We start from the raw sequence: 71,148 nt of genomic DNA, 5'->3' as shown, positions 1-71,148 counted from the left end.
AGCGAGTTTTTAAATAATGCAGGCGCTTCCTGCTCGGATTTCCTGCTCCTTAAAAACCCGGGATGAGAAGGAATCTCCACCTCTGGAATCTCTGAGTGAAGCTGTTGGGAATTAAAAATTGGAAAGGTGAAAGTTCATTAAAGTCATTATCCAGAGCCTGAGGATGAGGTGATCCATGGGAGGGGGGAAAAACCCCGTGTAGGAATTCCTGACTCCTGGAAAGTTGTTGTTTTTCCCAATTCCCATCAGTTATTCCAGTGGGGAAAGGCAGAGATTCCTTGGGCACGAGAAATTCCCAAGAATCCCTTGGATGTTCTGGGAATGCTTCACTCCCAATTTCCCACCCTCTTCCTCAGAACTTCCCAGAATTTCCGGAATCCCCTCCACAGCTGGGGGAGGCAGATTCTTGTCTCATTCCCACATTTTTCAGACCTGGATATTCCCCTGATCCACGTCTGCCTCAGTTTCTCCTTTCCATAATCAGGGAATTTCCAGTGATCCTTGGATCCCTGTGCCACCGTTCCTACATGGAAAAGAGCTCCAGGCTGCTCCACATCCCAGGAGGATGCACAATTCCCAGGGAATTTGCTCCAAGCTCCCCAAAATCAATGGATTCAATCCCAAATTTCCCTGCTGGGACAATCCGAGCTTCAGCACATCCCGAGAGATGAGCTCTGCTCGTTCCGCCTCCCTTCCCAAATCCAGTGAAATCCCTTTATTGCTTCCCTCTGGACACAGCTCCTGGCACAATTAGGGAATCATTTCCGAGCACAAAATAATTGCCTCGTTCCATCCTCCCTCTCCAAGGATTTCGGCTTTCATTCCACTTTCCCTTTGTTTTTATTGGGATTAAGAGGGAGGAGGAGCTCAACCAAATCCCTAAAAATAAAGGGAAAAACCCAACTGGGAGCTCTGGAATGGGGCTGGAGCCTGTGGGAGGGAAGAGCTCCAGCAGGATGTGGGAATGGGGCTGCGATCCCGGATATCCAGGAGATTTCAGAGCTCCTCTCCTCATCCTGAGGGTCAAATCCTTAATTTCCTCAGCTCCCAAGGACCTGCCTTGGCTTTGATTCCCTGATTTTGAGCAAATCCCAACTTTTGGCTCCTTGTCCCTCCCTGATTTTGGCTCTTTTTGGATCCTCTGGATCCACCCAGGCTGCCCCAATGGATCAGGGACAGCCCAAGCAGCACCCGTTGGATCCCTGATCCTCATTCCCAGTGTGCCCACCCAGGCACATTCCAGCTGCTTTTCCAGCAGGATTTTTCCTCATTACCACCCCACATCCGCCGGGATTCCGGGTTGGACACAGGAGTCGATGCCGCCCGTTCCCTCTGACGGATTCCCGAAGCTCCAGGGATCCAATCAAGGGAAGGCACATAAATCACGTTAATTAAAGAATTCCCACCCCCCTTCCTTCCGCAGCCCTCGGAATGGGAATGTGCCCTCGGCATTCCAAGCTCTGCTGCCTCCCAAAGCTCCTTGGAATAATCGATTTCCTGGGCCCGTTTTTTATGGATGTCGCAGCCCTGGGAGCATCGGAGCGAGGCCGGATGGGTTCAATCAACAGCTCCTTCCTGGAACGAGTTTGGGAATTGTGGAATCATGGAATGGGAAGGGATCTTAGATCCAATCCCTGGAATGGGATGCCAGGATCTCCAACCCGGCCCCGGGCACTTCCAGGGATGGCAGCAGGAATCAGGATCTGCTGTTTTCCCAGGATCCACAGCTGTTCCCTTGGTTATCCAGGATCCTGCCTCTTGCTCCTTAAATCCCACAAATCCTGGTGTTCCGGAGCGTTTTTAGGGATTAGAATCACTAATTAATGGCTGGGTGGGAATTCTGCTTCCCAAGGTGTTCAGACGCGCTTTGGAATTTGGAATGTGGGAAGCAGGGTTTGGAATGAGTGACAATGTGGGATTTGGAATGGGGAATGTGGGATTTGGAATGGGGAATGTGGGATTTGGAATATGGGATGTGGGGTTTGGAATGAGTGACAATGTGGGATTGGGAATGTGGGATGTAGGGTTTGGAATGAGTGACAATGTGGGATTTGGAATGGGGAATGTGGGATTTAGAATAGGGAATGCAGGATTTGGAATGGGGAATGCAGGATTTGGAATGAGTGAAATTGTGGGACTTGGAATGTGTGATAATGTGGGATTTGGAATAGGGAATGCAGGAATTTGGAATATGGGATTTAGAATGTGGGATGTGGTATTGGAATGTGGGTTGTGGGGTTTGAAATGTGGGATGCAGGATTTGGAATGTGGGATGCGGGATTTGGAATGGGGAATGTGGGATTTGGAATGTGGGATGCGGGATTTGGAATGTGGGATGCGGGATTTGGAATGTGGGATGTGGGATTTGGAATGTGAGATGCAGGATTTGGAATGGGGAATGCGGGATTTGGAATGTGGGATGTGGGATTTGGAATGTGGGATGCAGGATTTGGAATGTGGGATGCGGGATTTGGAATGGGGAATGCGGGATTTGGAATGGGGAATGCAGGATTTGGAATGGGGAATGCAGGATTTGGAATGTGGGATGCGGGATTTGGAATGGGGAATGCAGGATTTGGAATGGGGAATGCGGGATTTGGAATGTGGGATTTGGAATGGGGAATGCAGGATTTGGAATGGGGAATGTGGGATTTGGAATGGGGAATGCGGGATTTGGAATGTGGGATGCGGGATTTGGAATGGGGAATGCAGGATTTGGAATGTGGGATGTGGGATTTGGAATGGGGAATGCGGGATTTGGAATGGGGAATGCAGGATTTGGAATGGGGAATGCAGGATTTGGAATGTGGGATGTGGGATTTGGAATGGGGAATGCGGGATTTGGAATGGGGAATGCAGGATTTGGAATGGGGAATGCGGGATTTGGAATGGGGAATGCGGGATTTGGAATGGGGAATGTGGGATTTGGAATGTGGGATGCGGGATTTGGAATGTGAGATGCGGGGTTTGGAATGGGGAATGCAGGATTTGGAATAGGGGAATGCAGGATTTGGAATGTGAGATGCGGAATTTGGAATGGGGAATGCAGGATTTGGAATGGGGAATGCAGGATTTGGAATGGGGAATGCAGGATTGGAATGGGGAATGCGGGGTTTGGAATGGGGAATGCAGGATTTGGAATGGGGAATGCGGGATTTGGAATAGGGAATGCAGGATTTGGAATGTGGGATGCGGGATTTGGAATGTGGGATGCGGGGTTTGGAATGTGGGATGTGGGATTTGGAATGGGGAATGCAGGATTTGGAATGTGAGATGCAGGATTTGGAATGGGGAATGCGGGATTTGGAATGTGGGATGCGGGATTTGGAATGGGGAATGCGGGATTTGGAATGGGGAATGCGGGATTTGGAATGGGGAATGCGGGATTTGGAATGGGGAATGCAGGATTTGGAATGTGGGATGCAGGATTTGGAATGGGGAATGCAGGATTTGGAATGGGGAACGCAGGATTTGGAATGTGAGATGCAGGATTTGGAATGTGGGTAAATGTGGGATTTGGAATGGGGAATGCGGGATTTGGAATATGGGATTTGGAATGGGGAATGCGGGGTTTGGAATAGGGAATGCAGGATTTGGAATGTGGGATGCGGGATTTGGAATGGGGAATGTGGGATTTGGAATGTGGGATGCGGGATTTGGAATGGGGAATGCAGGATTTGGAATGGGGAATGCAGGATTTGGAATGTGAGATGCGGGATTTGGAATGGGGAATGCGGGATTTGGAATGGGGAATGCGGGATTTGGAATATGGGATTTGGAATGGGGAATGCGGGGTTTGGAATGGGGAATGCGGGGTTTGGAATGGGGAATGCGGGGTTTGGAATTGGGGAATGCGGGATTTGGAATGTGGGATGCGGGATTTGGAATGTGGGAATGCAGGATTTGGAATGGGGAATGCAGGATTTGCAATGTGGGATGCGGGATTTGGAATGGGGAATGCAGGATTTGGAATGGGGAATGCAGGATTTGGAATGTGAGATGCGGGATTTGGAATGTGGGATGCGGGATTTGGAATGTGGGATGCAGGATTTGGAATGTGGGATATTTGAGTGCCCCCCTGCCTGGAGCTGCCCCGGGCACAGCTCTGGGTTTTGGGGATGGTGTTGGGATTATCCCGCTCTGCTCCTCCCTGGAACGCGTCAGGCCTGGCCACGTAACGAGCCTGAAAATCCATGGAAAAAAATCCAGGGCTGCTCCAGGGACGAATCCAAGCTCAGAACAACCTGAGGGGACCTCCTGGAGCCTCGGGCACTTCTCTAAAATTTGGGATCCTCATCCCCAAGTTTTTCCCCTTTTTTTTTAAATGGTTTTTCCCAAAATTTCTGCCCGCTCACACGCGGGAAGCTCCTCAGGGCTGGGAAATCAACGTCGCCTCTGGGATCCCGTGCTTCCAACTGGCAGCAATCCCATCCAGGGATTAGCGAGGGATTAGGATGTGGAACAGAACTGATAATTAATTAATGAGCAGCAGGGATAATGAGAACCAGCAAACCGGGATCATCGGATCCAGATTTTTAGAGGGGAAAAAAAAGGTTGGAAAAGCTCTGCTGGCTCCTCATTCCTTTTTTCTCACCTCCAGAGCCAGATCCTGCCACCATTCCCTGCTCGTTTAACAGGGAAAAATCCCACAAGGAACACGGTGATTCCAATGGGATCCACTGGGAGATGGGGAGCGGAGATTGGAGCCCCAAGGGGATTCCAGGGGTTTGTAGGAATCCTGAGGCCAAAATCCAGCATCCTCCAAATTTTGGGACTCACACAGGTGACAGAGACGTCCCAGCTCCTGCTCCAAGGGTGGGAAGTGAAGAATCCCAATCCCAGTGGGAATCCCAATCCCTGCTCCCCATGGAATCTGGGACAGTGAGGAAAAGCAGGAGGGGAGCAATACATGGGAATTCCTGGGAATGGCTCCACAGGATTTTGGAATTCTCCTGGAGACACTGGGCTGCCTAATTTGGATGGATCTGCCACCAAATCCCAGAGAATTTGGATGGATTCACCAACGATTTCCAGCTAATTTGGATGCATCTGCCATGAAAACCTGGTGAATTTGGATGGATCTGCCACCAAATCCTGATGAATTTGGATGGATCTGCCACCGAATCCTGGTGAATTTGGATGGATCTGCCACCAATCCTGGTGAATTTGGATGGATCCTCCACTGAATCCCAGAGAATTTGGATGGATCTGCCACCAAAACCTGGCGCTGCTGGAAGAGGCAGGAGCTGGAAAATTTCCCTCTGGAAAACTGCACCTTACCCAGGAATTCCTGGGGCTCGGAGCCTCCCTGCTCCAGAGTGGGAATTTCAGAGCCCAGCAGGAATTCATTATCCGTGGGGTGAGGAGGGTGAAGCGCTGATCCCGCCTGGAAAAGAGCAGAGCCGAGCATCCCCCTTCTCCTGGTGGGAAAAATAATCCCCAGCGCATGGAAATGATCAGGGACAAACACACAATTCCCACGTTCCAGCTGGATCTGCCTCCAGAAGGACAATTCCCATCCCCAACATCCAGCCCTGGCCATCTGGATCCGATTTTTTTCCTGGAATTTGCCCTCCAGCACATCCCAGGAGTAATTTTTCCCCCTGGCCCCACAAGCTGCTGTTGCTCCTGGTTTCCCTCTGCCCTATCCCTGTTTTTCCAGTTTATTTATGGAATCATCACACCATTGATTTGCTGCCCTGACCTTTTGGATTTTATAAAATCCAGCTTTTTTTTTTTTCCACAGCTTTTTTTTTTTTTTTTTTTTTGTTTCCCCTGGGCTTTGGCAGCCCGGCGAAGGTGACGCAGGGAATTATTGTGGATTTTTCCGGCTCCTGGGAAGCGACAGGATCCGTGTGGGAAGGGGCTGGCAGCGGGAACAGCATCCATCACCTTTTCCAAGCGAAGGGCGAGCGGCAGGAGGTGGATGGAGCCCTGCTGGGACGCCGGTGACGCAAGAAATTCCTTGGAAAAACAGCTTGTACATGGAATTAACGGGGACGGCGGCAGCACGGATCCAGGTGGTTTCATCCCAAAAAAAAAAAAAAAAAAAAAAAGCCTCATCCAGGCTCTGGGAATTTTCTGTGCTCCCACTTTTCCTCTCCAGGAGGAATCTCAGGGAGTTTTGCTGCTGGAAAAGGGAAAGCTGTGGAAGATTGAAGGGAAAGTAGAGCCAAGGGAAAAGGAATTAAATCAGCTCCGTATGGAAAGAGGGTGTTTTTTTTTGGTTTTTTTTTCTCAGAATTAGGATTCCAGTGAAAACACATGGAAACAGCCACAATTCCCAGCCGAGCGGAAAACCACAGCGTGGGAGGAGGGGGAAAAATCCCCCAATCCCACTTTTCCCGCTGGTGGCTCAGCAGGAAATCGGGAATGACGCCAATGCCGGGTGATGGACAGGGAAGGATGGGGGGTTTCCAGCCTCTGGAATCCCGGCTTTCCTGGGATTTTTGGGATCCCGGAGTGGCTCGAGCAGGTTGGAAATCCCTGGAATAAATCAGGATGGCACCTCTGAGCAGTGGGAATTGCACGGGGATAAATTGAAATTGATGCTCTGGGAGCTGCTCCTGAACCACTTCCAGGGGGAAAAATCCCGGGAAAGGTTTGGGGGAGGTTGGAACTGGTGCCAGACTTCAGCTGTCCCCGTGGGGAGCGGGATCAGTGCCCAGAGGTGTCCCCAGTGCCACCAATGTCCCCGAGAAGATGGGACCAGTGCCACCAACCCCTTCAGGGCAGGAGACCAGAGCCCAGAGGTGTCCCCAGCGCCACCAACCCCTCTGGGAAGAGGGGACCAGTGCCCAGCGATGTCCCCAGTGCCACCAACCCCTCTGGGAGGAGGGGACCAGAGCCCAGAGATGTCCCCAGTGTCACTAACCCCTTCAGGGGAGGGGACCAGACCCAAGGAAGTCCCCAATGCCACCAGCCCCTGTCTGGGGAGGGGACCCATGTCTGGAAATGTCCCCAGTGCCACCAGCCCCTCTGGGAAGAGGGGACCAGAGCCCAGAGGTGTCCCAAATGCCACCAGTCCCTGTCTGGGGAGGTGTCTGAAAATGTCCCCAGTGCCACCAGCCCCTCTGGGAGGAAGGACCAGTGCCCAGCGATGTCCCCAGTGCCACCAACCCCTCTGGGAGGAAGGACCAGTGCCCAGGGATGTCCCCAGTGCCACCAACCCCTCTGGGAGGAAGGACCAGTGCCCAGCGATGTCCCCAGTGCCACCAACCCCTCTGGGAGGAAGGACCAGTGCCCAGGGATGTCCCCAGTGCCACCAACCCCTCTGGGAGGAAGGACCAGTGCCCAGGGATGTCCCCAGTGCCACCAGCCCCTCTGGGAAAAGGGGACCAGTGCCCAGAGATGTCCCCAGTGCCGCCAGTCCCTGTCTGGGGAGGGGACCCATGTCTGGAGATGTCCCCAGTGCCACCAACCCCTCTGGGAGGAGCGGACCAGAGCCCAGAGGTGTCCCCAGTGCCACCAGCCCCTCTAGGAGGAGCGGACCAGTGCCCAGCGATGTCCCCAGCGCCACCAGCCCCTTACAAAGGTCGCTGGCCCGGCTGCGCTCGCCCTTTGAACCAACCCCAGAATTCCTCCTCTCGCTTCCCCCTCTCCCCCAGCTTTCCCCTCTGGATCTCTCCAGGATTCCGTGGGCGAGCCCCTCCTTCCCCCTGAGCAGCGCTAATGACAGCGCTAATTACAGAGCTCCATTAACCCCAGCGTGGGGCTGGGGCCGGCTCTGACCGCGCCGCTTTTCCCTCTCTCCAAAAAAAAAAAAAATCCCTTTTTTATTTTTTTTTTTTTTTTTTTTTCCCCTGCTCGGCAAAACATCCACGAGCGATCGGCAACGCCCCGCGGAGAGCGAGAACCTTCCGGTAATTGCCCGTCCTTCCCGGGGCTCTTAAAAGCTTTTCCGAGGAGAACAGAGGCTCCTTGTCATTACCCGGCCGACAGGAGCCGCCTCCCCGCCCGCTGGAAATGTTGGATTTTCCGCTCGCCTTTCCTGGCTGGAGAGGCAGCTCCAGCTCCAGCCCCTGCGTGGGGAGGGGATGAATGGCCTGAGGTGTCCCCAGGGCCACCAATCTCCCCACTGGGGAGGGAACCAATGTCCAGAGGGGTCCCCAGTGCCACCAACCCGAAATTGGGTCCCCAGAGGTGTCCCCAGTGCCACCAAAACAAAATTGGGTGCCCAGAGGGGTCCCCAGTGCCATCAAAATTAAATTGGGTGCCCAGAGGTGTCCCCAGTGCCACCAAAATTAAATTGGGTGCCCAGAGGTGTCTCCAGTGCCACCAACCCCAAACTGGGTGCCCAGAGGTGTCCCCAGTGCCACCAAAACTAAATTGGGTGCCCAGAGATGTCCCCAGTGCCACCAAAACTAAATTGGGTGCCCAGAGGTGTCTCCAGTGCCACCAAAACTAAATTGGGTGCCCAGAGATGTCCCCAGTGCCACCAATTCCTCAATTCCCCCACTGGGGACAGGACCGGTGCCACCAACCCCTACATGGGGAGGTGACCAATGCCCGGAAATGTCCCCAGGGCCACCAACCCCAAATTGGGTGCCCAAAGTTGTCCCCAGTGCCACCAATTCCTCCACTGGTGAAGTGACCAATGCCTGGAGGTGTCACCAGTGCCACCAATCCTTAATTGGGTACTCAGAAATGTCCCCAGGGCCACCAACCCCAAACTGGGTGCCCAGAAATGTCCCCAGTGCCACCAAAACTAAATTGGGTCCCCAGAGGTGTCCCCAGTGCCACCAACCCCAAACTGGGTCCCCAGAGGTGTCCCCAGTGCCACCAATCCCTCTGTGGGGTTCACATTCCCAAACCCGTGGGAGGAGCTGGGGTGGATTTTAACAAAACATTTTAGGATTAATTGGTGTAGGATTTTAAGGGATAATTTTAGGAATATTCGGTGTGGGGTTCACACCCAGAACCCCTCAAAGCCACAGCAGGTCAGGGCTGGATATTCCCAGTCTGGATCCCAAAGGAGCTGGGGCAGCTCCAGGTGGGAATGATGGGATGGGATGGGATGGATGGGATGGGATGATGATGGGATGGGATGGGATGGGATGGGATGGGATGGGATGATGGGATGGGATGATGGGATGGGATGGGATGGGATAATGGGATGGGATGGGATGGGATAATGGGATGGGATGATGGGATGGGATGGGATGGGATGGGATGGGATGGGATGGGATGGGATAATGGGATGGGAAGCGGTGGGATGGGATGGTTAGGATGGGATGGGATGGGATGGGATGGGATGGGATGGGATGGGTGGTTTGGATGGGATGGGATGGGATGGGATGGGATGGGATGGGATGGGATGGGATGGGATGGATGGGATGGGATGGGATGGGATGGGATGGGATGGGATGGGATGGGATGGGGTCGGTCCAGCGCCATCCCGAGCATCCCGCGGGGTTGGGAATTGCACCCAAAGGTTTGGGACGCTTTGTCTGGAAGCACTGCGGGGTTTTGGGATGCTCCAGGAGCCTCATCAGCAATCACAGCCCGTCCCCACCCGTGGGATGGCGGGGCTGGAACAGCTTCAATCCAAACCCTTTTCCAGCAGCTTCAATCCAAACCCTTTTTGCAGCAGCTCCTTCCTCGCGTGCCCGAGATCAAACCGCTGCTGACTCACAGCGCCTCATTAGCGATTCGCCGGTAATTAATTCATCTCCCGACGCTGCTGGGTCGCTCCTGGGCGTCTCTGGAACAGCCAGGAATGCGCTGATCGGCCAAAATTGCACATTTTCCTTCATTTTTTGCTCCAAGAGTTGGGCTTGGAAACCCCCAAGACTTCACCAGCTGGGTCCAAAAAATCGGAATTTCGGGAGCAGGGAAACAGAAAAACAAAGGGGAAGCAGGGGGAAACTGAGGCACGGATTAATTCTGTGTAGATTGCACAGATTAAAATACACATTTTATACATTAAAACGCACATTTTAAAAGCTCAAATCTGGTAAAAATTGCTCCAACCAGAGCAGTTCCAGCCTCTGTTCCGTGCTGGGATATTCGGCCTGTGGGGTCTGGAAAACTCTGAGAGAATCCGGATTTGGGGCCGGGAAGGAGAGGACAATGTCCCTTTGTCCCCAGAGGAGCTGGCGCTGAATCCAGGCCCTCTCTGATTCCAGCTGAGGAATTTTCTCCCGGCCTGGAATTGCCTCCAGTTCCCTGCCTGGTGCTTCCCAAAGGGGTTTGGAGGGAAGGGAATTCCAGGGATGGAAAATTGGGAAGGGAATTCCAGGGAAGGGGATTCCAGGGAAGGGAATTCCAGGGAAGGGAAGGGAAGGGAATTCCAGGGAAGGGAATTCCAGGGAAGGGAATTCCAGGGAAGGGAAGGGAAGGGAATTCCAGGAAACGGAAGGGAATTTCAGGGAAGGAAAGGGAATTTCAGGGAAGGGAATTCCAGGGAAGGGAATTCCAGGGAAGGGAATTCCGGGAAGGGAATTCCAGGGAAGGGAAGGGAAGGGAAGGGAATTCCAGGGAAGGGAATTCCAGGGAAGGGAAGGGAATTCCAGGGAAGGGAAGGGAAGGGAATTCCAGGGAAGGGAATTCCAGGGAAGGGAAGGGAAGGGAATTCCAGGGAAGGGAATTCCAGGGAAGGGAAGGGAAGGGAATTCCAGGGAAGGGAATTCCAGGGAAGGGAATTCCAGGGAAGGGAATTCCAGGGAAGGGAATTCCAGGGAAGGGAATTCCAGGGAAGGGAAGGGAAGGGAAGGGAAGGGAAGGGAAGGGAAGGGAAGGGAAGGGAAGGGAAGGGAAGGGAAGGGAAGGGAAGGGAAGGGAAGGGAAGGGAAGGGAAGGGAAGGGAAGGGAAGGGAAGGGAAGGGAAGGGAAGGGAAGGGAAGGGAAGGGAAGGGAAGGGAAGGGAAGGGAAGGGAAGGGAAGGGAAGGGAAGGGAAGGGAAGGGAAGGGAAGGGAAGGGAAGGGAAGGGAAGGGAAGGGAAGGGAAGGGAAGGGAAGGGAAGGGAAGGGAAGGGAAGGGAAGGGAAAAACACGGGAAAAGTGCTCTGAGGGATGCTCCAAACCCAACATTCCTGAATCCCAGGAATGCTCCAAGCCAATTCCCTGTTCCCATGGATGCTCCAATCCTCACATTCCTGGCTTCCACCCCCAAAATTCCCATTTCCAAGGGGTTCTCCCACCCCAGCCTCCCCCTCAGGATGCTCCAGCCCCATTCCCCACCCCTCAGTTCCCAGCAGGATCCTCTTTGCACCTTCCCTGCAGCCTTTTCTCTGTTTTTTTGGGGGAGTTTGGGATGGGAATTTCACTCTGCAAGAGCCTCAAGCTCTCCCCTCCTTCTTTCCGCGCCAGCCACCCCCAATTTTCCATATTTTCATGCCCTTCCTTTGTTCCGCCTCCTCCTTTCACACCTCCCCCGCTTTCCCCCCCAAATGTCACTCCAGGAGGAGAAAAAGTTGGGCCGAGAACCCAAAAGACTCAAAAGCAGCAGGAGAAAAACCCAGCCAGGATTATTTTTAACAGGAACGGGAACAATTTCCACCCTAATGATTAGAGTGGATTCGTTTTTCCTGCCAGGAGCAGCTCCCGGGATAACGGAGAGGAGCAAAAACAGCAAGGAAAGGGCAGATTTTCCCAAATTTTAATTGGATTTTCCTGCAGGGCTCAGCTGGATCCAGCAGCTCCTCGTGTTCCTCTGGAATTTTTCCTGGGAATTTTGCTTTGGGCTGGGAGAACCCCCAGCAAAGGGAGATTCGGGGCGCTGTGGAGGAGGATGAGGGAATTGGGATCATTCCCAGATTTTCCAGGTGGCCTCAATCAGCTCCCATCCGTCCTGGATCCCTCTGGATCATCCCTGGGATCTCCTGGGTGGGAAGGAGCTGGATAAGGACAGTGGGATCCTCTCTGTGAGCTGGGAAATGGGATGGGATGGGATGGGATGGGATGGGATGGGATGGGATGGGATGGGATGGGATAATGGGATGGGATGGGATAATGGGATGGGATGGGATGGGATAATGGGATGGGATAATGGGATGGGATGGGATGGGATGGGATGGGATGGGATGGGATGGGATGGGATGGGATGGGATGGGATGGGATGGGATGGGATAATGGGATGGGATGGGATGGGATGGGATGGGATGGGATGGGATGGGATGGGATGGGATAATGGGATGGGATGGGATGGGATGGGCACAGCAGGGCGGGAATTCAGGATGGGAGAGGCTGGAGGGGCCACAGCCCCCAAAACAACCACACTGTGCCTTCCCATGGAAATTCCAGGCTGGAAAAACATTCCCAGCGCCTGGAGATCATCAGGAATGTTCCACTAAACTGGGATAACACATTCCCAGTGCCTGGTGATCATGAAGGATGTTCCATTAAATTGGGATAACACATTCCCAGTGCCTGGAGATCATCAGGAATGTTTCACTAAACCAGGATAACACATTCCTGATGCTTGGAGATAATCAGGGATGTTCCACTAAATTGGGATAACTCATTCCCAGTGCCTGGAGATCATCAGGGATGTTCCATTAAACTGGGATAACTCGTTCCCAGTGCCTGGAGATCATCAGGGATGTTCCACTAAGTTGGGATAACACATTCCCAGTGCCTGGAGATCATCTGGGATATTCCATTAAACCAGGATAACTCATTCCCAGTGCCTGGAGATCATCAGGAATGTTCCACTAAATTGGGATAACACATTCCCAGTGCCTGGAAATTATCAGGGATGTTCCACTAAATTGGGATAACACATTCCCAGTGCCTGGAGATCATCAGGGATGTTCCATTAAATTGGGATAACTCGTTCCCAGTGCCTGGAGATCATCAGGGATGTTCCATTAAATTGGGATAACTCGTTCCCAGTGCCTGGAGATCATCAGGGATGTTCCACTAAACTGGGATAACTCGTTCCCAGTGCCTGGAGATCATCAGGGATGTTCCACTAAACTGGGATAACTCGTTCCCAGTGCCTGGAGATCATCAGGGATGTTCCACTAAACTGGGATAACACATTCCCAGTGCCTGGAGATCATCAGGGATGTTCCACTAAATTGGGATAACACATTCCCAGTGCCTGGAGATCATCAGGGATGTTCCATTAAACCGGGATAACACATTCCTGATGCTTGGAGATAATCAAGGATGTTCCACTAAATTGGGATAACACATTCCCAGTGCCTGGAGATCATCAGGGATATTCCACTAAACCAGGATAACACATTCCCAGTGCCTGGAGATCATCTGGAATGTTCCACTAAACAGGGATAACACATTCCCAATGTCTGGAACGTTAAACCCGAGCCCCTAAACCGGGATAACCGCGGGTTCCACATCCAAGGATCCCAAACCCAGGCTCATCCCTCCCCTCCCATCCCCGCTCCCCCGCCCTGACCTCCCTGCTCCCGCTTCTCCCGCGGCTCAGCACTTTTTCCATCTGAAATAAATGTTATTTTCTCCCCGGCCGGAGCCAAATTCATCTTCCTGTCAGGGGGAATCACGGCGAGAGGGCGAGTGCTTACACACGGAAAAATGGGATAGCACAGCTCCCAGAAATCCTCCCTCCCCTGCTTAATCAGCCTCAAACGCGGCTTGGCAGAGAATTTAACCGGAAAAAAATATAAAAAAAATGAAATGGGAGGTGGAAAAAGTGATCCCGGTCCCCTTTTGTTCCGGAAAACCCTGGGAGATTTTTATCTTCCCGTGAAGTTTTATTGGAGCTGATGGTGGGAGGGAGATCCAATTAAACTCCCCCTAATCCCAGGCTCAGCTCCACGGCCCCGGTGGGAGATGGGGAAGGGATCAGGGTGACAAATGAGGGGAGATAAATGGGAGCACTTAATGGAAAAAACGGGATTTAATTGGGAAAGCTTGAACCCCTGGAACTGGGGATTTTGGCTTTCTGTGCTGGGAGCTGGGAAAGCTGGAATCAAACATATCCAGGGATTTTCCTGCTGCCAGGTGGGGCCAGGGATGCCCCAGGTGAGATGAAATGGTTTAATTAATAGATTCTTAATTAATGGCTTTAATAGAATTGAAGTTTCTGAGAGACTTCACTGGGGATTCACCCCCCAGGGAATCTCTGCCAGAGCAAACAAATCCAGGGATGTGTTTATCCAACCTGAACAATGGATCCATGGCATTCCCAAATCCAGGGATGTGTTTATCCAGCCTGAACAATGGATCCATGGCATTCCCAAATCCAGGGATGTGTTTATCCAACCTCAGCAATGGATCCATGGCATTCCCAAATCCAGGGATGTGTTTATCCAACCTGAACAATGGATCCATGGCATTCCCAAATCCAGGGATGTTCTTATCCAACCTGAACAATGGATCCATGGCATTCCCAAATCCAGGGATGTTCTTATCCAACCTCAGCAATGGATCCATGGCATTCCCAAATCCAGGGATGTGTTTATCCAACCTGAACAATAGATCCATGGCATTCCCAAATCCAGGGATGTGTTTATCCAGCCTGAACAATGGATCCAAGGCATTCCCAAATCCAGGGATGTGTTTATCCAACCTCAGCAATGGATCCATGGCATTCCCAAATCCAGGGATGTGTTTATCCAACCTCAGCAATGGATCCATGGCATTCCCAAATCCAGGGATGTGTTTATCCAACCTCAGCAATGGATCCAAGGCATTCCCAAATCCAGGGATGTGTTTATCCAGCCTGAACAATGGATCCAAGGCATTCCCAAATCCAGCAGCCCAACCCCTCCTCATCCTCCATGAAGATGAAGATCAGGGAATCATGGAATGCTTTGGGTTGGGAGGGGCCTAAATCCCATCCAGGCCCAATCCCAACACTTCCCAACATCCCAGCTTGCTCCAGCCTGGCCTGGGACACTTCCAGGGATCCAGGGGCAGCCACAGCTCCTCTGGAATTCCATCCCAACCCCTCCCCACTCCCCAGCCAGGAATTCCTTCCCAATATCCCATCTATCCCTGACCTTGGGCAGTTTTAGGCCATTCCCTGCGTCCTCTCCCTCCATCCCTCATTCCCAGCAGATTCCCGGTGTACAGGGCTGTTCCTGCAGCACCCACAGAGGGATGGGAACACAAAACCCTGGAATGTTTTGGAAGGGCCTGAAATCCCACCCAGTGCCAACCACGACACCTCCCACTATCCCAGGTTGCTCCAACCTGGCCCTGGACACTTCCAGCCATGGATTCTCTGGGAATTCCACCTTTGCCTCACACCCCAACCCTTCTCTCCAACTTTTCCACCAAGCCCTGGGAAGAGGCAAAACGAGGTGAACCCCCCCAAAGCCGCTCGGGGCCGGTTTCCTGGGAACAGCATCCCTGCAATCCACGTGCTCCCCTCCCGTTCCTCGGAGCAGAGCTGAGCTTGGCCTTGAGCAGGAGCTGCTGCTTTTAATTCCCTTCCCACTGAGTCACTCTCCCTTCCCTTCCCTTCCCAATCCGAGCGCGGCACTCCAACGCACCACAGCTATTTTGACACACTGAGCAAATATCAATTAATTCGCCTCTCAGAGAGAAAAAAAAAAAAAAAAACCACACAACACACACACACAAAAAAAAAAAAAAAAAGGAAAAAAAAATCTGAAAAGAAAAGCTTAATTGAAAAAATCCCGGGCCAGATTCGCAGGCTGGCGTTTGCCAACACAGCCGCGGTTTTGAGCTCCGCTGCTCCTCAAGCGCCGCGGATTTTGCGGCTCCCCCGAGGAAAAGATTTCTCTGGAGGAGCTGTGTGAGTCACCCGAGTCAAAACGGGGGGGGGGGAAAGGGAAAAGAGGCACTTCCAGAAAGGTCTGAGCTGATCTGGGATGAGGGAGGTCATGGGGGGAGCTGGATCCGTCCCAAGGCAGCAGAAAAAGGACAAAAACGTGGATTTGGGGACCAGGGATGCTGCAAACAGCAGCAAAACCCCAAATCTGCCCCGAACCTTGGGGGTCCAAGCAGCTTTTGTGGGCCTCCCACCACCTCCCTGGCAGGAGCAGTGGGAATTTCTTGGGAATAAACAAGCCCCGACCCCTCAGCCCCCGCAGAAGGACGGGACTGAGTCAATCAGCGGCTTTGACTCAGGGAATTATTTTGCTGTTAAAACGCAATTAACTGACGAGTCCTGGCTTTGTTTGGGGGCTTTTCCTCCACCAGCACCGGGAGGGGACACAAAGACTCCTGGCCCTCCTGCCAGAGCATTGTTGGAGCAGGAAAAGGCACCAGGAATGAAATCCCAGAGTGGTCTTGGGTGGGAATGGACCTTAAATCCCATCCTGTCCCACCTCCCATTATCCCAGGTGACTCCAACCTGGCCTGGGACACTTCCAGGGACTGACCAGCCACAGTTTTCTCTGTGAATCTCCCAAAATCCCACTCATCCCTGCCCTGTGCCAGTGGGAATCCATTCTTATTCCAATTTGTTGCTAAACCTCCCACCCCCCCCAAAAAAAAAAAAAAAAAACAAAAAAAAAAAAAAAAAAAAAAACTGCGGTGAGAAAAGTCGAATAAAAAATCCCCACACCCAAAAAAAAAAATCTGTTCACACTCTGACACCCCTAATTAGGGCCACCCTTGGAGGGATTTAAAATCCCAAGGAAAAGGCAGAACGTGCCAGACTCGCCGTATTTTTAGCCAGCGCCACCCCACACTTCCCACCCTCTGCTCTTCGCAGCTGCCCCGAGCCGGGAGCGTCAGCGCTTCCCGAGGAGAACGGGAGCAGGGAGAGGTTATCCAAGCTGTCAGGAAAGGTTTTTTCTGCGGAATGCGCTCGGCGCGGGCGCTAACGAGGAGCCGGTCCTGCCGCCGAGCGCGGGTGACACCGGGGACGGCCCTTGGTGGCAGCAAATTCCCCAAGGATTATCCCGAGTGTCCGGCGCTGGGAAACCCCTCCTGGAGAATATTCTGGTGGTTCCGTGCCCCAGCGTGGTTTGGAGAGGGGATTTCCAAAGGGAAGGGGTGGATTTGGGGTGTTTCCTCACCGGAAAATTTGGGTCGGACTCCCATTAAATGTTTGCTCCTCGGTTTCAGGAATTTGTTTCCTGTTTTAACCCAAATCCCCCAGAGCTTGGTCTAGGAGCAGGTTCCGTGTCACAGGGGGATCTTGGAATGGTTTGGGTTGGAAAGGACCTGAAATCCCACCAGGGGCAGGGACACCTCCCACCGTCCCAGGTGGCCCCAGGGATGTGTCCAAGGAACAGCTTGGACAAGGAATTTGGGATTCTGGGGGATGAGAAGCTCAGTTTGACCCAGAAATCCAACAGAGTGCTGGGATGAGCAAAGACTTGGAGAAGAGAAGGATCCAGGGAGAGCTCAGAGCCCCTTGCAGGGGCTGAAGGGGCTCCAGGAGAGATGGAGACGATTTGGGATAAGGGATGGAGGGACAGGACACAGGGAATGGCTCCCACTGCCAGAGGGCAGGGCTGGGTGGGATACTGGGATGGAATTCCTGGCTGGGAGGGTGGGAAGGGGCTGGGATGGAATTCCCAGAGGAGCTGTGGCTGCCCCTGGATCCCTGGAAGTGTCCCAGGCCAGGCTGGGATAACCTGGGATAGGGGGAGGTGCCGTGGCAGGACGTGGATGGGATTTATGGTCCTTCCCCCCAAACCACTCTAAAATTCCACAAATCCACCATTTTCCCTGAGCTGTTGACATCCAGGTTGTCAATCCTCCATCCCTGACCCCGTATCCCAACTCCAAATCCCATTTTTCCAGTGCTGGAAGCATCTCCTGGACCCTGTTCCTGCTCCAGTTCCCAGATTTGGGGTTTTGGGGGCGGCTGTGATTTCCCACACGGCAGCAGGTGGTGCCAGGGAGGATAAAGGATAAACAGGGATAAACATGAACACAGGAGCCGCTGGAATCTGCTCGGATCCAGAGCTCCAGCCTCCAGCTCTGCTCTGGAATGTCAAACCCAGCACTTAAACCTGTCCTAACCCATCCAGAGTTAAACCCAGCACCAAACTCAGCACTTAAATCTTTCCTATCCCATCCAAAATAAACTCCAATAACCAAATCCAACATTTAAACCTGTCCTAACCCATCCAGAATTAAACCCAGCACCAAACTCAGCATTTAAACCTGTCCTAACCTTGTCTTATCCATCCAAAATTAAACCCAGCACCAAACTCATCATTTAAACCTGTCCTAACCCTGCCCCACCCCTCCAAAATGCAGCCCAGGAGCCGAACCCGATATTTAAATTTAGATTACCCCGACTCCCATCTCTGATTATTTTTAATTCCTTTTCCATTTGTGCTACCGGAGACTTTCTCCTTTTGTTGGGAATTAATTTGCTCTAATTTAGAGAAGCGTTTTTGATTGCTTTTGATTAAGTTTAACAAGCTGGGAGGAAAAAAAAAAGAAAAGCTGCAGCTTTAGACATCAAAGCAAACAAATCCTTGGGCCGGGCTTAATTAATAACGGCTGGCACTCCCCGAGCAGGGAATTTATCCATTATGGAACAAGAAATTCCGTGTTGGGATCATTAATCCACAGGAAAACACGGCAAAATCCACGGATTTCTGGGAGGTGAAGGCGTGTGTTTGTTTAAAATCTGGGATTTGGGGTGACACTCAGGAGGAAAAATGGGAATTTTCCATCGGAGAGGAGAAAAGCCACACGTGGCTCCCACTGGAAGGACAGAAATTCCCAGTTTTCCTCTTCCCTGCGAGATCCATGAATCATTTTTAACTCCCAAAGCAGCCAGGGCAGAATTCCAGAATTCCAGCCTGGATCCTGCTCCAGCCAGGAGTGGGAATCAAAAATCCCAGTGATCCAACGGCTTTTTTGGGAAAACCTCCCTCAACTCAGGCTGGGAATCCAATTTAGGATGGATCCTAAATTGGGGATTGGATCCTAAATTGGGAATTGGATCCTAAACTGGGAAATGGAACATAAATCAGGAATTGGATCCTAAACTGGGAGAGGGATCCTAAATTGGGGATTGGATCCTAAATTGGGAATTGGATCCTAAACTGGGAAATGGAACCTAAATTGGGAAAAGGATCCTAAATTGGGAATTGGATCCTAACCTGGGAAATGGAACCTAAATTGGGAAAAGGATCCTAAATTGGGAATTGGATCCTAACCTGGGAAATGGAACATAAACAGGAATTGGATCCTAAACTGGGGATTGGATCCTAAATTGGAAATTGGATCCCAAACTGGGAAATGGATCCTAATTTGGGAAAAGGATCCTAACCCTGGAATTGGATCTTAACCTGGGAAATGGATCCTAAACTGGGAAATGGATCCTAAATTGGGAAATTGATCCTAAATTGGAAATTGGATCCCAAACTGGGAAATGGAACCTAAATCAGGAATTGGATCCTAAACTGGGAGATGGATCCTAAATTGGGAATTGGATCCTAAATTGGGAATTGGATCCTAAATTGGGAAATGGATCCTAAACTGGGAAATGGATCCCAAACTGGGAAATGGATCCCAAACTGGGAATTGGATCCTAACCCTGGAATTGGATCCTAACCCTGGAATCGGATCCTAACCCTGGAATCGGATCCTAACCCTGGAATTGGATCCTAACCCTGGAATTGGATCCTAACCCAGCTTCTCCCAGGATAAGGCATGGAAGGCTCTGGAAGCTGCTCCTCTTAATTACCCCAATTAGAGAAGAAGCTGCTGCTCTTCCCTCATTCCCAAGGGAACTTGTGGATTGATTCCTTTGTCATTGGATTTTATGGATGGAGAGAGCAGGAAATGGATGTGGGGGATAAATGCCCAAGGAAAAGCAAATCCTGGAAAAAGGGAAAAGCCAATTCCAAGCCTATGGAATATTTATGGGCCTTGCTTGTGAGGAGCTCCGGAAATGGAGCAGAAATTTTTTTCCAGGGAATTCGAAATGGAGAGGGGTGGAGGGGAGGGTTTATGGGGAGCTGTAAAACAGCAGTTTCCAGGAATGTTATCCCACTGGATCCACCCCCTGCATCCTGGGATGCTCCATCCCACTTCCACCACATCCCATTTCCACTGGATCCAGGTTCCTCCCTCTCTTTGTCCCAAATTCCACAGCCCAGAGATCCCTTGGAATGATGGGGGGACCTTCCCAAGGAGAGACCAAACTCTTCCCTCAGAACTTTCCCTTAATTCCCCTCCCTCACCAGCACAGGGATGGAAAATCCCTTTGAAACATTCCAGGGAATCCCAAAAATCCCTTTGAAACATTCCAAGAAATCCCAAAAAGTCCTTTAGAAACATCCAAAGAAATCCTGAAAATCCCTTTGAAACATTCCAAGCAATCCCAGAGGAAAATCCCTTTCAAACATTCAGAGGAATCCCGAAATTCCCTTTCAAACGTCCCAAGAAATCCTGAAAATCCCTTTGAAACATTCCAAGCAATCCCAGAGGAAAATCCCTTTCAAACATTCAGAGGAATCCCGAAATTCCCTTTCAAACGTCCCAAGGAATCCAGAAAATCCCTTTCAAACATTCCAAGGAATCCCAAAATTCCCTTTCAAACATTCCAAGGAATCCTGGCACCACAGCCAAGCCTTCCAAGAGATTTATTCCCAATTTTCAACCCGGGACAGGATGTGGGGAAAGGAAATCATGGATCTCTCCATGTTTTTGGAAGCAGGAGCATGATTTGGGATAATTTGGGATAAACCCCGGGAAATCCGAGCCTGTGGGATGTGGATGCCCAGCCGGGGGTCGAGGAAGGAAATTTTTATTCCACACCAGGAATTTTTTATTTCAGGGAATCAGAAAGGGAGAGAGAACAAGGGGGGAAAGTTGGGAGAGAGGAAATGGGAAGAATGGAAGGGTGAGACTGGAAGGAAAACGAGGGGGAAGGAAAAGGAGATGAACAAACAAACAAAAAAAAAAAAACCAAAAAAAACCAAACCCAAATCCACCCGAGCGGAGGCTCCAAAACAAATTAACGTTGCCGTGGCAACCGGGGGTGTGTGGGCAGCTCCGAACGCACGGAATTAAAACCGGCGTCATGTTCAGCGCTTAATTAAACCCCGGCCCAGCGCTGCCTCCCCGGGACACCGGGAATTCGGGAATTAATTCGGGAATTCGGGAGTCGGGACACCTCCGCAGTGCCGGGAATGGGGCTGGGAGCGCATCCCGGGATGAGCGCAGGGTTTGATTCCCAAACCGGGTTGCGGTTGATGCTCGACCCTCGGAGCCCTCCAGGCGCAGGGAAGGGCTGGGAGCTGATCCAGAGGGGAAATTCCAAGGTTTTCCCCCCTTTCCCGCTTCCTCTGCGCTTGATTTTCTCCAGGAGTGGCCGAGCGAGGTCATCCAGAGGAGCGCGGGGCCGGCGGAGACAGCGCAGCCCTTGTTCTTCCCGGGGCTCCTCAGGGATCATCCCGGGGCCGCAGGATCCTCTGGAAAATGCTGCCTTTATGCCTCGAGGTCTGGGAATGGGGCTGGGAGAATTCCTGGGATCCAACCCCCATTTATCATCCCCGAGAAAAACAGGGAGCGGGACGCCGTGACCAGTTCAGCGCCAGCCTGGGGGGAATTCCCTCTGTGGGAGCGCTGGGAAGGAATTTTCCACGGTGCCCCGGGGAAATAAATTGGGATGTTTTTGGGGATTGATTCCAGCGGGATCAATCAGATTTTCCACCTGTGACTTCCCAGCTCCTCCTTGACATCCCGGCTGCTGCTGCTGCTTCCATAATGAGTATCCAGCCAGGGAATTAGGGCTGGGATTCATTTCACCCACCGAGTCCAATTAACGGGTGCAAAGATGCAGCGCCGGAGCGGGAGGCGGGGAAAATTCCCGAATAAATCCGGGAGAATTCAGGAGGACACGGAAAAGCTCCACGTGGGCCTTGCCCCGGTCGCGACAGCAAAACCTCCCCCGGGAGAGGTTTGGAAGAGTTTTTCCAGCCCTTTAAAAGGCTCCCAAATCCAAGGAATCCAAGGCAGCGCCCTGGGATCGTGGGAGGTGTCCCTGCCCCTGGCAGGGGTGGGATGAGAGGAGCTTCAAGGTCTCTCCCGAGCCGAATCATTCCATGATTCTGTGAATTCCTCTCCTGGAAAAGGCTGCCGCTCGTGGCCCCGCTCCCACGGCGGGGTAACGTCCCAGCTGGCGGGGAATGACTGTGCCGCGTTCCGGGATTTGCTTTATTTAACCCCCTGGAAATCCCGGGAGCTTTTCCTCATCCTCGTGGATTTCTTCCCGAGGCCGAAGGTTAAACGGGAGAGCTGCTGTGGTTCTCATTTTTCCTGGGTTTTGGTTTGTTTTTATTTTTTTTTCCAAGGAGCCTCCAGAATGGCATTTGACTGGAACTTACTGGGATTTAAACCTCCTCCACCGGAATGTCTGGTCTGTCCCACAAAGTTTTTTGGGAGAGAAGATCAGGGAATCCTGGAATGCTTTGGGTTGGAAGGGATTGGAGGGATCAGCCCAGTTCCAGCTCCAACATCTCCCACTATCCCAGATTATCCCAGATTATCCCAGCCTGGCCTCGGGTGCTTCCAGGGATCCAGGGGCAGCCACGGATTCTCTGGGAATTCCATCCCAGCCCCTCCTCACCCTCCCAGCCAGGAATTCCTTCCCAATATTAATTAATCCCAAATTTCCAGAAAATTCTTCCCCCTTCCGGTTCGAGGCTCTCTCCTGACGTCTTCCCAGATTTCTCCTCCGAAGATTTGCTATTTTTAAAACCCTCCCTAAAACCCTTTTCCATCTATTTTTTCCTCCCTGCTCCCACTGCTTGGCATTTCCTCCGAGGGACTTTTTAACTGCTCCAAAAACCAGGATGCAAAAAAAAAAAACTGGAATATTTCCTTTGGAAGGGCCCAGCTGGGATTCATGGCCCCGGGCACAGAGAGAAGGAATAAAAAAACACCTGGAGAGGCAAAAATTCCTTAAGGAGGCAAAATTCCCTGTCAAAATTCACCGAGTTTTCCTGTTGCTCCCGGGAATTTGGGCATGGCCAAGAGGGAAAAGTTTGGGAATTCATGCAGAATATTCCAGGAAATGTTTCGCTCTCCAAAGAGGTTAAATGGCTTTTTATTCCCCTTGGAATTGCTGCTCCAAGGAACTGGCTGGGAATGGGGAAATAGGGGGGAATTCCTCATGGAATTTTCCATTGGAATTTGAGGATTTTGGTGCATAGTTGGAAGAGGCATCACGACATGATCCCAGGGAAACAAAATATTCCTTTGAACGCCTCCAAAATTCCAAGTTATCCCACAAAAACCCCATTTCCAGCAATTCCTCCTCGGAGCAAACCCTGTGACATTCCCACCCCAGCTGATCCATCCTAAAATCCCCAGAACATTCCTTTTCCCCCCAGACCCAACATTCCAAGGACAGGAGGGCGATGCCAAGCTGGAATTCTGGAGCATTAACTGGGATTTATCCTCTCCTTTATCCCAGCTCTCCCAGGAAAAGCTTTTCCATTATTATTTTATGCCACATCCCCGAAAAAAAAAAAAAAAAAAAAAAAAAAAAATTGTGTTTTCAGCACTTTCTCCTATCGGGAAAATAATTGAGTCCAAATGAAGAGGGAATTATCTCTGGAGTTAATTATCCATCCTGGCAGCCGGGGTTTTACATCCCAGCATTTTCCACTTCCACACAAAGCGCTGGAATTCTCCTCTCCTGTAATTAACGTGCTGGGAATGTGGTGGAGGAAGCACCAGGGGCCGGGTTTGGGGTGGAGTTGGGGAGATTTTTGGGAATCTGAACGGAGAGAGGATGGGAATGACTCCAAACCCTGGCACAGAGCGGTGCTGGAATCGCCATTCCTGGAGGGAATATTGGAATTGACATTCCTGGAGGGAATATTGGAATTGCCATTCCTGGAGGGAATATTGGGATCACCATTCCTGGAGGGAATATTGGAATTGCCATTCCTGGAGGGAATATTGGGATCACCATTCCTGGAGGGAATATTGGGGCAAAAACCTTTTCCAGTGTTGGAATTGCCATTCCTGGAGGGAATATTGGAATTGCCATTCCTGGAGGGAATATTGGGACAAATCCCTTTTCCACTTCTGGAATTGCCATTCCTGGAGGGAATATTGGAATTGCCATTCCTGGAGGGAATATTGGAATTGACATTCCTGGAGGGAATATTGGGGCAAAAACCTTTTCCACTTCTGGAATTGCCATTCCTGGAGGGAATATTGGGACAAATCCCTTTTCCAGTGCTGGAATCGGCATTCCTGGAGGGAATATTGGGATCACCATTCCTGGAGGGAATATTGGAATTGCCATTCCTGGAGGGATTATTGGAATCGGCATTCCTGGAGGGAATATTGGGACAAATCCCTTTTCCAGTGTTGGAATTGCCATTCTTGGAAGGAATTCTGGATCAAGACCCCATTGGAGAAAATCCTGGAATCACCATTCCTGGAAGGAATCCTGGAGCAAATCCCCATTCCAGCGCTGGAATTGCCATTCCTAGAGGAATTATTGGAGAAGGGCCCTGCTCCCAATGCTGGAATTGTCATTCCTTAAAGGAATCCTGGATCAAGACCCCATTCCCAGTGCTGGAATTTCCATTCCTTAAAGAAATCCTGGATCAAGACCCCATTCCCAGTGCCGGAATTTCCATTCCTTAAAGAAATCCTGGATCAAGACCCCATTCCCAGTGCTGGAATTTCCATTCCTGAATGGAATCCTGGATCAAGACCCCATTCCCAGTGCCGGAATTTCCATTCCTGAATGGAATCCTGGATTAAGACCCCATTCCCAGTACGAAATTTCCATTCCTTAAAGGAATCCTGGATAAAGATCCCATTCCCAGTGCTGGAATTTCCATTCCTGAATGGAATCCTGGATCAAGACCCCATTCCCAGTACGAAATTTCCATTCCCGACTCTCCCAGGAAAAATCCACGCTGGAATTCCCAACTTCTTTCCCAAGGAAACCCAAACTGGGATTGGCTGGGAACGCTGGGATTGGGAATCACCCCAAATTTTGCTGCGGAGCTCCCAAATCCTTTTTTTTTTTTTTTTTGGCTGCCCCACAAAATCAGCCCAGGATTGCAGCAGGAATTCCAGGAGAGCCGGGATTTGTTTATATTCCCAATGCCGACTCCCACATTCCCTCCGTCGGATTTTCCACACTGAAAAAGGGAATTTTCATCCCTCCCTCTCTCCCTCCTTCCCAAACTTCAAAATAAGTAAAAAAATCTGAATAAAAAAAAAATATTCCAGCCCCTCACTCTTCCTCTGCCCCAAATCCCAACATTTCCAGCACTGCCAGGTTGTCTTGGGAGAAAAAAATTCCGAACCCCATCGAGGGAGGGGCTGGAATTTGAAACCCGAAATTCTTGCACATAAAAATTCCCAAAATATCACCAACAAACGGGAATGTGGCAGCTCCTTGTTTGCTGTCTCCTGCAGGAAAGGCCAAAAATTGTGGAATTCCAACCCAAATTTTGGAATTCCTTCAACTGAAGGGTTCCCGTTTTTCCTCCCCACCAGACATCGGGATTTTTATGGAATCTTGGATTTTGGGGCTGTTTCATTCCTTGGTTTGTTTTCCTTGGTTTATTTTGGTTTGCTTTTCTGATTTTTTTTTTTTTTCCATTATAGACATCGTTAAAAAAAATAAATTTTCCAAGAATACATTTGGAAGTTGTTGTGGGAATCAGAGGAATTAGAAAAAAAAAAAAAAAAAAAAAAAAAAAAAAGGAAAATAAAGGGGAAAATGGGAATTAGGAAGTCACAGGATGGGTAGGGTTATATATATGGGAATATTCATATGTTATGTGTATATAGGAATTAAAATGGGGTGGGAAAATCGGGAATTCCGACCCTGGAGGGGTCAAAATCCACTCCCAACCCAAATTCCAAATAAAAATAGAAAAGAATAAGGAGAATGGAACCTCTCCCCTTGGAATGATTGAAAACATCAGCACAACCTCACACACGTTTCACACCAGTTTCTTTTCTCTTCCACTCGGAAAGTCTCCGAGGAAAAATCCCAACCAAAATCCCCCAAAAACCAACGGGAAGAGCTCCGGGAATCCTCTCCAGGTGGTTCCCGATGGCGCCTTCATCCTCCAGGATGTTCCCACGTGGAATCCTCCGTGTCCCTGTGGCCACCCCGGTGCAAAAATCCTGAAATTCACTTTCCCAAACTTTTTCTCCGACTTTTTTCCCTTCCCCGGCACCGCTGGCTACTCCAGACCCCCATTCCAGGCCCACTCCAGGGAGTTTTCCCAGGAAAACCAACCCGGAAAAGACAAAAAAAAAAAAGCCCCAAAACTCCTGGGAAAAAAAAAACCAAAAAGTTGGAAGGAAACCACCAAAGTTTCCCAGCGTGCTGAAGGGTCCTGCTGCCTCTCCGGAGCTCGGCATTCCCGGGATTTGGGAGCGTTCCAGTCTGTGGCACTGGTGGGCACTGGTGGCACTGGTGGCACTGGTGGCACTGGTCAGAGTGTCCCCGCCCCACCGGCCGCTCCTCCCCGCCCCTCTAGAGCCCCAGCGCCGGGATCAGGACGGGGATGAGGAGCAGGATCCGGCTCTCCCCGCGCCGGCTGCTCCCCGCCTTGGGATCCAGGAAAGTTTTCTGCTCCGGCATCACATCCGTGGTCAGCTGCGCCTGGGAGGAGCGACAGGAGCGGGATTTGTAGGGAAAAGCGTCCCCAAGGTTGGGAAACACCTCCAGGGTGTTTGGGAAAGGATTCCCAGCCCTGGGATTCCTCCAAGTACCTCGGAGTAGCACAGGCTCTGCTCCTTGGATTTGTTGGGTTTCAGGCCTTGTTCCTGCAGGAGGAATTGGGAATGGTCAGGGTGGGAATGTGCCCCTGGAGCTCGGGGGTTTGGGGTCTGGAATTTCCCTGTGGGGGATGGAGCACAGGGAGGTTTGGGAAAGGCTCAGCCCGTCTCAGCTCAGGGGGTTCAGCGGGTCCGGCCTCACTCCCACCCTGATCCTGCCAGGAATGCTGCTGGGAATCCTGCCTGGAACCCTGGGACACCCCACCCGTCCCCATCCCCCTCCTCTGCATTCCTGGAACATCCCAAACCATTCCCCAGTCCCGTTCCTGGAACATCCCAAACCATTCCCCAGTCCCATTCCCCAATCCCATTCCCCAATCCCATTCCTGGAACATCCCAAACCATTCCCCAGTCCCGTTCCTGGAACATCCCAAACCATTCCCCAGTCCCATTCCTGGAACACCCAAACCATTCCCCAGTCCCATTCCCCAAACCCATTCCCCAGTCCCCCTCCTCTGCATTCCTGGAACATCCCAAACCATTCCCCAGTCCCATTCCCCAGTCCCATTCCTGGAACATCCCAAACCATTCCCCAATTCCATTCCCCAATCCCATTCCTGGAACATCCCAAACCATTCCTCAATTCCATTCCCCAATCCCATTCCTGGAACATCCCAAACCATTCCCCAGTCCCATTCCTGGAACATCCCAAACCATTCCCCAATCCCGTTCCTGGGACACCCCCAACCATTCCCCAATCTCATTGCCCAATCCCATTCCTGGAACATCCCAAGCCATTCCCCAATCTCATTCCCCAATCCTGTTCCTGGGACACCCCCAACCATTCCCCAATTCCATTCCCCAATCTCATTGCCCAATCGCATTCCTGGAACATCTCCAGCCATCCCCCAATTCCCAATCCCCAATCCCATTTCCTTCCCATTCCTGGAACATCCCAATCCCATTCCCCAGTCCCATTCCTAGAACATCCCAAGCCATTCCCCAATCCCATTCCCCAATCCCATCCCCCAATTCCCAATCCCCAATCCCATTTCCTTCCCATTCCTGGAACATCCCAATCCCATTCCCCAGTCCCATTCCTAGAACATCCCAAGCCATTCCCCAATCCCATTCCCAATCCCATTCCCCAATTCCCAATCCCCAATCCCATTTCCTTCCCATTCCTGGAACATCCCCAGCAATTCCCCAGTTCCCAATCCCCAATCCCATTTCCTTCCCATTCCTGGAACAGCCCCAGCCATTCCCCACTCCCATTTCCCTGCATTCCTGGAACATCCCAAGCCATCCCCAATTCCCAATCCCCAATCCCATTCCCCAATCCTGTTTCCTTCCCATTCCTGGAATATCCCAAACCATTCCCCAATTCCCAATCCCCAATCCCATTTCCCAGTCCCATTCCCCAATTCCCAATCCCCAATCCCATTCCCCAATTCCCATTCCCCAATTCCCAATCCCCAATCCCGTTTCCTTCCCATTCCTGGAACATCCTCAGCCATTCCCCAATCCCATTTCCCTCCCATTCCTTTTCCACCCACGGAGCAAAACACGGACGCCCAAGCCCAGCACTTGGCAAGACAACACACATTTTCCAGAATTCCCAAAAAACCCCTGAAATTCCATCTCCCAAACGAGGAGTCAGCAGGTGAGCGGGCAGACAGGTGGAGGATCCCTCCCTCCCCCACTGCAGACCCCAAACGCTGCCCGGATCCTTCCATCCCCCGGGCGGATCCCAGCGGGATATTTTCCCGTTCCACGGGGCGTGTCCCGTGTCCCGTGTCCCGTGTCCCGTGTCCCGTGTCCCGGGCCGCACCTGGAGCGAGGTGCAGGTGCTGATGACGCTCGTGTCGTAGGCGGTGTTGCTGTCGCTGACATCGTCCGGCAGCTCCGGGCTCTTCTCCGCCTTGGGCGGCGCCGTGGCGGCGGGGTTGGGATTTTTGGGAGCCACGTTCATGTCGGTCCCGTTCCCAAAAGCTTGGATGGCGTTTCCTGGGAGCGGGAGAGGTTTAGGAAGGGTGGGAACGGTGAAACAGCGGGAAAGGAGCGGGGCGGGGCGGCGCCTTACGGAGACAGGGATTTTCCGTGAAATCCCGCAGGAATTTCTCGCACTCCTCCTCCATGTTCCCGCTGCCTCTGCAGGAGCACCAGGGCGAGATGGTGATGCTGCTGGTGCTGGCGTCCACGTAGTTGGGGGTGATGTCAAAGCCTGGCGGGGAGGAGGAGGGAACGGGGATGAAATCCCAGCGGGATTTATGGATTCCCGACCCCGGCTCCGGCACTCACCGATGAGCCCCGCGTAGGAGCCCAGGCACGCCTGGAAGTTGTCCCCGGGACAGCTGGTCGGGGTCTGGAAGGTGGCCTGGCAGTTGGTGTGGTAATCGGCCAGCCGGGATCTGCAGAGGAGGAAAAGTTGGGAAAACAACGGAATTTCAGAGCCGGTTCCATCCGCAGCCAAAAGGAATTTTTAAATGGGGTAAAAATGCCCCATTCCCAACATCCTGAGAAATTCCAGGGCAATTCAGGTTTGTCAGCTGGGTTATCCAAGAGGGGACAGGATCCTGGGAACGGCCGTGCTCGTCCATACTCAGATCCCAAAAAAGAGCAACACAACGGGAATCTCCTGGGGAAGGGATGGATTGGGGTGGGTGTGAGGAGCTGCTCCCTGACGGGGATTGAGGATGGGGAAGGAGCAGAAATTCCAGGGAAAACCAGGATCCTGCAGCTCTGCTGTGATGCCTGAGGCAAGGAGGAGATTTCCTCCCTCTCCTTATTCCCAAAAATAAAACTGCCCCATCCTAAGAGCGTCGTGTCCATGTTTATTTTCCTTCCTTGTGGCCCAGCCCGTGGAGGCTCTGGGGGCTCCCATCCCACTCCCAATCCCAGAGCAGATCCTCAGCTCCTGCTGGGGGATTTTCCTTGAACAAAACCCAGAAAACTTTTCCAGATTTTTTTATTTTCTGGGGAGAGTTTGCTCCACCTCCCGTGCAGCCAAACCTCAGCTCAAGGGTGGGAACGAATCCCAAAACCTGCTCCTTCCCCAGCCTCTCCACGGGAGAGGAATAAAACTTTCCGACAGCATTTCCCTCTCTTCCCAAATCCGAGGCGAAGGGACGTCAATTCCCTGCAGGAAGCGCGGCGAGTCCAGGAAAATTTGTCACCGCCGCTCCCCGGGGCTCTGCTCCCGGCCCGGAGCATCCTCTGAGGCAAAGGTCATTCCTTCCAAAATCCGTGAGGATGCAGCTGGGAAATCCTTCAGGAATATCCCAGCCAGATGCCGCTCTCCCTGTTGGACACTGCCTGGGATTCGCTGCCAGGGAGAAAAGCTCGGCCTGGATTTTGGCTCCCAGGGGCTCCGAAAAAATGAAAAAATAAAGACGGGAAGGAGAAGGAGCCAAGTCCAGCTTAGCAGGAGCACGGAGGAATCGCTGCCAAATCGCTGCTGGCAGCTGGAGGATGGCCTGGAAAATTTGGGAAGAGCTGGGCTGGCTCTGGATGAGGGATGGGGGAGGAGGAGGAGGATTTTCCCCCCCCCAGAGGAGTGGGGAAAAGGGTTAAAAATATTAATTCTGGATCTAAATTCAGATCTCCCATCCCAAACCCGCTCCCAGGGCTGGATTCCCAATTTAGGGGCTTCCAAACTGCTCCTCTTGGATTCCTGGAGGAAAAATCCCAGCAAAGGCAGCGCCAGGATCCTGTTCCCAAATCCATCCCTTCCCAAGGACCTGGATCCCTGCAGGGCACCTGGACCAAAATATCCTGAATTTAGGGGGCTTTTAAATTCAGTACCTGCATTCCCAGAACATAAATCCCAGATTTAGGGGGTTCTATGCACCTGTACGTTTATCCCAGGTGCATAAATCCCAAATTTAAGGGACTTTGTGCATCCTTACACACACACCTGGTGCAGATATCCCAAATTTAGGGGACTTTTGGTAACTGTAAATATATCCCAGGTTCACAAATCCCAAATTTAGGGGATTTATTTTACGTGTACATTTATCCCAGGTGCATAAATCCCAAATTTAAGGGTTTTTTTTGGTATTTGTACATTTATTCCGGGTGCATAAATCCCAAATTTAAGGGTTTTTTTTTGGTATTTGTACATTTATTCCGGGTGCATAAATCCCAAATTTAGGGATTTTTTGCACCTGTAAATAAATCCCAGATGCATAAATCCCAAATTTAGGGAACGCTCTGATACTGAAATTTTCCAAACACGGAGGTTTTGGGATCTGTTTGGTTTTTGGGGTTTTTTTTCGTGATTTTTTTTTTAAGCTCTTAATTGAGCGTTAATTACTCCCATCCCCCGACCCGCTGTGATAACTCAGCGCGAATCCAATCCAACAGCATCTTGTTTTTCCATGAATATTTCATGGAAAAGACGCCGGGATTCCTCCAGAGGTGGAATTTATTTTTTTTTTTTTTTCACGGGCAATTTACAGGGACTGAGGGATTTTTTTTTTTTTTTTTTTTAAAGCTGGGGAGAAATCCGCTGCCTCTCTCCTGCCGAGCCGGGGATGTTCAGGAAGCTGCGACAACACGGAAAAAACTCGGCGAGACACAAAAATCCCGCTGGGCATCGCCCTCCCAACGCTCCCGTCCTGCTGGAGAAGGATTCTTTTGAAGCCGGGAGATGCTGAGATTAAAAAAAATTTCCCCTCAAACGCTCCCAGGTAAATTCAAAGAGTCCCAGGGAGTGGGAGCAGCTGAAGGAAAAAGAGAAGCGGGAATAAAACTCGGTTTTTGTGGATGACCCGCTGCCAAACGGAGCGAGGAGTTCACGGGGGAGGGAGAAAAGATCAATGGATGGATTTGTTTTATCCGGGAAAAGTTGTGTGGGGAGAGGAGGCGCCTGCTCTGGGCTGAGCCGCGGGAGGTTTGAGGGAAAAAAAAGGGAAAATTTTTTTGAAGCTCTCGGCTTCGATTCCAGAGAATTTCCTGATGGAAAGGGGGACAGGATTTGGAAGGGGCTGTTGGAGGGGAGTTGCTGGAGGTGTCCAGGGATGGTCTGGAGGTATCCCAGAAATCCTTGGGGATGTCCAAAGAAACCCTGGAGATTGCCAAGAAATTCCTGGAGGTGTCCAAGAAACCCTTGGGGGTGTCCAAGGAATCCTGGAGGTGTCCAAAAAACCCTTGGGGGTGTCCAAGGAAACCCTTGGGGGTGTCCAAGGAATCCTGGAGGCGTCCAAGGATGCCCCAGATGTGCCCAAAGAATCCCCAGAGGTGTCCAAGGATGGTCTGGAGGTATCCAAGGAAACTCTGGAGGTATCTAAGGATGGCCTGGAGGTCCCCAAGGAACCCTTGGAATTGTCCAAGGAACCCCCAGAGGTGCCCAAAGAAACCCTGGAGATGTCCAAGAAACCCCTGGAGGTCCCCAAAAAAACCCCATGAGGTGTCCAAGAAACCTCTGGAGGTGTCCAAGGAACCCCTGGAGATGTCCAAGGAACCCCTGGAGATGCCCAAGAAAACCTTGGAGGTCCCCAAGGAACCTCTGGAGGTGTCCAAGAAACCCCTGGAGGTCCCAAAAAAAACCCCTGGAGGTCCCCAAAAAACCCCGTGAGTTGTCCAAGAAACCTCTGGAGGTGTCCAGGGAACCCCTGGAGATGCCCAAGAAACCCTTGGAGGTCCCCAAGGAACCCCTGGAGGTCCCCAAAAATCCCTGGAGGTGTCCAGGGAACCCCCAGATGTCCCCAGGGAACCCCCAGAGGTGACACTCGGAGCTCCGGGCTGGGGACAAGATGAGGATCAAAGCCTGGACTCCGATCCTGGAGGATCTCCCCAACCTCTGGAATTTCTGCTCCTTGCTCACGGCCGGGAAAAGGCAAATTCACCACGAAAACCACCGGAGAAATTCCCAAAGCACAGAAAACCCGGCAGGAGGGAGAAAACCCCAAACACAGCCCAGCGCACCCCAAATCCGGCCGTTATTAATTAGTCACTAATCAACAACTTCGCTCCCCACATTTCAGGCCTCCGCATTTTGAGGCACAAAAAAAGCTCCTCAAAGGCGTTTTTTGGGTGGGATTTTTTTTTTCTCCCCGAGCCCCGCGGCTGCCCGGGAAGGGGAGGAAGGAGCGCAGGAATCGTTTGATTTTAATTGCGGGCCCGTTCTGTCCCATTGAGCCGCTAACTGAGCCCAACAGGAGATTGTGTTTACACAAGCAAAGCCCGGCTCAAGACAGACTCGCTGTCACATTAAGTCAATACTTGGGAAGCCTCTCGAGTTAATTATTCAGCGAGAATTGACTGATTCTCGTGGTAAGAGCCCGGCGAGCCCGCAGGGAGCCGAGCCCTCCCCCAGCCGCCTCCTCTTGCGAGGGATCGCCCCCGGTGCTGCCTCTTCACTTCTAAATCCAGCAGATTTTAGGGATTTTTCAAAGATTTCCCAATCCCAAAACGAGTTTGGAGGTTCCTCGACACCCTGTCCCCTCCAAGCCCGAGCTCTCCCAGCTCCCGTTAAATCCAGAAGCGATTTTTCCCTGCTCCTTCTTCTCTTCTTCTTCCCCAGCCACCTCCTCTTCTGTACTGCCCCTCCACTTCCCAAATTCATCAGATTTAGGAATTTTTTGCAGATCTCCCAATCCCAAACTGGGTTTGGAGGTTCCTCGACACCCTGTCCCCTCCAAGCCCGAGCTCTCCCAGCTCCCGTTAAATCCAGGAGAGATTTTTCCCTGCTCCTTCCTCTCTTCTTCCCCAGACACCTCCTCTTTTGAGCTTCATCTCCACCTCCCAAATCCACAAAATTTGGGGATTTTCACAGATTTCCCAATCCCAAATCAGGTTTGGAGGTTCCTCCACATCCCATCCCCTCCAAGCCCGAGCTCTCCCAGCTCCCTTTAAATCCAGGAGAGATTTCTCCCTGCTCCTTCTTTTCTTCTCCCCCACCTGCCTCCACATGTGAGGGACTTACCGAGTCCTGCCCCTCCACCTCCCAAATCCACCAAATTTGGGGATTTTTCACAGATTTCCCAATCCCAAATCGGGTTTGGAGGTTCCTCGACACCCTGTCCCCTCCAAGCCCGAGCTCTCCCAGCTCCCGTTAAATCCAGAAGCGATTTTTCCCTGCTCCTTCCTCTCTTCTTCCCCAGCCTCGTCCTCTTTTCAGCTTTATCTCCACTTCCCAAATCCAGCAGATTTTGGGGATTTTCACAGATTTCCCAATCCCAAATCAGGTTTGGAGGTTCCTCCACATCCCATCCCCTCCAAGCCCGAGCTCTCCCAGCTCCCTTTAAATCCAGGAGAGATTTCTCCCTGCTCCTTCTTTTCTTCTCCCCCACCTGCCTCCACATGTGAGGGACTTACCGAGTCCTGCCCCTCCACCTCCCAAATCCACCAAATTTGGGGATTTTTCACAGATTTCCCAATCCCAAATCGGGTTTGGAGGTTCCTCGACACCCTGTCCCCTCCAAGCCCGAGCTCTCCCAGCTCCCGTTAAATCCAGAAGCGATTTTTCCCTGCTCCTTCCTCTCTTCTTCCCCAGCCTCGTCCTCTTTTCAGCTTTATCTCCACTTCCCAAATCCAGCAGATTTTGGGGATTTTCACAGATTTCCCAATCCCAAAACGAGTTTGGAGGTTCCTGCACACCCCGTCCCCTCCAAGCCCGAGCTCTCCCAGCTCCCGTTAAATCCAGGAGAGATTTTTCCTGCTCCTTCCTCTCTTCTTCTTCCCCAGCCACCTCCTCTTGTGTGCTGCCCTTCCACTTCCCAAATTCATCAGATTTAGGAATTTTTTGCAGATCTTCCAATCCCAAACTGGGTTTGGAGGTTCCTCGACACCCTGTCCCCTCCAAGCCCGAGCTCTCCCAGCTCCCGTTAAATCCAGGAGAGATTTTTCCCTATTCCTTCTTCTCTCCTTCTTCCCCAGCCACCTCCTCTTCTGTGATGCCTCTCCACTTCCCAAATCCAGCAGATTTTGGGGATTTTTCAAAGATTTCCCAATCCCAAAACGAGTTTGGAGGTTCCTGCACACCCCGTCCCCTCCAAGCCCGAGCTCTCCCAGCTCCCGTTAAATCCATGAGAGATTTTTCCTGCTCCTTCCTCTCTTCTTCTTCCCCAGCCACCTCCTCTTGTGTGCTGCCCTTCCACTTCCCAAATTCATCAGATTTAGGAATTTTTTGCAGATCTTCCAATCCCAAACTGGGTTTGGAGGTTCCTCGACACCCTGTCCCCTCCAAGCCCGAGCTCTCCCAGCTCCCATTAAATCCAGAAGCGATTTTTCCCTGCTCCTCCTTCTCTTCTTCTTCCCCAGCCTCGTCCTCTTTTGAGCTTCATCTCCACCTCCCAAATCCACAAAATTTGGGGATTTTCACAGATTTCCCAATCCCAAAACGAGTCTGGAGGTTCCACCACATCCTGTCCCCTCCAAGCCCGAGCTCTCCCAGCTCCCGTTAAATCCAGGAGAGATTTTTTTCCCTGCTCCTTCTTCTTTCCCTGCTCCTTTTTCTTCCCAGCCCGGCGAGCTCGGGGCTCTCATTACAGGGAGTAATGAGAAAGTTGAGCTGCTGTTTATCAAGGGAACATCCATTACGGTGGCGTTGTGTCTGTGCTAAACAAAGCGGCGCTGCCGCTCACAAAGCCGCGTTTTGTTCCCGTGTTCGGTGTTCCATCAATCCCCCGCCTGCCCGGACCCCGCTCCCGCCTTCCCGAGCCAAGGATCCAGCACAGCCCCGGCCAAAATCCTCTTTGCACGAATATCCCAGAGGGGGAGCATCCCTGAGCTGCCCTTGGCTTAAACACACCAAAAATTGGGATAAAAATCAATTTTAATTATCAACATCCCCACCCGGTCAAAATCCTGGATACACAAACACGCCTTGAGTGGAGTATCCTTGACCTCTCCTGGATATAAACTCACCAAAAATTGGGATAAAACTCTGGGAATTGATCCAACATCCCCACTTTGGATGCTCCAACCCCAGCCAAAATCCTTGGCACACAAACACCCCATGAGGGGGAGCATCCTTGACCTCCCCTGGACTTGAACTCACCAAAAATTGGGATAAAAAACCAGGAATTGACACAACATCCCCACTTTGGATGCTCCAAACCCAGCCTAAACCCTCTTCACCCAAATATCCTGGAAGGGGCAGCAAACCCCTGGCTTTGAACACACCAAAAACTGGGATAAAAATCTGGGAAACGACCCAACATCCCCACTTTGGATATTCCAAACCCAGCCAAAATCCTTGACATACAAATAACATCTGAGCAGAACATTCCTGAGTCCTCAAGATTAAAACACACCAAAAACTGGGATAAAAATCAGAGAAATGATCCAATATCCCCACTTCAAATGCTCCAACCCCAGCCAAAATCCTTGACACATAAATATCCTGGGAGAAGAACATCTCTGACTCCTCAGGATTTACACACACCGAAAATTGGGATAAAAATCAGAGAAATGATCCAATATCCCCAGTTTGGATGTTCCAACTCTGGCTAAAACCATCTTCACCCAAATATCCCCGGAGGGGGAACATCCCTGACCTCCTTTTGCCAAAAAATGGGGATAAAAATCCAGGAAACGACCCAACATCCCCACTTTGGATGTTCCAACCCCAGTCAAAATCCTTGATACACATACACCCCTTGAGTGGAGCATCCTTGACCTCTCCTGGATATAAACTCACTAAAAATTGGGATAAAACTCTGGGAATTGATCCAACATCCCCACTTTGGATGCTCCAACCCCAGCCAAAATCCTTAGCACACAAATATCCTGTGAGAGGAACATCCCTGACTCCTCAGGATTTAAACACACCAAAAATTGGGATAAAAAACCAGGAATTGACACAACATCCCCACTTTGGATGTTCCAAACCCAGCCTAGACCCTCTTCACCCAAATATCCTGGAAGGGGCAGCAAACCCCTGGCTTTGAACACACCAAAAACTGGGATAAAAATCTGGGAAACGACCCAACATCCCCACTTTGGATGTTCCAACCCAGCCAAAATCCTTGACATACAAATATCCTGGGAGCGGATCATCCCTGACTCCTCAGGATTTAAACACACCAAAAACTGGGAGAAAAATCTGGGAAATGATCCAATATCCCCACTTTGGATGCTCCAACCCCAGCCTAAACCCTCTTCACCCAAATATCCTGGGAATGGTAGCAAACCCCTGGCTTTGAACACACCAAAAATCGGGATAAAAATCCAGGAAATGATCCAACATCCCCACTTTGGATACTCCAACCCCAGCCAAAATCCTTAGCACACAAATATCCTGGGAGTGGGAACATCCCTGACCTCCCCTTGCCAAAAAATCGGGATAAAAATCCAGGAAATGATCCAACATCTCCACTTTGGATATTCCAACCCCAGCCAAAATCCTTGACACACAAATATCCTGGGAGCAGAACATCTCTGACTCTTCAGGATTTAAACACACCGAAAATTGGGATAAAAATCAGAGAAATGATCCAATATCCCCACTTTAAATGCTCCAAACCCAGCCAAAATCCTTAGCACACAAATATCCTGTGAGAGGAACATCCCTGACTCCTCAGGATTTAAACACACCAAAAATTGGGATAAAAATCCAGGAATTGACACAACATCCCCAGTTTGGATGTTCCAACCCCAGCCTAAACCCTCTTCACCCAAATATCCTGGGAGTAGGAGCATCCCTGACCTTCCCTTGCCAAAAAATCGGGATAAAAATCCAGGAAATGATCCAACATCCCCACTTTGGATATTCCAACCCCAGCCAAAATCCTTGGCACACAAATATCCTGTGAGCAGAACATTCCTGACTATACAGGAATTAAACACACCAAAAATCGGGATAAAAATCCAGGAAACGCCCCAACATGCCCAGTTTGGATGCTGGGAGCTCCAGCCAGTGGAGGTTGGGAATTTCTCCGGCACTGGCACCACTGGAGCGTGTAAGAGCAGATTATTTGTGTTCCCGACTTGCTGATGCAAGATGAAAAATCCACGAGCTGCAGCTGCTGAAATCAGCTTTTTTCTCCCCTTCCCTTCCCTTTCCCCTTCGCTGAGGTTTGTGCTTCGCCAAAGGTTTTTGTGTTCCGGGAGCTAAAACCTGTCCCTTGCAATCAGCCACAAAAACTCCGGGACTTTGTCAGGCTCCTGAGAGCCGGGAAAAGCTGGGAAAAAGATGGGAAAAAGATGGGAGAAGCAGGGGGAAAGATGGGGAAAGATGGGGAAAAGCTGAGAGAAAAAAAAGATGGGGAAAGATGGGGGAAAAAGATGGGTAAAATATGGGGAAAGATGGGAAAAAGATCGGGAAAACTGGGGAAAAGATAGGAAAGGCTGGGAAAAAAGCTGGGAAAAAGCTGGGAGAAGCAGGGGAAAAGATGGGGAATAAGATGAGGAAAGATGGGGAAAGATGGGGAAAAGATGGGGAAAAGATGGGGAAAGATTGGGAAAAAATTGGGAATAAGTGGGGAAAAGATGGGGAAAAGATGGGGAAAAGATGGAAAAAAAAAAAAAAAAAGATGGGGAAAGATGGGGAAAAAAGATGGGGAAAAAAAACTGGGAAAAAGATCAGGAAAACTGGGGAAAAGATGGGAGAAGCTGGGAAAAAGATGGAGGAAAAGATGGGGAATAAGATGGGAAAAGATGTGAAAAAGCTGGGAAAAAAAAGATGGGGGGAAAAAAAGATGGGGAAAAGCTGGAGAAGGATAGGGTAGGATGGGAAAAGATGGGGGGAAAAAAGCTGGGAGGAAAGCTGGGGAAAAGATGGGGAAAGATGGGAAAAAGATCGGGAAAACTGGGGAGAAGATGGGAAAGGATGGGAAAAAGATGGAGAAGGATGGAGAAGGATGGGGGGAAAAAACTGGGGAAAAGATGCGGAAGAAATGGGGGGAAAAAAGATGGGAAAGAAAAGATGGAAAAGAAAAGATGGGAAGGAAAAGGTGGGAAAAGAAAGGTGGGAAAAGATGGGAAAATATGGGGAAAAGCTGGGAAAAAAAGATGGAGAAAGATGGGGAAAGATGGAAAAAAGGATGGGGAAAAAAGATGGGGAAAAAAAAAAAGATGGGAAAGAAAAGATGGGAAAAGAAAGATGGGAGAAGGATGAGGGGACATGGAAGAGTTTTGGCTGGAAGAACCCATGGATAACAGGAAATCCCGTGGCAACAGCCCTGCCCTGAGTTGTCCTTGGGATGGGATGGGATGGGATAATGGGATAATGGGATAATGGGATGGGATCCATGGGATGGGATCCATGGGATGGGATCCATGGGATGGGATGGGATGGGATTTTCTCCTGAAAACCCAGATCCAAGGAATGCATCCATGCCTCATCCCAGGAGGAAAAAAAACCCCCTGAGGTTACAGCAAAACTCTCCAGCAAAACCAACACAAATAAATCCCAGATTTGGGCATTTCCCAGAGCGAGAGCTCCCATCCAGACTCTCCCACTCTTCTCCCAAAAAAAACCCAAACCATTTCCACCTTGGATCAAACACTCCCAGCAGCTTTTCCCCTTCCCCTCCGGGTTTGGGGGTTTCATTCCAAGCAGGAATTAAAGCTCGTGGCCTCTTCCAGCCCCGTTTTCCCGCTCCGAGCGGATCCTGATGGAGAGGCGCTGCCATTCCCGGGTATCTTTTATTCATGGACACCGGGCTGCTCGGATTAGTTTTTGATAAAAAGCCGCATTCCCACATTTCAAACATCGCCGCTCGCAGCCCGAGGAGCGCTCGGAGCTCGCATCTGTCTCCCCGCGGATTTCCATCACCTTGATGGGAAAAGGAGCCGCTCCTGGAGCGCGGGGGAGGATCCGGAGCCCCGGGGGACAGGAGGGGCAGAGCCCGGTGACAAACGGGGTGACAGTGACGGGGAGCGGGAGCCTCGGCTCCCGAGGGGGACAGAGGGAATTCGGCAGCTGGGGAAGAATTGGGGGATCAGTCAGGGAAGGTTTGGGGGATTCAGTCAGGGAGGGTTTAGGGGATGCAGCCAGGGAAGGTTTAGGGGATGCAGTCGGGGAAGGTTTGGGGGATGCAGCAGGGGAAGGTTTGGGGGATGCAGACAGGGAGGGTTTGGGGGATTCAGTCAGGGAAGGTTTGGGGGATGCAGCTGGAGAAGGTTTGGGGGATTCAGTCAGGGAAGGTTTGGGGGATGCAGGAGGGGAAGGTTTGGGGGATTCAGTCAGGGAGGGTTTGGGGGATGCAGCCGGGGAGGGTTTGGGGGATTCAGTCAGGGAGGGTTTGGGGGATGCAGTCAGGGAAGGTTTGGGGGATTCAGCCGGGGAAGGTTTGGGGGATTCAGTCAGGGAAGGTTTGGGGGATGCAGCTGGGAGGGTTTGGGGGATTCAGTCAGGGAAGGTTTGGGGGATGCAGCTGGGAGGGTTTAGGGGATGCAGCTGGGAATGTTTGGGGGATGCAGCTGGGAGGGTTTAGGGGATGCAGCTCCATCCCTGTTCGCTGGGATTCAACCCACGGATCTGCCCCAGGGCATTTGTCCCCGTGCGGGGAAAAACACTCGAGGGGTGACACAGATACTGGCGAGTGACACCAATGCCAAGGAGGTGACATCAATAACAGGAGGGTGACACCAACACCAGGAAGGTGACATCAATAACAGGAGGGTGACACCAAATACAGGAGGGTGACACCAACACCTTCCCCATATCAGAAGAAGACCCAGCACTCTTTACCTGCACAGCTGAACCCAAACACACCTTTACTGGCACAGGTGAACCCAAACACACATTTCACCCGCACAGGTGACCCCAGCCCCCCTTTACCTGCACAGGTAAAACCCAAACACACCTTTACCTGCACAGGTGACCCCCAGAACACCTTTACCTGCACAGGTGAACCGAAACACACCTTCACTCACAGAGGTGACCCCATCCCCCCTTCACCTGCACAGGTGACCCCAGCCCCCCTTCACCTGCACAGGTGACCCAAGCCCCCCTTCACCCACACAGGTAAAACCCAAACACACCTTTGCCTGCACAGCTGAATCCAGATACACCTTTCACTCGCACAGGTGACCCCGCCCCCATCACCCGCACAGGTAAAACCCAAACACACCTTTACCCGCACAGGTGACCCCGCCCCCTTTACCTGCACAGGTGACCCTGCCCCCATCACCTGCACAGGTGACCCCGCCCCCTTTACCTGCACAGGTGACCCCGCCCCCATCACCCGCACAGATGACCCCGCCCCCATCACCCGCACAGGTGACCCCGCCCCCATCACCCGCACAGGTGACCCATCCCCCATCACCCGCACAGGTGGCCCCGCCCCCATCACCCGCACAGGTGGCCCCGCCCCCATCACCTGCACAGGTGACCCCGCCCCCTTCACACACACAGGTGACCCATCCCCCATCACCCGCACAGGTGACCCCGCCCCCATCACCTGCACAGGTGACCCCGCCCCCATCACCTGCACAGGTGATCCGCCTCCATCACCTGCACAGGTGACCCCGCCCCCTTCACACACACAGGTGACCCATCACCCGCACAGGTGACCCCGCCCCCTTCACCTGCACAGGTGACCCCGCCCCCTTTACCTGCACAGGTGACCCCAGCCCCCTTCACACACACAGGTGACCCATCCCCCATCACCCGCACAGGTGACCCCCGCCCCCTTCCTCCGCACAGGTGACCCCGCCCCCTTTACCTGCACAGGTGACCCCGCCCCCTTTACCTGCACAGGTGATCCGCCCCCTTCACCTGCACAGGTGGCCCCGCCCCCTTCACCTGCACAGGTGACCCCGCCCCCTTCACCCGCACAGATGACCCCGCCCCCCTCACCTGCACAGGTGATCCGCCCGGCACGCCCCGCGCAGGTCCAGGCAGTTGTGCTTCTCCTTGTCCTCGTAGGAGCAGGCGGGCACGATGGTCTGGCGGCGGCGCTCGGCGCACGCCGGGTCCCGGCAGGAGCAGAAGAGCAGGCGGAAGGTGAACTCGCCGGGCACGCGGTCGAAGAACTGGCGCAGCGCCTTGTGGCACCGGCGGCGGCTGCAGGGCTCGGCGGCCGACAGCTCCCGGCTGCAGGTGCTGATGTAGCCCGAGCGCAGCCGCTTGCAGTTGTCGTTGAGGTTGCAGGCCTTGGCCGCGTCCAGGCACTGGTTGCTCCTGGAGGCGGCGGCCGGGTCCATTCCTGCGCGGGGACAGCGAGGGACGCGGTCAGGGATGGGGCTGGGGTGAGGGGTGGGAGGCTGAGCACACCTGTGGGTGTGTCCGTTGGGCAGGAAATAGAAAAACTCATAAATATGGAGGTTTAGAGAAAAATTCTGAAACCGATTTTGTGAGGCTGAGCGGGGTTTGGAGCCCTGTGGGTGTGTCCGTTGGGCAGGAAACAGAAAAACTTATAAATATGAGAGCATAGAGAAAAATTCTGAAATTATAATAATTTTGTGAGGCTGAGCGGGGTTTGGAGCCCTGTGGGTGTGTCCGTTGGGCAGGAAACAGAAAAATTTATAAATTCGAGAAAAATTCTGAAACCATGAGTGGAATAGAAATTATAACAATTTTGTGAGGCTGAGCGGGGTTTGGAGCCCTGTGGGTGTGTCCGTTGGGCAGGAAACAGAATAACCTCGTAAATATGGAGGTTTAGAGAAAATTGGGACATGTGTTCAAACCTAGGGAGATGTGCTCAAAAATGGGGAAATGTCCTCAAAAATTGGGATGGGAAAATGCTCTTGAGCTGGGATTGGGAGATGTCTTCAAGAATGGGGAGATGTCATCAAAATTCTGAAATTATAATAATTTTGTGAGGCTGAGCGGGGTTTGAAGCCCTGTGGGCGTGTCCGTTGGGCAGGAAATAGAATAACCTCGTAAATATGGAGGTTTAGAGAAAAATTCTGAAATTATAATAATTTTGTGAGGTTGAGCGGGGTTTGGAGCCCTGTGGGCGTGTCCGTTGGGCAGGAAATAGAATAACCACGTAAATATGGAGGTTTAGAGAAAAATTTTGAAATTGTAATAATTTTGTGAGGCTGAGCGGGGTTTGGAGCCCTGTGGGTGTGTCCGTTGGGCAGGAAACAGAATAACCTCGTAAATATGGAGGTTTAGAGAAAAATTGGGACATGTGTTCAAACCTAGGGAGATGTGCTCAAAAATGGGGAAATGTCCTCAAATATTGGGATGGTAAAATGCTCTTGAGCTGGGATTGGGAGATGTCTTCAAGAATGGGGAGATGTCCTCAAAAATTGGAAGATGCGCTCAAAAATGGGGAAATGTCCTCAAAAATTGGGATGGGAAAATGCTCTTGAGCTGGGATTGGGAGATGTCTTCAAGAATGGGGAGATGTCATCAAAATTCTGAAATTATAATAATTTTGTGAGGCTGAGCGGGGTTTGGAGCCCTGTGGGTGTGTCCGTTGGGCAGGAAACAGAATAACCTCGTAAATATGGAGGTTTAGAGAAAAATTCTGAAATTGTAATAATTTTGTGAGGCTGAGCGGGGTTTGGAGCCCTGTGGGTGTGTCCGTTGGGCAGGAAACAGAATAACCTCGTAAATATGGAGGTTTAGAGAAAAATTCTGAAATTGTAATAATTTTGTGAGGCTGAGCGGGGTTTGGAGCCCTGTGGGTGTGTCCGTTGGGCAGGAAATAGAATAACCACATAAATATGGAGGTTTAGAGAAAATTGGGACATGTGTTCAAACCTAGGGAGATGTGCTCAAAAATGGGGAAATGTCCTCAAAAATTGGGATGGGAAAATGCTCTTGAGCTGGGATTGAAAGATGTCCCCAAGAATGGGGAGATGTCCTCAAAAATTGGAAGATGCGCTCAAAAATGGGGAAATGTCCTCAAAAATTGGGATGGGAAAATGGTCTTGAGCTGGGATTGGGAGATGTCTTCAAGAATGGGGAGATGTCATCAAAATTCTGAAATTATAATAATTTTGTGAGGCTGAGCGGGGTTTGGAGCCCGGTGGGCGTGTCCGTTGGGCAGGAAACAGAAAAACTTATAAATATGGAGGTTTAGAGAAAAATTCTGAAACCGATTTTGTGAGGCTGAGCGGGGTTTGGAGCCCTGTGGGTGTGTCCGTTGGGCAGGAAACAGAATAACCTCGTAAATATGGAGGTTTAGAGAAAAATTCTGAAATTGTAATAATTTTGTGAGGCTGAGCGGGGTTTGGAGCCCTGTGGGTGTGTCCGTTGGGCAGGAAACAGAATAACCTCGTAAATATGGAGGTTTAGAGAAAATTGGGACATGTGTTCAAACCTAGGGAGATGTGCTCAAAAATGGGGAAATGTCCTCAAATATTGGGATGGGAAAATTCTCTTGAGCTGGGATTGGAAGATGTCCCCAAAAATGGGGAGATGTCCTCAAAAATTGGAAGATGCGCTCAAAAATGGGGAAATGTCCTCAAAAATTGGGATGGGAAAATGCTCTTGAGCTGGGATTGGGAGATGTCTTCAAGAATGGGGAGATGTCATCAAAATTCTGAAATTATAATAATTTTGTGAGGCTGAGCGGGGTTTGGAGCCCTGTGGGTGTGTCCGTTGGGCAGGAAACAGAAAAATTTATAAATTAGAGAAAAATTCTGAAACCATGAGTGGAATAGAAATTATAACAATTTTCGATTGTGAGGCTGGGAACAGCCATGTGAAGGTTTAGGGCTTCTTCCTTTGTTTAGATAATGCCAAATGCCACAAATACCAACAGATATCCTGTCCCAAGCATGGCAGGAAAGGTTTAGAGATAAAAAAGCAATAAAACATGGTAATACAGCAATTCCTGTAGGTTGCATGAAAATATTAGGAAATTAGTACTTTGTAGTAGATTGGTCAGTGGAAATTAGAATATTCAACACAGAAGAATTGTATTGCAAACAGGAAATCGCTCTTTATTCTGTTGTCTCTGCTCTCTTGTTCTCTCTCACACTCTCTCCCTCATTTACCCAAGCCCTAAAAATAAACTGCAAACTTCCAGACCAGAATATAGAAAATTCCTGAGCCTGTCCTGACCATCCACCCGACAATAAACCCCACACATGTCCCTGCAAATCTGGGCCTCGTGTGGGTGCACCAGCCAAAAACTTGATTTAGTTGTGTTTTGTTGTCCAGTTATTTCTGCACATTTTGCTGTTCAATCACACTCTCGCAGTTTTTGTGGATTTCTTAGTTTAGATCAGTGTTTACAACAGGTGCACAGCATGAAAAAATGTTGGGAGTTTTTCAATAACTTGTTTGAAACACCCCAAGGAAGCTGGAACATCAATTATGCTAAATCAGGAGAGAAGACGTTGAAAACATAAAATGCCGAAATTAGAAGATTCAAGATAACAGAGGGCAGAGAAGATTTTGAAGACCAAAAATGGGGAGATGACATCAAAAATTGGGAGGGGAAAATGCTCTTGAGCTGGGATTGGGAGATGTCCTCAAAAATCACAAGATGTGCTCAAAAATTGGGATATGTGCTCAAACCTAGGGAGATGTCCTCAAAAATTGGGAAATGTCCTCAAAAATGGGGAGATGTGCTCAAAAATTGGGAAATGTCCTCAAAAATGGGGAGATGTGCTCAAAAATTGGAAGATGTGCTCAAAAATGGGGAGATGTCCTCAAAAATGGGGAGATGTCCTCAAAAATGGGGATGGAAAAATTCTCTTGAGCTGGGATTGGGAGATGTCCCCAAGAATGGGGAGATGTCCTCAAAAATTGGGAGTTAAAAAATTGGGAAATGTCCTCAAAATTGGGATGGGAAAACACCCTTGAGCTGGGATTGGCAGATGTCCTCAGAAATGGGGAGATGTCCTTAAAAATGGGGAGATGACCTCAAAAATTGGGATGTGTTCAAATATAGGGAGATGTCCTCAGAAATGGGGAAATGTCCTCAGAAATGGGGAGATATGCTCCAAATTGGGATGGGGAAACACCCTTGAGATGGGATTGGGAGATGTCCTCAAAAATGGGGAAATGTCCTCAAAAATTGGAAGATGTCCTCAAAAATGGGGAGATGGCCTCAAAAATGGGGATGGAAAAATTCTCTTGAGCTGGGATTGGGAGATGTCCCCAAGAATGGGGAGATGTCCTCAAAAATCACGAGATGTGCTCAAAAATTGGGACATGTGTTCAAACCTAGGGAGATGTCCTCAGAAATGGGGACATGACCTCAAAAATTGGGATGGGAAAACACCCCAGAGCTGGGATTGGGAGATGTCCCCAAGAATGGGGAGATGTCATCAAAAATGGGGAAATGTCCTCAAAAATCGGGAGATGTCCTCAAAAATGGGGTGGTGTCCTCAAAAATTGGGAGATGTGTTAAAAAATTGGGAAATGTCCTCAAAATTGGGATGGGAAAACACCCTTGAGCTGGGATTGGCAGATGTCCTCAGAAATGGGGAGATGATCTCAAAAATTGGGAGGGGAAAATGCTCTTGAGCTGAGATTGGGAGATGTCCTCAAAAATCACAAGATGTGCTCAAAAATTGGGATATGTGCTCAAACCTAGGGAGATGTCCTCAAAAATTGGGAAATGTCCTCAAAAATGGGGACATGACCTCAAAAATGGGGAGATGACCTCAAAAATTGGAAGATGTGCTCAAAAATGGGGATGGAAAAATTCTCTTGATCTGGGATTGGGAGATGTCCCCAAGAATGGGGAAATGTCCTCAAAAATTGGGAGTTAAAAAATTGGGAAATGTCCTCAAAATTGGGATGAGAAAACACCCCGGAGCTGGGACTGGGAGATGTCCCCAAGAATGGGGAGATGTCCTCAAAAATTGGAAGATGTGCTCAAAAATGGGGAGATGTCCTCAAAATTGGGGAGAAGCCCTCAAATCCAGGCCGTGAATCTGCAAAATTTCATTCCTTTTGTCAGTTCTTCAAAGAATGGTAATTAATGAATAATTAATAATTCTTCTGTTCCAAAAACAGAATAATTAACCCAACTTCACTGGGGATCCCACAGCCCCTCTGGGGCTCCCCAAAATTGGGACAGCTCCAGACAGGGGTGGAAGGGACAATTCCTGTATCCAGGCTGGGAATTCCATGCTGGGAATTCCATCCCTCAGGAGAGGACGGATGAGGCCAAGCCCCAGCCTGGGAACAAACGCTGAATTTTCCTGGTTTTTTTCTGGGAATGATGGATCACCCTCCGTGTCCCTTCTGAAGCCACCTCATCCCTCATTCCCTCCCCTCCACAGCCCGGCCAAATCCGTGGATTTTCTGGCCAAATTCATGGATTTTCTGGCCAAATTAATGGATTTTCTGGCCAAATCCGTGGATTTTCTGGCCAAATTCATGGATTTTCTGGCCAAATCCGTGGATTTTCTGGCCAAATCCGTGGATTTTTCTGGCCAAATCCGTGGATTCTCCTCCACTGGCTCCCAGTTTCTGCTGGCCCCAAGGGAAGGCTCCTAATTAGCCTAATTGCAGGGTGCTGCTAATTAGCAAATCCAAATCCTGGGTGAGGCTCAGCCCGCAGCTCCTCTGCGTCCCCAAACCAGCCCTGAACGGGGACGAGAATTTGGGGAGGAATTTTGTCACATTGTCCTGCTGTCCCCAAGCTGAGAGCCACCAGCAAGACCCTGCTGGGGATCCCAAAGGATTCAGGGATTCCCAGGATTCAGGGATTCCAAAGGATTCAGGGATCCCCAGGATTCAGGGATCCAGAAGGATTCAGGGATTCCCAGGATTCAGGGATCCCAAGGATTCAGGGATCCCAAAGGATTCAGGGATTCCAAGGATTCAGGGATTCCCAAGGATTCAGGGATCCCCAGGATTCAGGGATTCCAAGGATTCAGGGATTCCCAGGATTCAGAGATCCCAAATGATTCAGAGATTCCAAAGGATTCAGGGATCCCAAAGGATTCAGGGATTCCCAGGATTCAGGGATCCTGAAGGATTCAGGGATTCCAAAGGATTCAGGGATTCCCAGGATTCAGGGATTCCAAAGTATTCAGGGGTCCCAAAGGATTCAGGGATTCCCAGGATTCAGAGATCCCAAAGGATTCAGGGATCCCAAAGGATTCAGGGATCCCAAGGATTCAGAGATTCCCGAAAGGGATTCAGGGATCCCAAAGGATTCAGGGATCCCAAAGGATTCAGGGATTCCCAGGATTCAGAGATCCCAAAGGATTCACAGATCCCAAAGGATTCAGGGATTCCCAGAATTCAGGGATCCCCAGGATTCAGGGATCCCAAAGGATTCAGGGATCCCAAAGGATTCAGATATCCAAAAGGATTCAGGGATCCCCAGGATTCAGAGATCTTGAAGGTTTCAGGGATCCTGAAGGATTCAGGGATCCCAAAGGATTCAGAGATCCTGAAGGATTCAGGGATCTCAAAGGATTCAGAGATTCCCAGGATTCAGGGATTCCCAGAATAAAGGGATCCCAAAGGATCCAGGGTTAAAAAAAAAATCCAGGATGGAGCAGGGATGGATGGTTTGGTTTTTCTCTGGAGGATGGACACAGCTCGAGGGGAAAAGGGGATTTGGGAGGTGGGGAAAGGAGGATTTGGGTGGGCAAAGGAGGATTTGGGAGGCGGGGAAAAGGGGATTGGAGAGGCGAGGAAAAGGAGGATTTAGGTGGGAAAAAGAAGATTTAAGAGATGGGGAAAGGAGGGTTCGAGAGGCAGGGAAAGGAGGATTTAGGCGGGAAAAAGAAGATTTACGAGATGGGGAAAGGAGGGTTCGAGAGGCAGGGAAAGGAGGATTTAGGCGGGAAAAGGGGATTTAAGAGACAGGAGTTTAAGAGGTGAGGGACACCTGTGTCTCTATTTCCCCTGGTTTGGGGGATGCTCTGAGCCCTCCCTACACCCCAAATTCCCCCTCCCCGAAGCGGCTAGCAGCAGATTCCCAGCACAACGCCGGGATTTTGGGATGCGCTGTCTCCTGGTCGGGAGCATCGCTCCTGCCCTGCCCGAGACCCGCAGGGACGCGGCTGCGTTTTAATGGATCCGCGGCTCGGGAAGCGCCGCGCTGCTGGGGAGCTCATTAATAAAGCACGAGCATGAAAATTGCATGAGCCGAGACGGAAACGGGGCCGGGCAGCTGCGGGCGGGGGGCTGGGGCCACCGGCTGTCCCCTCCGCCTGTCCCCACGGGGGCGGGTTGGGTGCCCACGTGGAATTCCCAACTGGAATTTTTCCCTTCTCCTGATTTTCTGGGGATCCAGCCGGGATGAGCATCCCGGGGTTCTCTGCGTGGGGAGGGGGCAGCGCTGGCTCCTCAGTTCTTACACGGTTTGGATTTTCTCCAGAGGATGGACAGAGCTCGGGTGGGGGGGAAAAAGGGGATTTAGGAGGCGGGGAAAGGAGGATTTGGGTGGGGAAAGGAGAATTTAGGTGGGGAAAGGAGGATTTGGGTGGGGAAAGGAGGATTTGGGTGGGGAAAGGAGAATTTGGGTGGGGAAGGAGAATTTAGGTGGGGAAAGGAGGATTTGGGTGGGGAAAGGAGAATTTGGGTGGGGAAAGGAGGATTTAGGTGGGGAAAGGAGGATTTGGGTGGGGAAAGGAGGATTTGGGTGGGGAAAGGAGGATTTGGGTGGGGAAAGGAGGATTTGGGTGGGGAAAGGAGGATTTAGGTGGGGAAAGGAGGATTTGGGTGGGGAAAGGAGAATTTGGGTGGGGAAAGGAGGATTTGGGTGGGGAAAGGAGAATTTAGGTGGGGAAAGGAGAATTTAGGTGGGGAAAGGAGGATTTGGGTGGGGAAAGGAGGATTTGGGTGGGGAAAGGAGAATTTAGGTGGGGAAAGGAGAATTTAGGTGGGGAAAGGAGAATTTGGGTGGGGAAAGGAGGATTTAGGTGGGGAAAGGAGGATTTGGGTGGGGAAAGGAGGATTTGGGAGGTGGGGAAAGGAGAATTTAGGTGGGGAAAGGAGGATTTGGGTGGGGAAAGGAGAATTTAGGATACAGCTCCAAAATCTCCTTCCCTTCAGCGCTCGGGGCCAGCTCGGGGCCGGCTGTCCCCAAGGAGGGGTGGCAGCAGCATCGGGGTCCCCGCGGTGCTCACAGCTCCTTCCCCCCTCCCCAAAATCCGCAGCCAGGCTTTTCCTGCGCCTCCCTGGATAAAGCAGTGTCTAATCCTCGCTGCTCTCCAGACTTCCCGACAGCTCCGACGTTTTCCTAACGCCAGTGTAATCCCAAAAAAGCGGGCGGGAGACGGGAGGGGGGTGGCAGCATCATCCCAAAAACCCCGCGCTGAGCTCGGGGGGAAAACTCGCCTGGAAAAACCTGGAAAATTCAGCCCGGGGGCTGGAGGGCGGTGGGTGACAGCGGGGACACTCACAGGTGTCCCCGAGGTGTGGGGACAGCGAGACCCCCCAAAATCCCGCAGCGGGGGGAATTTGGGGAAAGGTTCCCAGGGGAGGAGCCGAGGCAGCGCTGGGCTGGTTTGGGATGGGGGTGGGGGAGGAACGGGAAGGTTGGGGGGGAAATTTGGGGGAATCCAAGGTGGAAAAGGGGGAAAATTCGAACCCGAGGATGGCGGCGGAGTTTGGGTTCCCTGGAGGAGGAACTGGGATGCTCCAAAGGGACACTGGGATGTTTTAAGGGACACTGGGATGTGCTAAGGGACACAGGAATATTCTAAGGGACACTGGAATGTGCTGAGGAACACTGGGATGTTCCAAGAGACACTGGAATTTTCCAAAGGACACTGGGATGCTCCAAGGGACACAGAAATGTCCTAAGGGACACTGGGATGTCCTAAGGGACACTGGGATGCTCCAAAGGAGCGCTGGGATGCTCCAAGGGACACAGGAATGTTCCAAGGGACACTGGGATGTTCCAAGGAGCTCAGAGATATTCCACGGGACACTGGGATGTTCCAAAGGGCACCAGGATGTTCCAAGGGGATCAGGAACCTTCTAAGTGACACTGGGATGCTCCAAGGAGTTCCAAGGGACACTGGGATGATCCAAAAGTTCCCAAAGGGCTCAGGAATGTTCTGAGGGACACAGAAAAGTGTGCTAAGGGACACTGGGATGTTCCAAGAGACACTGGAATTTTCCAAAGCACACTGGGATGCTCCAAGGGACACAGGAATGTTCTAAGGGACACTGGGATGTTCCAAAGGGCACCAGGATATTCCAAGGGGCTCAGAGATGTTTTAAAGGACACTGGGATGTTCTAAGAGACACTGAGATGTTCCAAGGGGCTCAAGAATGTTCTAAGGGATGCTGAGATGCTCCAAAAGTTCCCAAAGGGCTCAGGGATCTTCTAAGGGACACAGAGATGATCCAAGGGACACCTGGGATGCTCCAAAGGGCTCAGGGATATTCCACGGGCATCAGGAATGTTCCAAGTGACACTGGGATTCTCCAGGGGGTTCCAAGGGACACTGGGAGTCTCCAAAAGTTCCCAAAGGGCTCAGGGATGCTCCAAGGGGCTCAGAGATGTTTTAAGGCACACGGGAATGTTCTAAGGGACACTGGGACGCTCCAAGGATCTCAAAGATACTCCAGAGGGACCCAGGGATGCTCCAAGGGACACAGGGATGCCCCAAAGGGTCACAGGGATGTCCCCGGGATCTCAGCATCCCTCCCAACAATTCCCAGAGCTGGGCTCGAGGCACTGCCCGGGGAGGGGACACCAAACGGGCTCCTCCCCATCCTGAGGGTCCCAAACCCCCCCGAGAATTCCACGGGGATGGGAGGGGCTGGACTGGGGTTGTGCCTCCCCCTCCTGCCCGCCCCAGCGCTGGGAACAACGGGAATTCCAGGAATTTATATCATTTTAGATAATTTTATATAAACCCAGACTGGAGGCAGCCACGAGGTAAAATCCTAAACCCCACCTGGCATGACCCGAAAGAGAAAGAACCCACCCCAAAAACGCATCAAACCCCCCAAAATGCTGCTCGGGGAGCCGAATTTGGGGGGAGCAGGAGGGAAGGAGGGGCGGGAGGAGCTGGAGGAGCAAAGGACGAAGCCCAGGGGAGGGAGGTGGAGGCAGAGAGGAGATAAAACACGGCGCTTTTATTACCTGAGAAAATTGAAGCGAGTCTGAATATATCAGAGAGACGAGAGGTGACCGGCTCGTACGGGGAGGCTTCATAAAATTCCTCTCCTTCGGTGGGAGGAAAGGCAGGAAAAAAAGGCAGAAAAAAAGCAAATTAAAGCCCGCGGTGAATAATCTCAGCTGGCTCCAGGCACGGGAGGGAAAAGCAAAATGATTTCCCAGCGCTGGAATTAAAGGAAAAGGGGATTTGGGAGCGGTTCAGGGGAGTTTTGGTCACTTTTTGGTCCTGGTTTGGCAGTGACTGAGTTCCAAAGGATTCCAGGAGCTCCGGGAATTGGGACTGGGATTGGGAAGGTCGGAATTCCATGGGGATGGACACAGATCAAGGCTGGAAGTTTTGGAGTTCACACTCAACTCTGAGTTCTTGTAGTTGTTACAAAATCCCCTAAAAACGCCTAAAAACCTAAAATAATCCCGATTGTAGGGTGGTTTCGCACCTCCTTCCTTGGGAAAATGGGAATATTTCCGTGGGGAAGTGCAGGACCCAAATCCTGCTCCAGGACATTCCCGGGAAATTTGGGAGGGGAAAACCCCTCTGGGATGTCCCCAGCGGTGTCACCGCTCCCAGGGTGATGGAATTTGGGGACAACGCCCCAAAGGCGGCTCTGGCTACTCCTGATCCCCACCGGGAATGGGATCAGGATCCAAATTCCCCTCCAAGCCATTCCCAGGAAATTTTGGGGGAAAACCCCTCTGGGATGTTCCCATCCCCAGCGGTGTCACCGCTCTCAGGGATTTGGGGACAACGCCTCAAGGGCGGCTCCAGGTCCTCACTGAGAATGGGAAAAGGACCCAAATTCTGCCCCACAGCGACATTCCCGGGAAATTTCGGGAGGGAAACCCCTCTGGGATGTCCCCAGTGATGTCACCGCTGCTCTCATGGTGAAGGAATTTGGGGACAACACCCCAAGGGCGGCTTTGGCTGCTCCTGATCCGCACTGGGAATGGGATCAGGATCCAAATTCTGCTCCACAGCGACATTCCCGGGAAATTTCTGGGGCTGTCCCCATCCCCAGAAGTGTCACCGCTCTCAGGGCGATGAAATTTGGGGACAACACCCCAAGGGCGGCTCTTGATCCTCACCAGGAATGGGAACAGGACACAAATCCCCCTCCAAGCCATTCCCAGGAAATTTTGGGGGGGAAACTCCTCTGGGATGTCCCCAGGGGTGTCACCGCTCTCAGGGTGACGGGATTTGGGGACAACGCCCCAAGGGCGGCTCCTGCTCCTCCCCAGGAGCGGGATCAGGACCCAAATCCCTCTCCAGGCCGTTCCCTCTCCCCTCCGCGCTTTTCCCGCTTCATTCCGCGCCTTTCCAGCCCCGTTCCCTCCCTCCCCATCAATAATTAAAGCCCCGCTCGGCTCCCGCTGCTTGCGAGGGAAATTCCGGAGCGTTCAAAGGGCGCTGGAACCTCCGCCAGCCGCGATTAACCCCGGCAAGGAGGCTGGAGAGCCGGGAGAGCCCCAAAATTCCCGAGAAAAGGCACAAATTTGGGTTCCTCGCTGCTTTTTAACCCCCTCCCCCTCCTCCAGGTACAATTCCCACTCCCGCAAAACTGGGAAACTGCTCAGTGGAGGCCGGAAACAATTAAGGTGTAATTCCTGCTCCGGGCCGGGTTTGGGGCTCGCTGACCCAGATTTGGAGGGAATTTCACCCCGGGGGGCTCAGATGCGGCTCCCCCACATCCTCTGGAAGAGTTTTCCCGTCCTCAAATCCGATTTTCCCACTCTCAGGTCCAGTTCCCACATCCTGGGGTTCAATTCCTTCATCCTCAGGTGCGGCTTTCCCACCCTCGGGCACCTTTCCCATCCAGTTCCAGAATTCCCAGCCTGGTTTGGGCTGGAAAGGGGCTTAAAAAAAAATCTCATCCCAACCCCCCTCTTCTGCCACTCCAGGAGATTTTGGGGGTTTGGGAACTTCCCCAGTGTTTTGTTTCCCCCACCCCCAATACCCCCAGCTGAATTTTTTAGTGTCCCCCCATTCCCAACATCGCAAATTGAATTTTTTTGGGGGCTCCCCATCCCCACCACCCCAAGGTGCTCCTTTGAGGTCTCCCCATCCCCATCCTCACCACCTCAAGTGGATTTTTTGGGGTCTTCCCACCCCCAGATGGATTTTTGGGGTCTCCTCACCACCCCAGGACTCTCCTTTGGTATCCCCCATCCCCACCACCCCAGGTGGATTTTTTGGGATCTTCTCACCCCCAGCACCCCAAAATGGATCCTTTGGGGTCTCCCCATCCTCAGCAGCCCCATGTGAATTTTTTGGGGTCTCCCCATTCCCACCATCCCCAGGTGGATTTTTTTTGGGTCTACGCATCCTTAGGATTATCTTTTGGGGTCTCCCCATCCCACCACTCCAGGTGGATCCTTTGGGGTCTCCCCATCCTCAGCACCCCCAGGTGAATTTTTTGGTGTCCCCCCATCCCCACCATCTCCGGGTGGATTTTTTTTGGGGGTCTCGCCATCCTTAGGATTATCCTTTGGGGTCTCCCCATCCCACCACTCCAGGTGAATTTTTTGGGGTCTCTCCATCCCCATTCTCACCACCCCAGGCGAATTTTCTTTGTGCCTCCCATCCCATCACTCCAGGTGAATTTTTTGGGATCTCTTCATCCTCACCACCCCAGGTGGATTTTTTTTTGGGTCTATGCATCCTTAGGATTATCCTTTGAAGTCTCCCCATCCCCACCACTCCAGGTGAGTTTTTTGGAGTCTCCCCATCCTTAGGAGTATCCTTTGGAGTCTCCCCATCCTCAGCACCTCCAAGTGAATTTTTTGGGGTCTCCCCATCCTCAGCACCCCAGGTAAATTTTTTGGGATCTCCCCATCCTCACCACCCCAGGTGAATTTTTTGGGGTCTCCCCATCCTCACCACCCCAGGTACATTTTTTGGAGTCTCCCCATCCTCACACCCCCAGATTTCTGTCTCTCCCCACCGCCCGCTCTCCCCACCCCCCCGTACCTTCGGTGAGCCCCATGTGGATGCTCCAGTAGATCTGCAGGCACTGCAGCTCCCTCCGCATGCCCCTCCTGCAGCGGCAGTGGTACAGGGCGCTCTCCTGCAGCACCTCCAGGGCGAGCTGGCACTCCCTGTTGGCCAGCAGCGTGTTCCGGTCGCGGCCCGCCAGGCACTGCCGCAGGGTGCGGTAGCGGGAGCTGCAGCCCGGCTCGCCCGCGCACAGCTCGTTGGCTCGCACGCAGTCCACGGGCGCTCGCCAGCCCGGCGGGGCCAGCGCCGGCGGCGACGGGGGCGCGGCCAGCGAGCGCAGGAGCTGCTCTGGGGACAGAGAGAGAGAGAGAGGAGGGCACAGGTGAGGCACAGGTGAGGGCACAGGTGAGGCACAGGTGAGGCACAGGTGAGGCACAGCTGAGCAACCCCGTCACCCCCTAGAGCATCCTCACCCCCATGAGGGCACAGGTGAGGGCACAGGTGAGGGCACAGGTGAGGCACAGGTGAGGGCACAGGTGAGGGCACAGGTGAGCAACCCTGTCACCCCCTAGAGCATCCTCACCCCCATGAGGGCACAGGTGAGGGCACAGGTGAGGCACAGCTGAGGGCACAGGTGAGGGCACAGGTGAGCACCCCCGTCACCCCCTAGAGCATCCCCACCCCGGTGAGGGCACAGGTGAACAGGGTACAGGTGAACAGGGCACAGGTGAGGGCACAGGTGAGCAACCCTGTCACCCCCTAGAGCATCCTCACCCCCATGAGGGCACAGGTGAGGGCACAGGTGAGAAGAGCACAGCGGAGGACCCCCGTCACCCTCAGAGCATCCTCACCCCCTGAGGGTACAGGTGAGAGTGGCACAGGTGAGCACCCCCCTCATCCCCTCGAGCATCCCCACCCCGGTGAGGGCACAGGTGAGGGCACAGGTGAGCAACCCTGTCACCCCTAGAGCATCCCCACCCCTCTGAGGGTACAGGTGATGGAGGCACAGGTGAGAACCCCCGTCACAACCCAGAGCATCCTCACCCCTCTGAGGGCACAGGTGAGGAGGGCACAGGTGAGGGCACAGGTGATGGGGGCACAGGTGAGCACCCCCGTCACCCCCAGAGCATCCCCACCCCTCTGGGGGTACAGGTGAGGAGGGCACACGTGATCAGGGCACAGGTAAGAGCACAGGTGAGAAGGACACAGGTGAGGAGGGCACAGGTGAGCAGGGCACAGGTGAGGGCACAGGTGAGCAGGGCACAGGTGAGCACCCCCCTTACCCCCCCAGAACATCCTCACTCCGGTGAGGGCACAGGTGAGCAGGGCACAGGTGAGGAGGACACAGGTGAGCACCCCCAGAGCATCCTCACCCCGGTGAGGGCACAGGTGAGCAGGGCACAGGTGAGGGCACAGGTGAGCACCCCCCTCACCCCCCGGAGCTCCCTCACTCCCCTCTCAGCACTCCCTGCCGGCGGGATTGGGGTCGGGATCAGATTTTATTATAAGATTTTTTTTTAAGGAGATTTTTTGAAGCCCCTTTCCAGCCCAAACCAGTTTGGGAATTCCCATCCCGAGGCATCCAGCCGGGAAATCCTGATTCCTGCAGGGAAACAGCTCCAGGGCACTGGAGACATTCCAGAGACCCACCGGGCTGGGAATTCTGGAATTCCGTGGGAAAGCTGTGCCCGAGGCCGAGCCGGACCTGAGCATGAAGGATTTGTGGCTCAGATTAATCCCTGCTGGCTTTAATTTGCTTTTTCTGCCTTTTTTCTTCCTTTTCTGCCACCAAAGGAGAGGAATTTTACCAAGGGGGGTTCCCTGCCCTGGCACCCGAGCTCAGCCCAGCCCAGCTAAACCCAGCCTAAAAATCCTGGAATTGTCTGGGTTGGAAATGGTTTTAAACTGGAAGAGCCTGGGAATGCCACGGGATTTTCGGGGCTGGAAATGGTTTTAAAGGTCGAGCTGAGAGCCTGGGATTTCCATGGAACCTTGGAATTGTCGGGGTTGGAAGGGATTTTAAAGGTCGGGCTGGAAATTCCATGGAATCGCCGGATGGTTGCGCTTGGGAGGGGTTTTAGAGGTCGAGCTGAGAGCCTGGGAATGCCGGGGAATTTGGGAATTGTCGGGGTCGGGAGGGGTTTGAGAGGTCGAGCTGAGAGCCTGGGAATGCCGGGGAATTTGGGAATTGTTGGGGTCGGGAGGGGTTTGAGAGGTCGAGCTGAGAGCCTGGGAATGCCGGGGAATTTGGGAATTGTCGGGGTCGGGAGGGGTTTGAGAGGTCGAGCTGAGAGCCTGGGAATGCCGGGGAATTTGGGAATTCTTGGGGTTGGGAGGGGTTTGAGAGGTCGAGCTGAGAGCCTGGGAATGCCGGGGAATTTGGGAATTGTCGGGGTCGGGAGGGGTTTTAAAGTTCGAGCTGAAAGAGGGGAAACTGAGGGGCTGGAATTCCCAGAGGAGCTGCGGCTGCCCCTGGATCCCCGGAATGTCCAAGGGCAGCTTGGAGCGGCCTGGGATGGCGGCAGGAGCGGCTGGATGAGATCCTACAACCACAGAATTCTGGTTTGGGTGGGAAGCGACCCTAAAATCCCCCCAGACTGCTCCAAACCCGGCCGGGAAACTTCAGGGCTGTCACTGGGGTGGGGATGTGCGGGGTTAACCCCACACCTCATCTCCGGGATTTTTTGTTCCTTGTCCCACCCAAACCAGCGCGATCCCAAAATTCCCGGAGCTCTGCGAGTCCGTCCCGATTCCCGCAGGCGCCGCTCTTCGGGCTGGGTTTGGCCGCGAATCTTTTTTAGGATTTTCTTTTAGGGCGTCTGACTCACGGCAGGGCCGCGGGGCAGCTGCAGCTCGCACCAGCTCCTGTCCCTGTCCCTGTCCCTGTCCTTGTCGCTGTCACTGTCCCTGTCCCCTCCCGCGGCTCTCCCACCCTTCCCATCATTTCCGCTCCTGCTTTCCCCCCCCGGGAATAAATTCCTGCTAAATCCAGCCCGAGTCTGGCTTGTCCCCTCTCAGAGGGACAAGGGCAGCGCTGCTGTCGCCTCCCCTCGGTGGCGGGGACAGGACGGGCAGGACCCGCTGTGCCACCCCTGCCCCACCGCTCCTCCCTCCGGCTTCCAGGGAAAATCGGGAATGCAGGACCTGCCACGGACCCTGAGCTGCTCCGGGGGGTGGCGGGGAGGGGACCCCGCTCTGTGCCCGCCCGGGTGCCCCCCGAGGGTGGCGGGGGGACAGGGGTGACCCCTCGGCGTGTCCCCGTCCCTCCATTCCCGTCCCCTCCCAATGGCACCAGCGCTGGCAGCCCCTTCCCACGCGGGTCCGGCAGGGGGACGGTGGCACCTGCAGGGACGCGACACGGGCCACCCGCGTGTCCCCGGGGCTGGGCACGGGTCCCGTGTCCCTCGGGAGGGTGGCACTGGAGCGGGTCCCTTCCTTCTGTGTCACACTGGAGAGGGTGGCACCGGTTGGGTGGCACTGGAGTGGGTGGCACCAGTGGGTGACACTGGTTGGGTGGCACCAGTGGGTGGCACTGGAGTGGGTGGCACCAGTGGGTGACACTGGAGTGGGTGACACTGGAGCGGGTGGCACTGGTTGGGTGGCACTGGAGTGGGTGGCACCAGTGGGTGACACTGGAGTGGGTGACACTGGAGCGGGTGGCACTGGTTGGGTGGCACTGGAGTGGGTGGCACCAGTGGGTGACACTGGTTGGGTGGCACTGGTTGGGTGGCACTGGAGTGGGTGGCACTGGTTGGGTGGCACTGGTTGGGTGGCACTGGTTGGGTGGCACCAGTGGGTGGCACTGGAGTGGGTGACACTGGAGGGTGGCACTGGAGTGGGTGACACTGGAGTGGGTGGCACTGGAGTGGGTGGCACTGGAGTGGGTGGCACCAGTGGGTGGCACTGGAGCGGGTGGCACCAGTGGGTGACACTGGAGTGGGTGACACTGGAGTGGGTGACACTGGAGTGGGTGGCACTGGAGTGGGTGGCACCAGTGGGTGGCACTGGAGCGGGTGGCACCAGTGGGTGGCACTGGAGTGGGTGGCACTGGTTGGATGGCACTGGTTGGGTGGCACTGGAGTGGGTGGCACTGGAGTGGGTGGCACTGGAGTGGGTGACACTGGAGTGGGTGGCACTGGTTGGATGGCACCGGTTGGGTGGCACTGGTTGGGTGGCACTTTTGGGTGGCACTGGAGTGGGTGGCACCAGTGGGTGGCACTGGAGCGGGTGGCACTGGAGTGGGTGGCACTGGTTGGGTGGCACTGGTTGGGTGGCACTGGAGTGGGTGGCACTGGAGTGGGTGGCACTGGTTGGGTGGCACTTTTGGGTGGCACTGAGTGGCGCCCTGACCCTGGAGCCGGTGGCCCAGACCCCTCTGCCCACCTCGGGTGATTCCGGGAGGGCTCTGAGGGGGGACTGGGACTGCCCAGGTGGGGACACCTGCACTGGCTGCGGTCACTGAGGAACAGATCCCACAGATCCCACAGATCCACAGATCCCACAGATCCTGCAGATCCCACAGATCCCACAGATCCCACAGATCCCACAGATCCCACAGATCCTGCAGATCCACAGATCCCACAGATCCTGCAGATCCTGCAGATCCTACAAATCCCGCAGATCCTACAGATCCACAGATCCCACAGATCCTGCAGATCCCACAGATCCTACAAATCCTACAGATCCTGCAGATCCCACAGATCCCACAGATCCCACAGATCCCACAGATCCTACAAATCCTACAGATCCTGCAGATCCCACAGATCCCACAGATCCCACAGATCCCACAGATCCTGCAGATCCACAGATCCTACAAATCCTACAGATCCCACAGATCCACAGATCCCACAGATCCCACAGATCCTACAAATCCTACAGATCCCACAGATCCACAGATCCCGCAGATCCCGCAGATCCCACAGATCCACAGATCCTACAGATCCCACAGATCCTACAAATCCTACAGATCCCACAGATCCCACAGATCCACAGATCCTGCAGATCCACAGATCCTACAAATCCTACAGATCCCACAGATCCACAGATCCACAGATCCTACAGATCCCACAGATCCTACAGATCCTACAGATCCCACAGATCCCACAGATCCACAGATCCCACAGATCCTGCAGATCCACAGATCCTACAAATCCTACAGATCCCACAGATCCCACAGATCCCACAGATCCCACAGATCCGCAGATCCCACAGATCCTGCAGATCCCACAGATCCTACAAATCCTACAGATCCCACAGATCCCGCAGATCCCACAGATCCTGCAGATCCCACAGTTCTCACACAGATCCTGCAGATCCCACAGATCCCACAGATCCCACAGATCCCGCAGATCCCACAGATCCCACAGATCCCACAGATCCCACAGATCCCACAGATCCTACAGATCCTGCAGATCCCGCAGATCCCGCAGATCCCACAGATCCCACAGATCCCACAGATCCCACAGATCCTACAAATCCTACAGATCCTGCAGATCCCACAGATCCTACAGATCCCGCAGATCCCACAGATCCTACAGATCCCACAGATCCTGCAGATAGCACAGATCCCACAGATCCTGCAGATCCCACAGATCCCACAGATCCTGCAGATCCCACAGATCACACAGAAACTGCAGATCCCACAGATTTCAGGGGTTCCACAAATCCCGCAGATCCCACAAATCCTTCAGATCCTGCAGATCCTACAGATCCCGCAGATCCCACAGATCCTGCAGATCCCACAGTTCTCACACAGATCCCACAGTTCTCACACAGATCCCACCGCTCCACAGATTTCAGGGATCCCACAGATCCCACAGATCCCATGGATCCCACAGATCCCACAGATTTCAGGGATCCCACAGGTCCTACAGATCCCACGGATCCCACGGATCCCACAGATCCACAGATCCCACAGATCCCACGGATCCCACAGTTCTCACACAGATCCCACAGATCCCGCAGATCCCACGGATCCCACGGATCCCACGGATCCCCGTGTTCAGCCGCTGTCCCCACAGCCCTGCTGCATTCCAAGAGCTCTGGGATCATCCAGGAGCCCCCACACCCACCTTAGATCCAGGTTCCCCTCGGGAAGGGGAGGGCCAGGTCTGGCCTGGCAGGGTTAATTATAATTATAATTATAATTGTAATTATAATTCCACACGGGATGCTTGGAGCGACATTCCCGCTGTGCTGGAGGAGAAACAGGAACCCCAAAGGCTGATCCCGGGGCTGGGGGTGCCAGAGCCTCCCCGGGTCCTTCGGGATTGGGCTTTGGGATGAACCCCGCCGGGAATTCCCATCCTGAGGCATCCGGCTGGGAAATCCCGGTCCTGCTGCAGCCAGAGGGAAACTGCTCCAGGGCATTGGAGACATTCCAGAGATCCACGGACATGGGGAGACATTCCAGAATTCCATGGGCATTGGAGCTATTCCAGAGATCCACGGACATGGGGAGACATCCCAGAGATCCACCGGGCATGGGGAGCTATTCCAGAATTCCATGGGCATGGGGAGACATTCCAGAGATCCACGGACATGGGGAGACATTCCAGAGATCCACCGGGCATGGGGAGACATTCCAGAGATCCACCGGGCTTGGGGAGACATTCCAGAATTCCATGGGCATGGGGAGACATCCCAGAGATCCACGGACATGGGGAGACATTCCAGAATTCCAGGGACATGGGGAGCTTTTCCAGAATTCCATGGGCATGGGGAGCTATTCCAGAATTCCATGGGCATGGGGAGACATTCCAGAGATCCACTGACATAGGGAGACATTCCAGAATTCCATGGGCATGGGGAGACATCCCAGAACTCCATGGGCTTGGGGAGCTATTCCAGAATTCCATGGGCATGGGGAGCTATTCCAGAGATCCACCGGGCATGGGGAGCTATTCCAGAATTCCACTGACATGGGGAGCTATTCCAGAATTCCAGGGACATGGGGAGCTATTCCAGAATTCCATGGTCACCAAGAGCCATTCCAGAGCTCCACTGGGTGTAGAAATCCACCCCACAGCTCCACCAGGTATGGAGATTCATCCCTCAGCTCCACTGGGTGTGGAGAGCCATTCCAGAATTCCATGGGTGTGGAGAGCTTCCCACAGCTCTGCTGGACATGGAAAACCATTCCAGGGCTCCACCAGGCACGGAGAGCTATTCCACAGATCCACTGGGCATGGAGAACCATTCCAGGCTCCCCTGGGCTTGGAGAACCATTCCAGAGCTCCCCTGGGCATGGAGAACCATTCCAGAGCTCCACTGGGCATGGAGAACCATTCCAGAGCTCCACTGGGATTGGAGAACCATTCCAGGCTCCAGTGGGCTTGGAGAACCATTCCAGAGCTCCACTGGGATTGGAGAACCATTCCAGGGTTCCCCTGGGCTTGGAGAACAATTCCAGAGTTCCCCTGGGCTTGGAGAACCATTCCAGAGTTCCCCTGGGCTTGGAGAACAATTCCAGAGTTCCCCTGGGCTTGGAGAACAATTCCAGAGTTCCCCTGGGCTTGGAGAACAATCCCAGAGCTCCACCAGACATGGAGAACCAATCCCGAGCTCCCCTGGGCTTGGAGAACCATTCCAGGCTCCACCACATTCCATCCTCTCCCAGCTCAGCTCCAGCTCCAGCCGTGCCTGCCCCAAGCCAGCTCCCAGCTCCAGCTCCCGCTTCTCCAGAAGCCTCTTCCCAAAAATCCCCGGCTCCGGCCGCACTCCTGTCCCCAGGGGCAGGGACACATCCAAAGGACACCTGGAATATCCTGGCGCGCCCTCAGCAGCACATCCCGGTGCTGGATGGGGGATCCCACCATAAATCCACGCTCTGGGAGCAGCAGGGATGAGCTGGCCCCAAAATCCTCCTGGATTTTGTCATTTTTTCCACCTTTCCCCCGCGGTTTTGCGGGGAGCGGGTCCTGCGAGCCCCGGGAGATCCCGGGAGCAGCGAGGGCAGGCACAGCCCTTTGTCCTGGTGCCCCCAAATCCCGCAGGGATCGGCCCAGCCTGGGCGCTTTTCCTGGAGCCCCGCGCCCCTCCCAGCCCCGCACTCCCACCCAGGATGGAGGGGGAGACTGAGGAGGGGGATTTTCTATCCCTCCTCCCCAATAAAACCCTCCGGGCAGAGCCGAGCTCCCATCGCTGGAACATCCGCAGAGAATTCCCGGCGAATCCTCGGCAGGCTGGGGGTGCCGGAGCACAGCGAGGATTTGCTGCACAAGGCGATGGCCCCTTTCTGTTCCTGCCGCTCCCGCGGCTTCTCCCGGCTCCCGCAGCCTCTTCCCGAGCTCTGTTCCATCTTCTCCTGCTCTGCTGCTGACGGAGACCTTTGGACAGCCGGCAGCTTTAGAGGGAAATGTTTCTGCTGGCCAGGATCACTCCGGAGCACGCAGCTCCCCAGCCAGGACCGGAGCGATTTTCTGGCTTCCCGGGAATGGGAAGAGCTGGATGTTCCCTGCTCCAGGATCCTCGCGGCGAGGCCACGCCGTGGAAAGAGCCGTGGGCACCCCATCCCTAAATCTGGGGGTGAGGGGTCCCTGCTCGGGGTCCAGAACCTTGGGGACACCCAGGAATTGGGGGACACTCGGGAATGGGGGTGACATCCAGGAATGAGGGGGACACCCCGGAATGGGGGTGACACCGGGTCCTGCTTTAACGGAGGGCGGGCAGGCCCTGGTTTGGATGCCTGAGGTTGGGGCACCTCTGTCCCCCTGGAGGTCCCTGCGCCCCAAATCTCTCCACGAGCCATCCAGCTGTGCCTGGACACACGTCCAGATGTCCAGCTGACCCCTCCAGCCAGGCTGGAGCGCCCTTCCCCCCCTCTGTCCCCACTCGTGTCCCCACCGCGCCCCCCGAGCGCCCCTTTCTCGGTCTGAGGCACCGCCCGAGCCCCCCCGACCCCTCCGGGCAGGGGCTCCCCCAGCCCAGGGCTCAGTCCCCCCTTCCCCAGAGGTTTGGGGGGGCACTCACCCCTCTGGGCACCCCGTCCCTGGCTGGGGTGGGGGCAGAGCCGGTGCCCCCCATTCCAGGCGGGAGCAGAACGGGCACCCCCCGCCCCGCGTCCCTCCCGAACGCGGCTGTGCCAACCTTCAAGTCTCCCTCAGCGGCCTCCAGTCCCCGTCCCTGTCCCCGTCCCCGTCCCCGTCCCTGTCCCTGTCCCTGTCCCTGTCCCCGCAAAGTTCTCCGGGCGCTGCAGCGAGCTGGGATCACACCCCCCGCACCCGCGGGATGCGGGAATGGCACCGGGAGCGCGACACGCCCGAGCCGCGGAGGGAAAAAAAAAAAAAAATAAATAATAATAACCCCGAACATTTCCCATTTCCTTCCCTTTTCACCCCAAACCCAGCGCGGGCTGTGCGTGCTCCCTTTCCCAGCGGCTCCTTCCAGGGGAGGCTGCCGGGGGAAGCGGAGCGTCCTCCCGGCACCGAGCTCCGAGCCGACCCGGGGACGGCGCTTCCCGAGCCAGCTCAACTTTCCCAGCCCGGTCTCCACGCCGCGTTCCCAACCTCTGGAATGGCGCGGGGGGAGCAGCGGGTGGGAAGGGGGAAAAGCGGGGAGATCTCCCCCAAAACGCAAATCCGAGCTGGTTTGACAAGCGGAGAAGGGATGGGAGGCGGGCAGGGCTCGGCTGCGGGGTGATGCTGCCCCGAGGGGGCGGCTGGGGGGTGTCCCCCGCGTCCCCCCCGCGTGTCCCCAGTGTCCCCCTCCCCGTTTCAAGTTGACAGGGAATCGCAAATGAAGTTGAGCCCCTCGCCGTGCCCCTCTCCTGCCGCAGCGCCGCTGCCAGCTCCGAGGGGTTCGCTCGCTGTCTCAGCCCCGAGCCCCCCGCTGGAGGTGGAGGGGGGGGTTGGGGACGCGCCACCTCGGCCAGGCGACAGCCACCACCCCCCGCGGACACCCCCGCCGAGGCCACTCACCTAGGAAGAGGACGATGCAGAAGGCGTTTGCCAGGATCATGGTAGGAAATCCACGCGCTCCTCCACGTGTGCAAAAAAAAAAAAAAAAAAAAAAAAAAAAAAAAAATTTAAAAAATTATGTTAAAAATCAGGCGGAGGAAAAAAAAAAAAAAAAAAGAACAATGAAAAAAAAAATAAATTAATAATTCCCAAGGCGCTCAGCTTGATCCTAAATTCCCAAAGGCTGGAAGCGAAGGGATGAGGGTGTGCTCCGCCCGGCGCGGAGCCGCCTCCCGCATCCCCCCGGGCTCCGCTGCGCTCCGGGCTCGGGCTCCGCCGGGCTCCGCCGGCTCCTGCCGAGCTCCGGCTGCCGGGGAGGGGGCGCGGCGAGGGGCGGCCGCGCTCCGAGCCCCGGCCGAGGGGCAGAGCCGCCGGGCCCCGTCCCCTCCCCGCCCCTGCCCCCGCCCTTCCGCCGCCCTTCCGCCCGGCGCGGGGGTCGGGGGGGCTGTGGGGACCCCCGGAGCCGCGTTCTCGGTGTTTCCCATCCTCGTGTCCTTTCCCGGCCGGGTGCACCTGCCGGGGCTCCCGCGGGGATGGGGGCGAGACCTCCGCCCGCCCCAAATTCTGCTCCAGCCGAGGGGATGGCGCGGGTGGGTGCGGGGATGGCACGGGTGGGTGCGGGATGGCACGGGTGGGTGCGGGGATATCACGGGAGGGTGCGGGGATGGCACGGGTGGGTGCGGGGATGGCACGGGAGGGTGCGGGGATATCACGGGAGGGTGCGGGGATATCACGGGAGGGTGCGAGGATGGCACGGGTGGGTGCGGGAATATCTCGGGTGGGTGCGGAAATATTACGGGTGGGTGCGGGGATATCACGGGAGGGTGCGGGGATGGCACGGGTGGGTGCGGGGATGGCACGGGAGGGTGCGGGGATGGCACGGGAGGGTGCGGGGATATCACGGGAGGGTGCGGGGATATCACGGGTGGGTGCGGGGATATCACGGGTGGGTGCGGGATGGCACGGGTGGGTGCGGGGATATCACGGGTGGGTGCGGGGATATCACGGGTGGGTGCGGGGATGGCACGGGAGGGTGCGGGGATATCACGGGAACGGGGCAGGGGACCCGTGGGGACACAGGGACACACGGACACAGGGACACACGGACACAGGGACACACGGACACACGGACACAGGGACACAGGGACACACGGACACATCCCTGGGCGGGTGACAGCCGTGGGAACGGGGCAGGGGACACGTGGGGACACACGGACACACGGACACAGGGACACACGGACACAGGGACACACGGACACACGGAAACAGGGACATACGGACACAGGGACACAGGGACACACGGACACATCCCTGGGCGGGTGACAGCCGTGGGAACGGGGCAGGGGACATGTGGGGACACAGGGACACACGGACACAGGGACATACGGACACAGGGACACACGGACACACGGACACAGGGACACATCCCTGGGCGGGTGACAGCCACGGGAACGGGGCAGGGGACACGTGGGGACACAGGGACACAGGGACACACGGACACACGGACACAGGGACACATCCCTGGGCGGGTGACAGCCACGGGAACGGGGCAGGGGACACGTGGGGACACACGGACACACGGACACACGGACACAGGGACACACGGACACATCCCTGGGTGGGTGACAGCCGTGGGAACGGGGCAGGGGACCCGTGGGGACACAGGGACACACGGACACAGGGACACACGGACACACGGACACATCCCTGGGTGGGTGACAGCCACGGGAACGGGGCAGGGGACCCGTGGGGACACAGGGACACACGGACACAGGGACACACGGACACCCGGTGCCAGGGGGACCCCACCCAAACGGGGTCACCCAGCAGCCGCTGGGCCCTCCCCGCTGCGGGGTTTTTTTGGGGGGGTCACACCCACACACACCCCCTGCGGTCCCGGGAACCCAAAATTCCCGTCCAGGACACTCCCTGTTCATCCCGCCCCGAATCCAAACCCTCTGTCCCACAGCGGGAATGGGAATGGGAATGGGAATGATGGGAATGGGAATGATGGGAATGGGAATGATGGGAATGGGAATGGGAATGATGGGAATGGGAATGGGAATGGGAATGGGAATGATGGGAATGGGAATGATGGAATGGGAATGGGAATGGGAATGGGAATTATGGGAATGGGAATGGGAATGGGAATGGGAATGGGAATGGGAATGATGGGAATGGGAATGATGGGAATGGGAATGATGGGAATGGGAATGATGGGAATGGGAATGATGGGAATGATGGGAATGGGAATGGGAATGGGAATAGGAATGGGAATAGGGATGGGAATGGGATGGGAATGGGAATGGGAATGGGAATGATGGGAATGATGGGAATGGGAATGGGATGGGAATGGGAATGATGGGAATGATGGGAATGGGAATGGGAATGGGAATGATGGGAATGATGGGAATGGGAATTGGGAATAGGAATTATGGGAATAATGGGAATGATGGGATGTGGGAATGATGGGAATTTGGGAATGATGGGAATGATGGGAATGATGGGAATGGGGAAGAATGGGAATGTTGGGAAGAATGGAATGATGGGAATGGAATGATGGGAATGGGAATAGGAATGGGAATGATGGGAATGGAATGATGGGAATGGGAATGGGAATGGGAATGATGGGAATGGGAATGGGAATGGGAATGGGAATGGGAATGATGGGAATGGGAATAGGAATGGGAATGATGGGATTGGGAATGATGGGAATGGGAATGATGGGAATGGGAATGGGAATGGGAATGATGGGAATGGGAATGATAGGAATGGGAATGATGGGAATGGGAATAGGAATGGGAATGATGGGAATGGAATGATGGGAATGGGAATGGGAATGGGAATGGGAATGATGGGAATGGGAATGATGGGAATGGGAATGGGAATGAGAATGGGAATGGGAATGGGAATGATGGGAATGGGAATGGGAATGATGGGAATGGGAATGATGGGAATGGGAATGATGGGAATGGGAATGGGAATGATGGGAATAAAATTGGGAATGGGAATGATGGGAATGGGAATGGGAAGGGGAATTATGGGAATGGGAATGATGGGAATGGGAATGGGATTGGGGTCACCACCCCACTGCAGGGGCACGGTGCAGCCTTCCCTCTTCCTCCTCCTCCTCCTCATCCTCACCGCCAGCCCCAGGAGGAGCTGGAACCTCTCTCGCCTCTCTCTGCCCCTGGTTTGGGTCAAGGGGGCGCAGTGGGGCTGGCGCAGCTTTCACTGGGCCGGGCCCGTGCTGTTCCTGGTGCTGGGTGTTGCTCCTGCCCCCTGCAGCCAGAATTCCCAAAACGCCATTCCCGGGACGCAGATCCCGCTGTTCTCCCTCCCCTTCGTGCCCTGGGGGATCCCAGAGCAGGAACAGCAGGAGCTGCTCCAGGCCATGGCCGGGTCCCTCTGCTCTTCCTCAGGAGGGAAAATTCCTGCTCGTTCCCTGCCTGGATCCGTGGATAAATCCTGACTGATCCATGGATAAATCCTGACTGGATCCATGGATAAATCCTGACTGGATCCATGGATAAATCCCAACTGGATCCATGGATAAATCCTGACTGATCCATGGATAAATCCGGCCTGGATCCATGGATAAATCCTGACTGGATCCCCAGATAAATCCTGACTGGATCCGTGGATAAATCCTGACTGATCCATGGATAAATCCCAACTGGATCCATGGATAAATCCTGACTGATCCATGGATAAATCCCAACTGGATCCGTGGATAAATCCTGACTGGATCCATGGATAAATCCCAACTGGATCCGTGGATAAATCCTGACTGGATCCATGGATAAATCCTGACTGGATCCATGGATAAATCCTGTCTGGATCCATGGATAAATCCTGCCTGGATCCATGGATAAATCCTGGCGGGATCCATGGATAAATCCTGCCTGGATCCATGGATAAATCCTGGCGGGATCCATGGATAAATCCTGTCAGGATCCATGGATAAATCCTGCCTGGATCCATGGATAAATCCTGACTGGATCCCCAGATAAATCCTGACTGGATCCATGGATAAATCCTGACTGGATCCATGGATAAATCCTGTCAGGATCCATGGATAAATCCTGACTGGATCCCCAGATAAATCCTGCCTGGATCCATGGATAAATCCTGACTGGATCCATGGATAAATCCTGACTGGATCTGTGGATAAATCCTGACTGATCCATGGATAAATCCTGACTGGATCCATGGATAAATCCTGACTGGATCCGTGGATAAATCCTGACTGGATCCATGGATAAATCCTGACTGGATTCCTGGATAAATCCTGCCTGGATTCCTGGATAAATCCTGACTGGATCCATGGATAAATGGAACACAAATTCCACAAAACAACTTCATTCTCACCCTTTGTGGGATGGCAAAGTTAAATCAGCCAAGCCGATTACAGGGACACGGCTCCCAGTGCTCCCAGTGCTCCCAGTGCTCCCAGTGCTCCCAGTGCTCCCAGTTCTCCCAGTGCCCCCAGGTCTCCCAGTTCTCCCAGTTCTCCCAGTTCTCCCAGTTCTCCCAGTTCTCCCAGTGCCCGCCCAGGTCTCCCAGTTCTCCCAGTTCTCCCAGTGCTCCCAGTGCTCCCAGTGCCCCCCAGTGCCCCCAGTTCTCCTAGCACTCCCAGTTCTCCCAGTTTTCCCAGTGCTCCCAGTTCTCCCAGCGCTCCCTGTGCTCCCAGTTCTCCTAGCACACCCAGTTCTCCCAGTTTTCCCAGTGCCCCCAGTTTTCCCAGTGCTCCCAGTGCTCCCAGTGCTCCCAGTGCTCCCAGTTCTCCCAGGTCTCCCAGTTCTCCCAGTTCTCCCAGCGCTCCCATTTCTCCCAGTTCTCCCAGTGCCCCCAGAGCCCCCAGTTCTCCCAGTGCTCCCAGTGCCCCCAGAGCCCCCAGTGCTCCCAGTTCTCCCTCTGCCCCTAGTTCTCCCAGTGCTCCCATTTCTCCCAGTTCATCCAGTTCTCCCAGTGCTCCCAGTTCTCCCAGTTCTCCCAGCGCTCCAAGTTCTCCCAGCACTCCCAGTTCTCCCAGTTCTCCCAGTGCTCCCAGTGCCCCCAGCGCTCCCAGTTCTCCCAGTTTGAGGCTCCCAGTTCTCCCAGTGCTCCCATTTCTCCCAGTTCTCCCAGTGCCCCGAATTCTCCCAGTGCTCCCAGTGCTCCCAGTGCCTCCCCGGAGCGCTGCTCTGTTCCAGAGGATCCCGACCCCTCATTCCCGGGGGTATTCCCGGCCCCTCGCTGTGTTCCCAGGCAGGAGCTGATGGGGGCGGCGGTCCCTCCCTCCCTCCCTCCCTCCCTGCCGTTATCACGGGCTGGGTTCGCTCTCCCTCCCGCTCGGGGCTCCAATTCCGCGGCGTTATCACATTAACGGGAGCCGAGGTTGTTACGGTGATGGATCAGGAATTAACGGTGCAATCCCTGCGGACACGGCCGAGCTCTCCCCGCGCCCCCCGCCCGCTCCTCATCCCAAAAACAGCGGGAGCGGCCTCACACTCGGCTGTTGGGGACACCTGGATGAGGACAGGGGACATCCCCACCTGGGCTGGCTCTGCTCTGCGGGAAATGCCACATTTTAGGCACTTAAAGAAAATAAAAAAGGTTTTTTTAGCACCTCTGGGAGTTTTTAGGGGCTTTGGGACGGTTGGGAGGCCGCGCCTCACCTCTGCTCTCCTGAACGCCAGGGACAGAGTCCAGGGATCACCTCCCTTGGCCGAGCCCACTTTGGAGCTGGGAATTCCCAGTTCAGGGCTTTGCCCTCCCGGGATGTGCAGCAAACCGAGCGCCCCCTGATTAATTCCTTTTGGCTCCAAACCCCTGGAATTCTGCCCATTCCAGACCCACAGCTTGCTTTGCTCGGAAGGGACCTTGGAGCCACCAAGTGCCTGCCGTGGGCAGAGACACATCCCCCGATCCCAGCCCGGCCTGGAATTCACTTCCTGCCCTTGCAGATGTGACTCGGATATTTCTATTTATTCCATATTAGTTTTCACTCGGGGCAAGGTTTGCCCCAGCCCTGGCAGCGCGGAGGGCACGGCGGGTTCACTGCGGGCACCCTTGGGGACAATTCCGCGTCCCTCCCCCTTTCCCAGAGCTCCTCCGCGCTTCCCGCTGCGGGGGAAGCCTCTGATCCTCATCCTCATCCTCATCCTCCTCCTCCTCATCCTCATCCTCCCTCCCCTCCGGGTTTCTCCGCTGCTCTCGGGGCTCTTCCCTCGGGGGATTCCTGCTTTCCCAGCGCTGCTGGCAGCGGCAGCCTGGCGGCCACGGGCGATGGGAGTCCTTGGAACACCCCGACGCTGATGGGCCCCGACAGCTCCACGCAAGGCTCAGGCTATTTTTGCCCTGGCTGCTGTTTTCCCAGCTGATTTTGCCTCTTTAACCTCTGCCGGGGGAACCCAACCCCTTCCCTGCTGCTTCCTGACGGCTCGGGAGTCACGGGGGAAGAGGAGCAGCGGTGGAAAGGAGCTCGGCTGGTTCCAAACCCGCTCTGGATAAACCCTGGGGCTGCACTGGAGCATCCTGAGCCTCGTCCGGTGGCTGTCGCCGACAGGAGCGTCTCGGCGACAGTGCCAGCCCATCGGCGATAGTGTCAGCCCCGTCCTGCCCGGGGGCTCGGGATTCTCCCCGCCCATGGAACACAGCGGGACCATCCGGCTCTCGAGCGTGCCAGGGATTCCCAAACCTTCCCTAAAATTCCGCCTCTCTGCTTCCAGGAGGATGGGGACAAACCCCGGGGGTGTCCCGGAATTCTGGC

At 53.6% G+C, this 71,148-nt stretch overlaps 1 protein-coding gene across 1 annotated transcript; it reads right to left on the bottom strand.

The window, feature by feature from the left end:
* Positions 1-25,416: 25,416 nt before the first annotated feature.
* Positions 25,417-64,421, bottom strand: GFRA2 (GDNF family receptor alpha 2). Its single transcript, XM_056508616.1, has 9 exons — positions 64,356-64,421; positions 54,472-54,786; positions 51,471-51,554; positions 41,348-41,696; positions 28,897-29,006; positions 28,679-28,819; positions 28,427-28,602; positions 26,590-26,643; positions 25,417-26,479 (listed from the first exon to the last, which is right to left on the bottom strand). Exons 1-9 carry the CDS (start codon positions 64,393-64,395, stop codon positions 26,351-26,353), a joined length of 1,398 nt encoding a protein of 465 aa, XP_056364591.1. The 5' UTR covers positions 64,396-64,421; the 3' UTR covers positions 25,417-26,350.
* Between the last annotated feature and the right edge of the window lie 6,727 nt (positions 64,422-71,148).

This window comes from Oenanthe melanoleuca, chromosome 22, assembly GCF_029582105.1.
Source record: "Oenanthe melanoleuca isolate GR-GAL-2019-014 chromosome 22, OMel1.0, whole genome shotgun sequence".
NCBI lineage: Eukaryota > Metazoa > Chordata > Aves > Passeriformes > Muscicapidae > Oenanthe > Oenanthe melanoleuca.
This window is presented reverse-complemented; position numbering and strand designations above follow the sequence as displayed.

What these genes read in the sequence shown, in the direction of transcription:
- GFRA2 (XM_056508616.1), bottom strand. Translation starts at nt 64,395, where the DNA reads ATGATCCTGGCAAACGCCTTCTGCATCGTCCTCTTCCTAG. An exon ending in CTCCTACGCGGGGCTCATCG is followed by an intron (nt 28,820 to 28,896) that starts GTGAGTGCCGGA and finishes CCTCCCCGCCAG; the next exon opens with GCTTTGACATCACCCCCAAC. An exon ending in GCACCTGCACCTCGCTCCAG is followed by an intron (nt 26,644 to 28,426) that starts GTGCGGCCCGGG and finishes TTCCTCCTGCAG; the next exon opens with GAACAAGGCCTGAAACCCAA.